The sequence below is a fragment of the Arachis stenosperma genome, chromosome 8, assembly GCF_014773155.1.
Source record: "Arachis stenosperma cultivar V10309 chromosome 8, arast.V10309.gnm1.PFL2, whole genome shotgun sequence".
NCBI lineage: Eukaryota > Viridiplantae > Streptophyta > Magnoliopsida > Fabales > Fabaceae > Arachis > Arachis stenosperma.
Window position 1 is genome coordinate 9217606 of NC_080384.1, and position 72089 is coordinate 9289694.

The following is a 72089-nucleotide window of genomic DNA, read 5'->3' on the forward strand; positions in this document are numbered from 1 at the left end:
ATAATTTAAATATATTAATAAATTGTAATTTATATATAATATAGATAAGGATATTAATTTAATTTTATTCTATTATAATTTTTTCTCTTTTTACTTTTCCTTCTATCAAAACAGAAAAAAAATTTTCTTTCTATTTTCTTTTCTTTCATTTTCTCTTCATCCAAACAACACACAAATAAATTTATTTTTCTTTTCATTTTCTTTTTTCTCATTTTCTTTCCTCTCATTTTTTTCTCTTATTTTCCATCATATATCCAAACAATGTATATGAGTTCAGCTTGCCCACTAACAATTGATCGTGACTTCCCAAATTCCAACCATGCGTTACATAGCATCACCCACTAACCTTAGATAAGGTTATTAATACAATTTTATACTATTATGACACTACCACAAATATAGTCTTTAGCAACACTAAATTTTGCAACGCCTTAAAACCGTTCTCTTAGATAAGTTTAGACAACGGTTTTTTAAAGTGTTAATGTTGAATTCAATTTTTTATCAATTTATACCAACAAATTAAAATCGTTCTCTTTGACTATTTTAAAAAATGGTTTTATAACCGTTACTATGATTTGCGTTTAAGCAACGGTTTTTTGTTGTTGTTTAAAGAATTGTACAAAAGAAACGCATTAAAACCGTTGCCGAAATGCTACATTTTAAAACCGTTCTATTAGATGGTCTTAGACAACGATTTTTACAGTGTTGCTGTTGATGTTCATTTTTTCATTACGCTATAATAAAAAAATAAAACCGTTCTCTTTGACTATTTTAAAGAACGATTTTACAACCATTTCAATAATTGTTTATGAAACAACCATTTTCTAATATTATTTAAATAATTATACAAATTAAACAATACCAATAAAAATAATTTCAGATAATTATATAAATTTAAACTATTTTTTCTATAAATACTGAATTTATAAAATACTCAAAAACTATTGTTATAAATAAATAACAAATATTATTTTAAAAAAATAAAATTGAAATAAATTTATAATAAATATTATATATTATTATTATAAATATATAAAAATATTATATTTTGAAAACATAAAGTTAAAATAAATTTATAATAAATATTATATATTTTTATTATAAATATATAACAAATATTAATATAAAGAAATAAAATTAAAATAATTTTAGAATAAATATTATATATCTATTGATTATTAATTTCACCCTAATTAAGATAAGCATACAGCAAATAAGGCAAAGCCCTCATCTTCTCTTCGAAACCAAAGGGCGAAGAGCACTCTTCCTCCCTCCACCGTACCATCAACCCTAACCCATGCCATCAGAATCAGAGACGTCATCGCACCATAGCTCACCTTGAAGCCCTAAATTGCACCATCATCGCAAGTAAACATGAAGCCCTAAATCGCAACTCACCATCGTTGCACCATCATCGTCGATGTGTCCTTCTTCCCAAAATCGTCGCTGCCTCCTTCTTTCTGGCGTCGCTGAGTCTCTCCTCTTCGCGGCGTCGCTGCTTCTCCCCTCTCCGTGGCTTCACTGCTTCTCTGTTTTTCGTGGTGTCCTTGCGTCTCCCCTGTTTTGCTTCTACTTTGCTGCTTCTCCCCTGTTTTATTTCACTTCTTTTGCTTCACTGTCTTGGCTAATTGTGGGTTGTGCTTCGCTGCTTCTGTTTTGCTGCTACTGCTTCGCTGCATTGGCCGTTTGTGGGTTGTCATCTGTGGTAAGTGGTCTTCTTATCTGATTTTCTGTTGCTTAGTTGGGGCTTGTTTGGCTGTTGGTTATTTTTGTTGGAGTTAAGAAAAAGAAAGAAAAGTGGTGATGTTTGTGAACATGAGCAAGATGAGTGCTGAATGTTGACTGAGTTTCTGTTTTGGTTTGAATTTGGACTGCGTAGTTGTGAAATGAGCCTGGGGCTTAGGTTAGTCTGTTATTTAAGGTAGCAAAAATTTTATTATCTGCAAGTAGTGTGTTCGGTGGCATTATGGTTCTATTTCTCTGCTTTCTGTGAGGTGTTCTATGGTGGATTCCCAATAACTCTTTATTGAGGATTATAGAGTGATTTCATTATCGCTGTTTCTCAATTGTTTTTTTATTTTATTTATCTGCTTTGTTTATTTTAGTCTTGTTGTATAATATTATTATTTCAGTCAGATGTGGATTGATTTTCATATTGGTTGGTTTCATCTAGGATAACAGAGGAACTCGTCTCCATATGATAAGACGATGATGCTAAACTTTCAATGTTGTTCTGGTTTTGTTTTTATTTTAATATTAATTCTATATTGATTTAGTATAATGTTGTTTGATTTTGATTTGGAGATTAGTTCTCTGAAAACACTATTTTTATTTTAATATTGATTTGGTATAGTGCTATTCTAATTTTGATTTGGTAATTTGTTATCTCAAAATGCTGTTCTCATTTTGTGTTCTTTTTAATATTGATTTTGATTTTTGCTAACAAGTACTTTAAGAATATTGACTAAAATTACTATTACTAGAAATTTTAATTTTCTTTAATATATTTATTATAATACATTAATTATTTCAATTCATAAATTTCTCTACAAAGAATGATCTTATTAAGTAATTTTTTTGTTTAGATAAATTAGATAGATTCTAATTTTATATATCGCATCACAAACTCACATATTCAATATTTTCAAGAAAAGTTATCCATTATTTGGTCATTGTCAGTTTAAAATTTAGTTAGAACAGTTTATTTAAAGTTTTAAAAAATGCATTTATATATCATTCATTACAACTCTGAGTGATTTATTTATCAATTGTGCTACGTTACTAAGAAGGAATCTGCCAAAATCTACCAAAGGTTATTGGGCTGTTTCACAAAGCCCAATTATTCAAAAAAACACACCCCAAATTAACCCAGTTAATCCTAATACCAGATGTTTGCCCCTGTAACCCTAATTTACCCCCTTTTCACTTGTTCTTACTACTGAGACACACCCCCACTCCCCATCTCCTGTGGTAGCACCGCGTAGCACGCCGGATTGCCGTCTTCTCTGGTCGCATTGGTCAACGGAGTCAACGTCACCGGGAAACCAGTTGCCATCACTGACAGGTACGGTCTCACATCCGCCAAGAGTCACACTCTGCGCGGCTGCATGTTGCCATCGTGGAGACACATCCACCTGTGAAAACCTTCATCGCGACGCCCTCCGGTAGGTCCGTCACAAGACACGCTGTGGCTAGACTCTTCCGTCCTCGTGGAGACATTAGCATTCTCGTAACTCGTTTGTATCTGAATCGCCCTCCCAGCGTCGATCCCTGTCTTAAGTTGAAGCCCCACTTGCAGTGTCTCTTCCCTTTGACACCAGCGTAACAACAGCAGGTAAGTGGGTCTTCAAGTTTTTGGCTAATTGCTAGTTATTGGGTTCATTTGTGAACATTATACTGGAGTTGATATTTAGTCAACAATGGTGCTGTGTCTATTGCATGTTCCATTTAAAAAAAATAGAAATATGTCGATTAATAGGCTTATTGTTGATATGGTTCCCTGTGTTAATATGGTTTACGATGCTGTGCCTAACTATATGAAAGAAATGATGTTGCCATGATAGTTACACTGATATGATTTTTTTTGGACGGATTTTGACTGTGAAGTAGAATTCGGAACATATTTGTGGTCCCCTGCTATATAATATTGTTGCTGTACACAGCCTTTTTGTTCCCCTTCTACCATATTTTGGTCTTAGTTTTGTTTTTTAATAATTGACTGATTTTTTTAATTCATTATATATGTTGGCGAACCCAATCAATAGTATTGTGACAGCTCCCATGTAATAGGATACATTTAAATTAAAATTTAAAAATAACAATTTAAGTCGGTGTTGATGATCCTTGTGGCAGCTTCCATGTAATATGATACATTTGATTGTGCTATATGTAACTATGTATGTACTATCTTTGATGAATTAGCTTTCCATTGTGAGACTCGTTACCTTAATTTATGGGGACTTTACCTCAGATGTATCTTCTCATTCCTCTTCACATTTACAAAGTAACTTGAACTTTTGCCTTAGATGTGTCTAACTATACTTTTCCATATATATATATATATATATATATATATATATATATATATATATAATTAAATCGAACCCATTATCACATGTGCATGCAGAGCTAAAGAATTCTGTGCGTATGTTTGTATTACAAATTCTTCAGCTGTGATCTTGGTTTTTTTGTATTACAATTCTCTGCTTGTCAAGTTTTTGAAAGCGTAGTGATTAATAACACATAATTGGATCAAAATTTGAAGAAACACAAACTTCATTCTCAAGCTATGTATGTGTTTATTTTTTACTTCCCACACCTGAGTTTGCTTTTTCTTTTTGATCTTCTTTAGTTGTCTTTATTTTGTTAATTTCTTTTTCTTAATGAAATTGAATGAAAGTTAAATTCGGGAAAGGCCAAGTAACACCAAACAAATTTAAAAGCTGGAGTTATTCTTATAAATATTTTAAAGTGGAAAATTTTTTTGGATGATTTTATGAATAGAAAAATGTAATTTTTTCCTCCTCGTCAGACTTTGATACTTTTCATCTTATTGTTTTTTTCTTTTTGTTCCTTTCCCGTTTTCGTTAAGAGGGTATATATAGATTGTTAATAATTAATTAGGTATACACATTATAGCACAATGTTAACTTTTCCTTTCACTTTCTTTATAGTGCTCAGGCTGTGTATATAATAATTGTTATTCAAATATTCAAAAGTAAGGGTTAATTGAATATTCAATGTGTAAGAATCAAGTATTAATTAAAGTGCAAATCATGCTTGAAATAATGAAATAATATCAATGCAAAATATGATCGTTTAATTATCTAGTGCTTATCTATATTTCATCATTTTCTTATACTGCTTACTTAGTTGAGTTCGGGGAAGAAAACACAAGTTAGAACCTGGACAGAATTTTCAAACTATTGTAAGATATCGACGTCAAGACATGGGAAAGCCGGTATTAAATCATTTAGAAACTTATGTTTCTTTCTATTTTAGCATTGGTTTGTTTATGAAGGTCTTGGTTAATGTTGACAGAAATTACTAGAGACACGGTGTTCACCGTGCTACATCACAGATCTGTTCCATGATATGGAAACTAACCAAGCCCAAGAAAAGCTAGATGAGATAGAAGAAATTGGTTTTGGTTTCCTTAAGCTAGTACCAAAGTGGAATGTTAAACAAGGGATAATGGTGATGTTGGTCAAGGCTTATGACACTGAAACAAGCACCTTGAAAGTAGCTGATAGAGTGATCCGCATTGGGGCTGAGCTGTTCAAACGTCTGTTTAGAATTCCGCCCAGTGGTGAGAATACCTTTATCTGTTAAACAACATATTATTGGTTAAAATGGTTTCGGTCTCCGTGGTTTTACCTTTATTATTCTTATTCAGCTGGTCGTTTTACTGTGGTTAATACACATGTATGCTGCAGTTGATGACTTCCCATCGTTCAACACTGGTAATGCTGACCATGTGTCGATAAGAAGAAGATTTCACCGGTTAAATACTATACAGCTGAGGCATTTTGTTAACCAGTGCATTATGGATACTGAAGATGATAGGATGGAGTTTAGGAGGCATTTCATCCTGCTCGTGCTGAAGATGTTTCTATGTCCGACTGTGCAACACATCATCTCGCCGTGGCACATCGATACAATAATTGATGTATCTAATCCCGGGAGATTCCGTTGGCCGTTGCATATTTTCAAATCATTAGAACAAGCAATTAGAAAGTACTAATGTAAAAAAATAAGTCTTGCGAGGGCTACATGTTTGCCTTGCTAGTAACATTTTTAATTCATCATGCATTTTAATCTGTCTATCCCTTGCATCCCAATAAATAAGATTTGTATGCAATATCCACAGGTGTTGTACTTCCAGAAGCTAAAGCATGGTGATCTCGATAACTGTTAAGAACCTCAGCCGTGGCTTTCTGCATGGACTGCCAAGGAGCTTAGCGCTATGGCAGCAACTATTCAACCCAAGGTATGTACTCTTCGAAGCTCTCTTTCTATTGTAATTAACTGCAAGTACACTTTTGAAGACCTGGCATCTATGGTTGTACATTGAATTATTAATGACTCTGATTTGTCAGTTATGGCTATGTTTTTTCATGTAACCTTAGTTGGATGTGTTTGTGCTGGATGTGGCTTTAGTTTTGTGTGTCTTTTGACTAGTTGATGGCCCTAAATAGGCTTTTATCGTAATCGGAGGAAACGATGGTGTAGTCCTTGAAGGTGCCGCAAAGGAGCACACAATGGGTGCAGGTCTTAACAAAGAAGACACGAACCACACAATGAGTCCTGATGGGAGCAAAAAAAGTGAGTAAAGATGGCTATGTAATGAATATTTTATTTAGATTTGTAAAATAAAAATAAAGTGAACGTTCCAATTTTTTTTTCTCTTACCATTGGCTGCTAAGACCCTCCTTAATATTCCTTAAAGAGAAGTTGTATACATTTAATTTGTGTTAATAATGTGAATTCTAGGAACTATGTCCTTGTTGGAACTGAATAGCTTGGTGTTGTAAATTTAGGGATCTGATCGCAGAGAGGGTAATGGCGATCATGATGATGACGAGCCCATTGCGAAGAGACTACGTCATAAACATGATTTGAAGAGGACACCAAAATCTTGTTTGATAGAAGGGGAGACTAGCAGAACGAGCAAGACAGAGAGAACAAAGAACCAAAAAGTAAGTAAGATGTGGCGGTTTAAGAATGTGTCTGATACATTTTTCAAACTAAGCACACGAGCATGGGTTTACCATATGTTTAAACAAATAACTATTGTTGCCTTGTTTCGAAAACAAAAATAGGTTATGCTGTCTTTAGTTTAACTTGCATTGATTGAGTGACCTGAAATCACTTTGTTTTTTTTTTTTGTGTACCATGTTTTTGATGATGCGCTTTCAGGGATCCAACTTGAAGGCAGGAGTTATTAGCGGCTCAGTGATAAAAAAATGATAACGCAATTGCTTTCGACAAGGATGACGATAATAACCAACCCATTGGCAAGAGAATTCGCATCAAAACCCAAAAAAGCAAACCAAAACAGAAAAAAAGGGACAGAAGGGGAGAACATCGCAACAAGCCTCCCGAAAACATCAAAGAAACCAACCGAGACGGATGATGCTAAACCAAAAACTCCGTCAACTGTAATGACTGAGTATTCAGGAATTCAAGAATATTCTAGTGAATTTTTTGACATGCAAGTGAATAGTATATAACTTTGTTTCCATTAATAGTGTGTATTGTTTTTCACTTCTTCTCTTTGAAATTCATATAGGTTGACCGCCCCACATGGTTAATTTTGAAACAGGCACCCTGACATCTTATCGCAGCGAGATCCGGAGTCCGAAAGGCTATGGGCAGAAATCGAGCGACGTTACCCATTGAGAGTCATTAGCATCGACTCGATACAAACAATTATTCCAAAAGGGTCTTCAGTCCGCACACTGAGTCCACCACACCCATCATTCTCACTTGGGATGACGTAGATCTTCAAAACACCCACACCATCCCCCTCAACCCATTCATCCGTTACTAAAGGGACAAAAACTCACTGAGCGGGACGAACAAAGAATCAGAGGATGGGCTGTGGACAGATCCCTTGCTAATAAGCAAAAAGTTGTATCGTATGAGGATAGACCACACTTAGTGCTGAGAAAGGATAACAATATATGTAATCCAAAAACTTGGTAATCAAATTTGTTTAGGCATTTTGTATTGCGGATAATTAATCTTTACATTCTGGTTAAGTAGGTCATGCACTGGATGTGTTGCACATTCAATGACTCAGGGTTAAGAAGATTCACGCATGACTTCTACTTCGTGTGTCCAGGGATACTGGTAAGGAAACTTTTATATGAATAATTTAAGTAGATTAAACCTTTTGAACAACCTCGTATTCGTCTTTGGACAGGAAATGGTGTTGGTCGAAAAGAATGTATTACAGTTTCAGGACGGTCCAAATCCGATGTATGTGGATTTGGGGGAAAACTTTGGTGTTGATACTAGGTATTTTGATAAGGTAACAGCTTCAAAAGAAAATGAGTAAGTCTGTTTCTCATATGAGAAGTTACTATTTTTATTTTCACCCGAACAACGGATATGTGTTTTCCATTATAAATCCACGTAAAATGCCTAATTACAGTTGTATAATGTTGCAGTAATTTTTTTCCAGTATGTATCACCCGTCACTGGTGGGTGTATGCATTCGATGTATCTGGAAAAAAACTATTTGTACTAGATAGCATACCCAATAGACCACATGATACATTCCGGAGCATGCTAGATGCATATGCGGTACCACAATATCTCGTCACCCTTAGGCTTTATTTAATCCTTATTATTGTATTCTATTTAAATGTTTTCAATGTGGTTTAGGAAAGGCTCATTGAAGACATAGCACAGGTGGCCATTCCCACTTATAAGCCCATTCAACAAGGGCTACCTTGCACATATGCCTCTGTTCTAGTACAACCAAATGGGTGAGTCCCCCTCAAGATCTTCAAAGGTTGTATTTATTAAGTTTCATTTAGATATTTTTTTGTTCTTCTAATATAATCTGTTGTTTCCATTCACATAGTTTTGATTGTGGGGTGTATGCAATAAAGTTCATGGAGTACTGGATTGAAGGCGGGAATGTGAATAATTGGAATTATGTGAGATTCTAAATTCTAGCTCTAGTTAACTGATTTTTTAAGCACATGTCATTGTCTGTACCTACATGCAGTTACCTAACTTTGATTTTCACATGCAGAACACTATCAAGTTATTTAGGTTGGAGATAATGCTTGACATCATCCTATATCACAAAAATTTAGTCATTAGAGATGCTCTGAATGCCGTTAGCAGCCATGATCGACCTCCTGTGCGCCGCAACCAATAAAGAAACAAACGTAAGGAGGTTAGGACTCCGTTTACAGCACCTGGGACAAAGAGCATGTTTCAGCGAGCAATAGGGATGCAAAAGAAACAGACGAGCAAAAGAAGATAAATATCAAAAGATAAAGGTTGTATATTACATTCTAGTTTACTTAGGGCAGGGTTATCCTCACATTGTGAGATATTTTTTGTTGGGTCTAAATATTTTTCTTGTTTTACGCGGAGGCATTTTGTTTTGGATTCTTGTTCCTTCACACGTTTGTCTGGGATAATTTTATGCACAAGCTGACCAACTGATACACTTTGGGATATTTTTGTTTCCAATTGTTAAGCATGTCACAGTTTGAATGTCTTCTATTTTGGATGTCTTCATTTATGTTAGCAGTGTATTGTTATTCAGGTGTTGTTCATAGGTGCTGAAAAATGGATGTGTCTTCTGACAAGTGTTGACAGATGTGTCTTTTTGACGAATGTGTCTTCTGAATGGATGTGTCTTGTTAACCATAGATGTGTCTTTCATATTTTTATTCGGATGTGTCTTCTGCCACATGTGTCTTATAATAATGTGTCTTTTTTTTGCTTGTATGTAATCGCATGTGTCTTACATGTTTCTACCTTATTTCATCGTGTCATCTTCGGAGTTGTCTCAGCATGGATGTGTCTTACACTGGATGTGGCTATCATAGTTATGTGATGTTAACATGTTTTTCTTCTCACGGATGTGTCTTTTGTTTGGATGTGGCTTGTTAACGACAGGTGTGTCGTCCATATCTTTTTCAGATGTGTCTATGTATATATGGATGTGTCTAATACCATACGTGTGTTGTAAGACTGACTTTTTTCATTTTGGTATTTGTATGTAATCGCAGATGTGTCTTCCCAGTTACTATCTAATTACATCGTCACTTCTCAAAAGTTGTCTCAGTACGGATGTGTCTTATACATGTCGATATTCTTTTAAAGTTATGAAAGCTTAAAGGTTTCAATGAAGTCTTAATTGATTCGTTATGAGGCATAACTCACACATTTTTGAGGTAGTAACCGTAATATTAAGATACACATCCTAATAACAAAAAAACTCATTGAGTAATGATATATCCTCAGCGTAAAAAATGTCATTTAAATTAATAACCTAAATACTTTGTAAAAAGATTAGTGGAAAAAATTAATACTAAAGAAGGCACGTGTCCATACAAATCCATAATCAAAAGTAATCTAAGTATGTCAAAATGAGTGTAACAAAGACAAGAACCCACCATGTCCTTGTGATTCAGTCGTTCTCACAGTAGAAATCGCCATTATGTTTGGATTGATTGTTCCATTATTTTCCTAAAAGGTGCAAACATGCATAAACAAGAAGTGAATAATACTTTCAACTTTATCCATCAAGGCATGCTAACATGTGGTTAGAAACTATGTACTGGTAGACACATACCTGAGGTGGATTATTCTTCTTTTTTCGCATAGATCTCTTAATGGAGGTGTCCAGTTCAGATCCAAGCCTCTTTAGTCTCGGTCAACCCTTTGTTGCGACTTTAGAGGGACCTTGAATGTCAGATGCAACACAAGCTGGGTCACATTGTGTCACCATGTTGTTCTGTATATTTGGAACACTTCTGGACCCGAAGTTCGCACGATAATCAACCAACTTGGCCCTTAACTCATCAAGACCAGAATGTAATATGGTCACCTCTTCTTCACATGTCACAAATTCCTGTGCCACATTAAAGAAGTGCATACACACTTTTCTAAATAAGTTGTGGCTTTTATCCGATCGCTTCTCGTCATGGCTACTCTTAATGAAAGTGTATTTTCGCTGTACATTCTTGCTCCATCGTAGGAGAACATAGCAAGATGGTACTCTGTCTACTCTGTAATAAAAGTAAACAACAAGACAGTGACAACAAAGAATACCTCTCAATGTAAACATGTTGCATTCGTACCAAATCTTGTGTGTCGATGGGTCAAACTCGACAATATTGTTCCAGGACCTAGGTTTTCCATATAATATGTATTGCTCTTTCACGATCACACGAAATAAATCACCCTCTTGAGTCACACCACGGACTAAATAATCCCCTTTTTTCTGAATTCCTATTGTACTTCCCTAAATTTAGAGGTTGTGTACTCACGCTGAAATTGTCTTTCAATTGTAGAACTCGATGAACAGGGGACAACTCCTTTAGAGTTTGCAGCATCATCTTCCAGTTCCTTTTGCTTCTTGTTCCCAAGCACGTTGTCATACTCATGCATGAATTGAACCAGCCCACTCTTACAATGCAAGTAACCACCGTAAAAGGCGTGCATGTTCTCACTCCGTTGAGTGCTTCTCATACCTGCCCAAAATTCACTTTGAAAATAGATTGGAACCCACATTCGACGTTCGTCATAAAGGTCTACATAACCAACAGAAAAAAAAGTAATAATCACCATACAGAGCTTCCATAACAAACCCACTATAAAAGATGAATATTAGAGCACAATACAGAACGAACCTGATAGCCATCTATTTCGCTCTAAGTTAAACTCAACAATGAATGCAGACCAATCCTTCTCGAAAGATTCCACAGACCTAGCATTCCAAATAGTGCCATGCATCCTATCATCTAATTTTCTGTATGTACCGAGCATATCTTCCGAGCTTATTGGGTATCTTCTTCATTATGTGCCATATGCACCATTGGTGGCGAGTATCTGGAAGGGCATTCTTGATAGCACCAAACATGGATTTGTACTGGTCCGTGATGATGGCCTGTGGAAGAGATTCCATGCACCTCAACCATTGCTTAAAGACTCACTCAAAGCTACAAATTTTCTCATTTCCTATCAAAGCACATCTGAGCAAAGTGGACTTGCCGTGATGGTTAACACCAACAAAAGATGCAAATGGAAGTCTGTGCCTATAATATATCCAGCCAAAATTACCAAAAGCATGCTAAATGCGAAAATCATTAAACCTTTGAATAGAGGCAAAACACACTAACATACTTGTTTCTACTGTACATTGTATCAAATGATACCACATCACCATAATATTCATAGGAAGCCCTGCATCTTGCATCTACCCAGAGCGCACTTTTAAATTGGTTAGCTTCATCTACATCAACTACATAAAAGAAATTTGGGTTGATATCTTTCATTCGCATGAAATAGCTAATCATTTTCCTCACATCTGCGTTTCCGTCAGCACAGCGCAGATTGCTCGTAATGTAGTTCCTCACATCATTTTCTGAGTAACCCAAATTCGACGAGCCACCAACCTCATTCGCCAGTGCGAGATAAGTCTTGTTGGGCCATATGCCAGGCTCATCGTTGTTCTGAATCACACACTTGGCATGCATGGTCAGTTCCTTGTACTAAGTGTAATGCACAGCTTGCTTGGCAGAACACGGGTGGGTGTGCTTCAGTTCTAGTTTGGAGACCATCTAATTATCCTTCTGCCTATCAAGCATGACGTACATCTTTGCTTTGCATCTGGTTGTTATTCTCTTTACCCGAGTTGCTGCCTTCACTCGAGACTCCCGATAACCTTCACGACTACAGTGTAACGATTGGTTAATGGGTATCTTTGAATCCTTCATGGTCTTGTCAAAGTTGGTATTCCTAATCCTAGTTACAAAGCCAACTTTCTTTGCATAATTAGAGTAAAACTCTTGTGCCCGCTGCAAGGAAACAAATCTCAATCCAACGTACGGGATTTCATCTAATAGAATTTCAGTGTGATTGGGTAACTGCAAAGCCATTCAGAAAAAAATATCATTCAACAAAAAAGTACTTAACTAATTAAAATAAAAAATTTCTAGCTTTTTGAATATTTCACACCTCATGAGTATCCCCTCATGAGCACATGAATTCAGCAAAATAAATAATATTTCACACCTCATGATTCACTGCCATTGCATCGTCCTCTACTTGAATAACGTTTCCAAATTATCTTGTCCACATGTTGTGTGTCATCTTCACTAAGCGATGGAACATTAACGTCGCAAGAATTATACTGATCACTACCATCATATGCTGTGCCGTACGATACTTCTTCACAAATTGCTTGTTCCATCGATATTATGTAGTCCACGTGCATTCAATGAAGACACATACCTTACCGAAGATGGTTGAGGAGAAGAGGGTTGCGTGACACCTTCAAAGACTCACGTTGCAGTAGATGTGGCCTCCGGGTGAAAGCGATGTCACCGTCGATGGATCAAATGACGGTGTTCCGGTGAGATGAAAAGTAACCCGACGAAGACCGTGACATCTTCAATCACTCATGTCGCAGTAGATGTGGCCTCCGGGTGAAGGCGATGTCACCGTCGATGGATCAAATGGCGGCGTTCCGGTGAGATGAAAAGCAACCCAACGGAGACCGTGACACCTTCAAAGACTCAGGTCACAGTAGATGTGGCCTCCGGGTAAAGGCGATGTCACCGTCGATGGATCAAATGGTGGGGTTCCGGTGAGATGAAAAGTAACACGACGGTGATGCAACCAGGGAGAAGAATGAGGATTAGGTTTGCTCGGTGGGGTGCCCTGTTGCGTTCGTAATTGGCCTCATGCTACGTTAGTTTGTTATCACTCCTGCACATTTCAAATTGCATTATACTGGACCCACCAAATCCCTAATTGACATAACAAATTATATTTAAATTAATTTTAATTAGTGTTGGTAATAGTTGGCAGATACAATTTTTGGTACCCTATACTTTTCCTTTATTTATATACTTTGTTCACTTTGAATGTATTGTTGCTTATTTTGAGAAATCAATTTATTTAAGTCATGAAAGTGATAGTAACATTAGTATTAGAGTTATGGTTATGAATTACTTATATTTTTATTCTTTGTTGCTGTTATAGTTTGTCTCTTTAAAATCAGAAAAAAGTAGTCAAATAGTGGGTCTCTCTGTAGCTGCGACTACCTTAGACATTGAGCTACACTACATGTAAATCATTTAATATATTATCTTTTTAAATTTGTTTGAAAATTTAATTGTTAAGAATATTTAGTGATTAATTGATTGCTTAAGCTTCTTTACATAGTTTGTTAGATACAAATTGTTAGTTTCATGATTGGTTGAAATGTTCTCTTTTGAACATGCGTGGTTGACTTCTAGAAATCCTTTAGAAGTAATAAGCTCTTGATTAAAAAAAATCACTTATAGTTAGTCTAAAACATATGTCAGTGTCTTTTATTTTTGTTGACAAAATAATGGACAAAAGGTGGACTAGTTTACCAAGACATACTAAGGGTTACTAACATGGTGTTAATTCATTTTTGGATTGCCTTTTCTAAAGGTAGACCACAAGGACAAGAAATTCTTTGTCCTTGTTCTATATGTAACAACTTTAGTTGGGGGCGAAGGTATGAAGTTTATGATCATCTAATAAGTAAGGGATTTCAAAAAGGTTACACTGTGTGAGTTCATCACGGCAAAAGGATAAGTTGCATTGATAGTGATTCCGATGAGGTTGAAGTCCATGAAGGATTTGTCGATGACATTCATGGGCTGCTAAACGAGACATTTCGGCATGTGCTTGAAGGAGATAAAGATGGTGATGGGCCAAACGAAGATGCAAAAAAGTTTTATAACTTGCTTGAAGAAGGAAAACAAGAGTTATATCCTGGGTGTAAAAATTTTTCGACATTATCATTCGTTATCTGAATGTATTTGTTGAAGACTCTTAATGGTTGAAGTAACGCATCCTTTACTGCTCTACATGAATTACTGAAAGAAGCGATTCCTCATTTGAATATTCCTGATTCTTTCAATAAAATCAAGGCCATGGTAAAAGATTTAGGACTTGGTTATAATAAAATTCATTATTGTCCCAACGATTGTATTCTATTTCGGGATACATATGAAGATTATGAATTTTGTCCAGTTTGTGGAGCTTCCAGGTACATAGAAAATGTTGAGGTATATACGAAAGTTGATAAGTTGAAGAAAAAAAATATGCCTGCAAAGGTTTTGAGGCACTTTCCCTTGATTCCAAGGCTTAAGAAGTTGTTCCTGTGTTCAAAACAGCTGAATCATTAAGGTGGCACGATGAACATCATTCAAAGGATGGAAAGTTAAGACACCCAGCTGATGGCCAATCATAGAAAGACTTTGACAGGCTTCATACTGATTTTTCTAAAGAATCTTGTAACATAAGACTAGGGCTAGCTAGCGATGGATTTAATCCATTTAGAACCATGAGCATCTCCCATAGTACATGGCTAGTAGTTTTGGTCGCATGCAATCTTCCTCCATAGTGTTGCATGAAACTAGAGTATGTCATGATGTCCTTGCTCATCCTTGGACCATGTTCGCCTGGAAAAAGTATTGATGTGTATCTTCAGCCATTAATTGAAGAGTTGAATGTTTTATGGAAAGTTGGAGTGAAAACATATGATGCTTCAAAGAATAAAACTTTTCAACTACACGCAGTACTTTTATGGACCATAAGTGACTTTTCAGCTTATCCTATGTTATCCAGCTGGAGCACAAAGGGAAAGTTAGCATGCTCTTGCTGTAATTATGACACCTTCTCTTGTTATTTAAAACATAGCCGGAAAATGTGCTACATGGATCACCGTAAATTTTTTGCTATGAATCATCCATATAGGATGGATAAAAGATCTTTCAATGGCGATGTTGAATTAAGGTCTTCACCAGCTTTATTAGATGGGGAATAAATTTTTGAAGACTTGAAAGATTTTGACAATGTATTTGGGAAGAAGCAAAAAAATAAAATTGATGGTCCATGGAAAAAAAGGTCCATTTTCTTTGAGTTGTCATATTGGAAGCAAAATACATTGCGCCATTGTCTTGATGTTATGCACATTGAAAAAAAGCGTATGTGATAACATTATTGGGACTTTATTAGACATTTCAGGAAAGTCCAAAGATCATGCTAATGCTCGTTACAATCTCAAAGATATGGGCATAAGAAAACTTCAACCAAATGAGATAGATAGTTGCAAGAAAGCAAAAATTGCTAAGGCTTGTTTTAACCTTACTACTCAAGAAAAAATCATTTTTTGTGATATTTTGAAGTCAGTAAAATTGCCATCTGGTAGTGCTTCAAATATTTTTCGGTGTGTTCATGTTGCTGAAAAAAGATATCAGGCTACAAAAGTCATGATGCTCATTTTATGTTGCATTATTTGTTGCAAGTAGCTATAAAATGTACAATGCAGAATCAAGTAGCTGGCCCTTTAATTTATATAGGTTCATTTTTTCGTTTCTTGTGCCAAAAAGTTGTTGAAAATGATACAATAGATCATTTGAAAGTAGTATTAGAGAAATTTTATGCCAATTGGAAAGAATATTTTCTCCTAGTTTCTTTGATATAATAATACATTTGCCTATTCATCTGGTAAACGAGTTGAGGTTGGGTGGCTCAGTACAATTTAGGTGGATGTACCCCATCGAGAGATATTTGTGTCGGTTAAAGTCCTACGTTCGCAATAAGAGCTGCCCCGAAGGTTCAATTGCTGAAGGATATTTAGCCGAGGAATGCTTGACATTTTGCTCAAGGTATTTAAGTCCTGATGTGGATACAAGGCTGAATAGGAGAACACAAAATTATGATAATTGCAGTGAAGCTGAAGTATGTCATGATAGCTATTTTGTATGCTTGGGGCGACCAATTGGTGGAAAGAGGAAACGGAAACCTTTTTTTCTAGATACCAACTCAAAAATGCAAGATCATCGGTACATCTTATTCAATTGTGATAAAGTTAAAGACTACATACATTAGGTATTTTTCTTATATATTTTTCAGCTACTAATTCTTTATTAGCAAATTTAACTTACACACTTTTTACTTACTTTAGATAGTATGAGGATCATGTCAACAATCAAACTAAAGGTAGAAAATGAAAGAAGACAAAAACTCTAAGCCATGATTTTAGTGAATGGTTCAAAGAGCGTGCTTCTCATGAAGATGTTCCGAAACAACTTAAAGATTTGTCTAAAGGCCCAAACACAGTTGCAAAACAATTTTCTAGTTATGTAATCAATGGCTACAAATTTCAAACTAAAGAATATGATGCTAGCCACACAACTCAAAACAGTGGTGTGACTTTGGTGTGCGAAATACCAAGCTTTGCTAGTACCAAGGACAACAACCCAATGACAAAAGCCGTAACATATTTTGGTGCAATAACTGACATAATTGAGTTAGACTATTATGCATGTTTTAAATTTGTTCTCTTCAACTATGATTGGTTTGATTTTAAGAAGAGAATTTTGGTCTAACTTCAGTTTATTTTAATAAAAGATGTTATCAGGATGATCCTTTTGTATTAGCTTCACAAGTCCACCAATGCTTTTATATTCAAGATCTTTTTAACAAAGACAAGCATTATGTCATGGACACAGTACCAAGAGATTTATTTAATATGTATGATGGGCATGATGTTGAAGCTGAAGAGTCTAATCAAAAGGACACCTTTGATCAAACGAATAATTTGTTTATGCCAAAGGATAGTTGTGAAGTTCAATGGACTAGAGAAGACATGCCAAATACAATCCTTGAGAAACCTTCACTTGTTCTACAACAAGCTGAATATGATGATGATTTTGATTTTTAAAGAGATTTCTCTTCTCAACATAGAATAATTTTTTTCTTTTATTTTTGGTGTAGTTGTTTATGAACAGGTGCATTTCTTATAGATTCTTGGTTCTTTTAATATGTGAAATGGTTTTTTACTATTATGTGAATAGTTTTTTTAGGTATACTGGTCTCATTATTTTATTTTCTTTTCAAAAAATGTTCAAAAATTCATTGAACATGAGATAGATTCAAAGTCAAGAGCTAAATTACGTGCAAAGTTCTTGAAAAATATGGAAGTTAAGCGAGAAAAGATTTCTTCTGGTCAACAGCAACATTAACTACCACCACCATTTAAGAGGATAAAAATGCTTAGTGATAGAGAAAGAGAGCAGAACTTAAGAAAAAATGGTGTCCAAGCAAATGATAGGCAAAATTTTGTAAAAAAGCCAAAAAGCTCTTACAAAAGAAAAAGGGCAGAATTTGAAGAAAAGTAAAGTACAGATGGAAGCAAGTATGACTCACTCACAAGGATCTACTTGTAGACAAGAAAAAGAACTTCCTTCTAAATCTACTGCTATGGCTCATAAGAATACTAGAGAAGTAGATTCTAGAATGAGTCAAGATTTGAAGAGAAAAGAGACCACAATTGTAGATGATGTTGAAGAGTATGGCAGCTTGCAAGAAAGGCCAACCAAGAAGGGATAACATGTCAATTTTCTTCAATTCCGATTGATACATTTCTTAAACTTAACAATGAACATGATGGTGAAGAGCAATTGGATGAAAATGAAGGAGATATTATAGAGGAGCAAGATAAGGATTATATTAATCCAACTGAGGCTGAGGACATAGGCAATACTTTAAAAAGTAAATTTTTTGTCTCCTTGAAAATATTTTATGACATCATTTCTTTTTAAATTGACTGCTGTGAAAGATTTATATATGATAACTTCTTTGTATAATAGATGCAAGGATTGGAGGAGTCAAATTAGGATTAGATTGAATGTGCTATACCCATTATTAGTGCAGGTTGTGATATATTTTTTAGTAGTTTTTTATATTTTATCAAGTATCTATCATTTAAATGAGATATTTAAATATGAATGTTTTTTTATTTTTTTAATTTAAAAATTATTTAACAAAAATAAATGGTGCAGGTGCAGTGGTGTTTTTTAATTATTGATAAAATAGAAGTGCAATGGTGTTTTTTAATTATTGGTGTAGTGGTGTTTTTTAATTTAAAAGATGTAGATGAATGGAGTTGGCATAAAAAGAGAGTATTATATTTTGACAATTTCCTTAATTGCCACACATGATGGGCACATAAATAGAAATTCAGAGCTATTAGCATGCATAGCAATATATGTATTGTTTAATTTGATATCAGCATATTCTTTTTTTCATATATGAACACTGAATCAGATTTAGCATGTACTTAAAATCAAATCACATAATACACTACTCATCCAAATGTTGACCACTTGACCCCCAAATAAAAAGTAGTGTGTACCTTACTAGTTACTAGTAGTGTTCATCTAAAAGCAGGGTTCTAACTAAAGATACAGAAAGAGACGCATGACTACTTCTTACATATGATATGCTTGTGCAATTTCGTAAATAAAATAACAAATTATTCCAACTATTTTAAAAATATTCATATTTTATTATTTAAAACTAATTAATTACTGAAATATTGTATTAATTTGACTATTAATTAGTTCATTGTCAACTGAAAATTAATTTGATTATATTATAGCTTAACTAGATTTATTTTTATGAAAACAAATGCTCTTTTTATGTTTGAATAGGAACAATATCTGAATAGAAAAAATAAAATTCTGTCTTAGTCTGTAACTCTTTTTTATACTTTGACTTTAATTTTAGAAGCAACTCCTAGTTTTCTACACAGCTGGAATAAATCATTAGCAATAGTGAGAAGATGGAATTTTATTCATTTGGCTAAATTGATGAAGCTTTTTTTTTCAATTAAATATATATAAATTAATAAGAGGGATGGTATATAATTAGTATCTTTGTATAGAGATAACAGTGAAAAAAACACAAGGACCTATACAATGCTTGAAGATTCATGCAAGACAGATGAAAGATAGAGAAGAAATTACTCTAGATATTGAAGGAGAGGCAATTGGTCTTACTGATGAAGTTGTAAACAACTTGAGCAAATTTTTTGGAACATTGGCAAGGAATTCAAATTTTTGTCCATTAATTTATATTGGAAGGGGATTAAAGATAAAGAAACCATTTGGGAATATGTTCAAGTGAGAATATTAGTCTTGTTTTTTAGAAACTATTTGAGAATGTACACATGTATTTTAAATATTATTTGCTAGATTCATTATTCCAACTGAAGGAAAGAGGATAGTCCTTGCTCGTATCAATGACAACTGGAGACGGTATAAGACCACAATCAAGCAAACTCATTTTCTGCCATACAAATGTGTTAATGAGATGCTGAAAAATCGTCCTAAAAGCATACTTGGGAGTCATTTTTGAAAGTTAATTGCTTATTGGAGAATTGAGAAAGTTAAGGTATGACATGTGAAACGTATTGTAGTCTGTTTATGAAATTCTGAGTTATATACATTTATGAGTGAAAATATGATGATTTTTTATAATACCTATCTCTTGCTATGTAAAAAATGTCTACGCAGAATAAGAAAAATAGGGCACAACAGAAATTTAGCCATCAAAAGGGACTAATAAATTTTGCAAGAATACGTGCAAGATTGGTACAATTTTTTATTCATTGTGCATTTGTATGTGTATGTGTATATGTGGTGTGTGTCTTTGAGTATCAAGTATGTGTTGATTTTAGAAAATAAACTTATTTTAACTCTATATAAATGCTATTTGAACTGGACTTATAGGCTGCTTCTAAGGAAAATAATGAACTACCTACTCAAGAAGAAATGTTTGTTAAGACTCGCCAAAGCACAAAGGAAAAATCATTGGATGAAGACACTTTGAATGTTATTGTAAGTATTGGAAGTTAATTTGATTAAAATAGGTTATGAATTTCTTGTGTCTTGGTAATTTGTCCATCATTTGTGGTTACTTTTATGCTTGCATTTGAGTTAAAAAATGTTGATACTATTCTTAATTGTTATTATTTGTTTTGATGTTGTCAAATGATATATGTTTTTAGTCCAATTATGTAGTTACTCTTTATTATTATTATTATTATTATTATTATTATTATTATTATTATTATTATTATTATTATAGGCACATTTGCAAGTTGAGAATAAAAAGTCTAAAAAATCAGCAATTAGAGCTTTCCAATCTATATTTGGGAAAGAGAAGGTAGGGAAAGTGCGATGTCACGGAAGAGTTACCACACCAACTTTGTTGAAGAAAAATGAAGAAATTGTCACCCTTAAGCAGCAACATGCAGCTGAGAAAGCAACATTAGAGGGTAAAGTTGATATGATGCAAAAAGAAGTAGATGAACTAAAATTATTTGTTAAGATGATGCTGCAACAAAAAAGTTCAAGAGTGGACCTTGAGATGTTAGCTGCTCAACTAGGAAGCACTTTAGGCAATCCGAACAATGATGCGCATGAGGATGTATTATTTATTGTTAAAGTTTCTATATGTTATCATATCTTAAATAATGGTTGATTATGTTGATGTTGAATTCAATTGTTTTGTGTATCTAAATAGAAGAATGTTATGATATAAGTCTTCTCTCTCTCAAATATTTTTAGTAGACATTATTAGTATTAAAGATATGTAGTTTTATATTTGATTTTTTTTTACAAGAAAACTATGTTGAAGGGAAAATCGAACTTGATTAAGGTTAAATTTTTAAGAGCAAATGTTATAGAGTAAAAGTCATGAACTTGTAGACATGATGATAAATCTATTTGCTACTTAGCTATTTCAACTCTTTTTTGTTATATTTTTTGAAAAATTAGATGATATAGTTCGAGGTTGTCATGATAGTATTGTGGTATTTTGAAAAATGGTGATGATATAAGTACAAGTAGTTATGACCTAGACTAGTATTATGTTATTTTGAAATGATAATATAATGTGATTATGGATCTTACAACAATTTTTATAAGTCAAATTTGATGAGAAATGTTCAATTATTTTTCTTTAGTGACTTTATTCAAATAGTTTAGATTATTTATTGACACTGAATAATTAAAAAAAATTGAAATTAATTTCATTCACGAGAAAATTACTATTGTAAATAAAGAATTATATATTATAAAAAACCGTTATCAAAAGTTACAAAGGACAACAGTTTTAAAACCGTTGCCAAAAAACGACACCAACGGTAACGCTTTAAAACTGTTGTCTTAGATGACTATAAAATGGCAATGGTTTTGAAACCATTGCCAAAAAAAAATAATGGTAATGCTTTAAAACCGTTGTCTTAGACGACTATAAAATGGCAATGGTATTAAAATCATTGCCAAAAAATGACACCAACGGTAACACTTTAAAACGTTGGTGTTGTGAATAATATAACTACCACAGTTTAAAACCGTTGAGTATATAGTTACGGTTTTAAACCGTTGTATCATAAAAGAGAACGGTTTAAAACTGTTGCTTGTCGAGTAACGGTTCGAAACCGTTGTTTAAATTTTTTTTCAAAATTGTTGCCTATACCAGTACCTTTGGCAACAGTTTTTTTGTTACGATTGCCTTAGGTAAAAAAAAATCGTTGTCTTTGAGCATTGGCAATAGCCGCCCACAGGTCAAAAACCGTTGCCAAAGTGTTGCCTAAAGTTTAGGGAACAGTTTTTCAATCTACGGCAACGGTTTTTGACCGTTGCGAAAATCCTTGTTTGTTGTAGTGTGATTTTCTTTCTTCTCACTTTTCTTTTCATCCAAACAAAAGAAAATTTTTTCTCTATTTTCTTTCTATCTATTTTCTCTTCATCCAAACAATACATAAATAACTCCATTTTTTCCTTCTATTTTCTCTCCTCTAATTTTCTTTCCTTCCGTTTTCTTTCTTATATTTAAACAAAGCCTTAGAGAAAAAGATGATGGATGAAGGAATAATACCCTCCTTACGCTGTATTTGTTTAGATGGAAAATAGGGAGAATTTAACATGGATGGAAAGAAATAGAAGGGAAATGTGAAGTTTCACTTGTTTGGTTTTGAAAGAAAATGTGAAGGGAAAAATACAACAGTAGCAAAAAGTGAAAGGGACCCACCAAAAACTTTTCTCCCCAACTAAGGTGAGAAAACAGAAGGAAAACTCATTCCATTCCATCATTCCAAACCCTACCCTTCTCGTTTTCTCGAAAAGTCTTCTTCAACCTGGGATTCAACCGTGCATGCTACCCACTTCCAACACTATCAACCACTGCAACTGTTACCAACGGTCCATTCCTCCACCACTGGTCAACCATTCTAGTCACAGCATCTTGCATCTACTGGTAAAATTAGGTAAGTTTTTTATGTTGCTCTTATTTCACCTTTCATTCTTTAGATTCATGAATCTGTGTGTTTGAGATTTAATTATGGAGTATAGGGACAAATATTACATTTAGGTTTGATTTATTAGTTTGTTAATTTTCATGTTTATAAACTGTTTGATAAAATGCTCCAATAAAAAAATACAAACCTACTTATTCATAAGTTAATCATAGTTGAAAAAAATGATGTGTGTATAGACTATAGATAAATTTTTGATGTTGCTCTTATTTCACATTTGATGCTATATATTGATGGATCTGTGTTTGTGATTCAATTTTAAAGTATATAGACAGAGATTATATTTTGGTTTGATTTATTACTTTATTAATTTTCATGTATGTAAACTGTTTGATCAAATACTCCAATAAAAAAATGATGATTCATAGTTTGTAAACTTTTATGTCTATAAATTATTTGATAAAATACTTCAATTGAAAATATAACTGGTAAAATAAACTTGGTTTAGGTAAACTAATTGATTTTGCAGGACACACAAAAATTATTATTATTATTAGGGAGCTAAGTTATAAAACGATAGAAATTAACAACTTACCTTTCACAACAAAGTAAACTTGGTATAACATATAACAAATTAATTACTATCTTTATGTGAATAGTCTTTATATGTAAAAAAAAATCTCTTTTATAGTGTTTAATAATTTTCTTCTAAAATACTCTTTTCTATATATCCATAATTTTTTTAAACTTTTATGTAATTTAAACCCAAAACCACATTAACACCTATTAGTTGCTTTTGTTTTCTGTGTTTTTTATTTTTTTTCTTTCATATGTAGTTTATGTTTAAATTTTTTCGAAAGGTATAAAAAATTGTTATCTTTCAATTGTTTGAGATTCTTTTACAATTAATTGTATTCTTTGATTAGGAGGTCATATATATAAATACTAGTTATTTAACTGCATTGTTTATCCTTAACATATGATGCTATATTTTTTGTTTTTGTTGGTATTGTAAATCTTCAATATATACATTTGAAACTACAAAGTGCTTGTTAAATGGATAAGGCTGATCATGAAGAAAGTTTTTTGGTCGCCAATATGGAAGACATCTTTAATTGTGATTTCCCATTAAACCTTTCCTTTAAGTTTGGGGTCGATAATCAGGAAATAATGTTAACCCTTGAAAACCAAGAATATATATTAACAGTTTTGAGGGAGGATTGGAAAAGACGACAGAAGTTATGCACAATAACACTTATATGTTACATCGTACACATGTTATATTATTGAGATTTATGTCTACGCGGGTTGACAAATCCATCTCCCATAAATTGGTTGGGCGAGAACAAATTTGAGCTACTTTAATGCAACAGTTAAGAGAAACTCATAGGTGTCGTGAAATCCTACGCATGGGCCCTTATGCATTTCTTCAATTGTGTGAGAAATTAAGAGCAACATGTCAAGTGAGAGATACAAAATATGTTACAATAGAAGAGCAAGTTGCTAGGTTCTTGTATATAATAGCTCATAATGTGAAAACTAGAACCGTTTCTTTTATCTACCACCGGTCTAGAGAAATTGTTAGCCGCCACTTCCATGCTGTGTTACAGGCAATTATTTTACTAGAAGATGAATTTCTTCAACAACCATCTGCATCCATTATTTCTCCGGTGATCCTTCACAATCATAGATTCTATCTTTATTTTAAGGTATGGACATGTACAATTACATGAATAAATAATTTTGATTGATATATACAATTCCATGTTACTTTATTAAATAATGGACTATTATTTAGGATTGTATTGGAGCCATAGATGGAATACATTTTCATGTCAAAATACCCATAGCAGATCAACCTAAATTTCGAGGGAGAAAAGGCTGACCGACACAAAATGTATTAGCTGCATGTGATTTTGATATGAAGTTCACTTATGTATTAATGGGTTGGGAAGGAACAGCATCTGACTCAATAGTTCTTAAGAATACATTATCGAGGGATGATAATCTTAAACTTCCACGAGGTTAACATGTACATAAAACTATATTGTCTCATTAGTAGGTAAAGATTAGTAGTTTGTGTGTTTATACTAGATTAATCATTTTAAATGATGGATTCTGTAGGAAAATTTTATCTTGGGGATGCTGGATTTATGCTAAAGCATGGATTAATTACCCCATATCGAAGTGTAAGGTATCACTTAAAAGTGTATGCAAGACGTGGCCCAGAAAATGAAAAGGAATTATTTAATCTTCGTCATGCTTCATTGAGAAATGTTATCGAAAGGTCATTTGGAGTTTTGAAGAAAAGATTTGCAATAATCACAAGTGGCACTTAACCACATTATGACTTCAAAACTATGACTGAAATTGTGCTAGCTTGTTGCATATTACATAATTTTCTAATGCGTGTAGATCCTGATCCACATCTCATAGCTCAAGTTGACCGAGAACTACAAGAAAATAATCCAGAAAATGATGAAATAGTTCGACATGAACAAGATAAAGACTATAGGCGGGGAGCCATGTTAAGGGATGAAATAGCTGCTCAAATGTGGGCTGACTATCAACTAGGGCTCTGATCACTCATTTAAAAAATTTTGCAAATAAAGTTATTAGTTGTATTATGTGTGCATTGAGTTGATATTATAACTTTGATTTGTTATTATTGAATTCATGTTACCTCTTTATGTGTTATTATATTCTGTTTAATGACTTTGGTATGCAATTATTGAATCAACTTGTCACATGTTGTACTTATGAAGTGTATTGAATTTTTATTTGTTGAATAACTGATAAGATAGTTTAAAAATAGTTTGATTTAAGATTATGGATGTTATTTCTATCCACTTGTTTTGTAGATTGACAAGTGTTAATGGCAAAGAGAGCATTATGCCAAGGTGAGGCCACTAGTTGGGATACCCTAAGATGGACCGACGAAATGGATACAACCTTCATTGATGCTTTGATTGAAGAATGTCGCAAAGGAAATAGAGTGGATGGCACATTTACTACAATGGCATATGACAATATACTTTCACTTTTGAGATCTATCTATGGTAACTACCTCCGCAAAGAGAATCTTAAGAATAGACTCAAGACTTTAAAGGATCATTTTGGAATTTGTTATGATCATTTTCATGGGCTTAGTGGATTTACTTGGAATCCAATCACAAAGATGTTTGAGGCTGAAGCTGAAGTTTGGGAGAAATTGATTAAGGTAAACTTTATGCATTTACTCTCTTTTTTGGTTTTAAATTTCACTAGTAAATATTGAAGAATTATTTCAATAATATATATTTACATATAGACACACTCATAGTAAATATTCTTCTATTTGATTTAGGCAAAACCAAAGGTGAAAAAGTGGATGCGTACTCGAATCAAACACTATGATAAACTGTTTGAGATATATAGTACAGATAGGGCAATAGGAAAACATGCTGAAAGTGCCAAAGAAAAAGTGAAAAAGTGGGGGAAGCATAAAGAAACAATTAACTTGAATGATGATGCTAGTTTCTTAAAGATGGAAGATGAGTGGAATGATGAGCCAATTACTCCTCATGCTACTAGTTTTACAATGGGTCATAGTTCTAAAATTGGTTTATCTAACCAATTAACTGGCTCTCAAGGTACATCATCAAGAGGTATTAAACGCAAAACAACCATGAGTGATAAATTAGAATAAAAAATGGAAAGAATGAGTCAAGGCATTCAAGCATTGACTAACATGATGAAAGATGGGAATCATTTTTATGAGAGATCAATTAATATTGCTGAAAAGCAAGTGTTAACAGCTGAAGAACAAGTGCAGGTAGCTAAGGAGCAAGTTCAAATTGCTAAACAACAAGTGCGAATAGCTGAAAGGGCTCTTGTGATTCTTGAGCAAAGTAGGCCTCGAATTTACTCTGAAAATGACATGTGGACTAAGTTAGAAAATTTAGGTGTGATGCCAGAATTGCGCATGAGGTGTTACCGCTTTTTATGCAGAGGAGATAGAGCTAAGAGAAAATTTTTTGGTGTCCCAACTGACGTACGTCTTGCCACATTATATGAATTGATGAAAGAAGCAGGTGCACTCTAGGAACAATAGTCCTAGTATTGTGGCTAATATTTTGAAACTAGCACAAATATCACTTTAAGATCAAGAAAGGTACTAGTATCTTTATATTTTATGGGTAACATATCTATGACTTAATTAAAACTTATAATGATAATACATCATGTCTTTGTATTTTGTGACTTTCATAACTATAACTATTGTTAACTATGCTATTAGTAATGAGTTAGTCAAAGAAGTCTATGCTATTAGTAATGACTTGATCAAAAAAATCCTAGTATTAAGTTTGTTAGTTTCATATGTAAATTTTGGTTTTAGCTGACCTTAGCGCGTGTTATCTTGTAAAACTTTGATGTGTATTTGTAAGTGTAATATAAGACATAATATATTAATCAAATGATATAATGTGATTGGTTAGCCTCTTTAAAACGATGTACATATAATTATTGATTTAGATATTTCTTCTTCTTGAAATTATCTCCAATTTATGTATTGGGATGAGTAATAAACAAAAATAAAATTTATATCTAAATAGATTATTCTAATTTTATTATTATTATTATTATTATATAAAATTTATATTCCTAACTTGTTATATTATAAATATAATTAAATTTTGTTGTTATTATTTAATGACATTTATAAATATTTATATAATTATATACATAATAACATTACCATGTAATATGAAAGGTAATATTATCATTATATAACTTAATTCATTTTTTTCTCTATTTTTCTTTTCAAATAAACAAACATAAATTATTTATCTTTCAATATCTTTTCATCTTATTTTCCTTTCATTCAAACACACCCATAAAAATTAAATATCACTTTAATTTCTTTTCTTTTTATTTCTTTGCAATCAATTTCTCTCCTTCCTATTTCTAATTGAAGTGAAATCTGCTTTTAGCATACTAAGAAAACGATAAATAAAATTAAATGGAATTGTTCTAACAAAGAATTGTGTTTATTTATATTTAATTATTACAGGTTACTTGTCTTTCAAACATATAATTTATTTATGATTGTAAATAGTATTCCTCACTTTTTATGTGAATATTTTAGATTAAATTAAGCTCATTTATATTTTATAAAATCATATATATATATATATATATATATATATATATATATATATATATATATATATATATATTAAAAGTCAATTATATATATAATTAATATTAAAATATAAAATATATATTAATAATCTATATTAAAAACATTATAATAATTATTTTTTCTCTTCTTTTCAAAAAAAATCAAAAGACATTTTTTTGAGAGTCGTCACCACCATACTAATCACAAGTCCACGATTAACCGTGATCATCTCTTATTGTTTCTTTTTTTTTTTACACTATTCTTTTGTTTCTTTTTTTATTTTTTTTCTTTTACTTGTTTCTAATCTTTTTGTCTCTTCTCTTTTACCTACATTCTTTTTCTTCTTTTTTTTTCATGTTTTATTTTCTTTTCCCTTTCCCTTTCTCTCCCTTTCTATTCATTTTTCTTTTCTATTTCACCTAGTTTTATTACTTTTCTTTTTTATTTCACCTAGTTTTATTACTGAGTTTAAGTTTTAATAATTTGTTAATAATATTTATTTCTCTTTTTGTGATGCTTTTAGTTTTCATTATGATAGTTTTTTGTATTTTGAAACAAATTAATCTCTCCAAATTTAGGAAAAAAACACTTTGAAAAAAAATTTTGTTTATAAAAATATTTTTTTATTCAAAAAATATACAAAAATCTCTTAAAAAAAAGAGGTATTTTATCATATTGCTTAACTTACAGTATATCTCTATAGATTTAGGAGTGAAAGAGATTTTCACTTGTTTCTATTTTCACTCATTAAAATTATTTATAGTCAAATATTATGTCTTTTATTAATTTATAGTTCAATATATAAAATATTTCTTTTTTTTTCTAGATTTAGAATTTGTGTTTTTTATGTTATCTATAAGTACAGTTTAACTACTTTTATAAATAAAAATATTTTCTTTTATAAAACAAATGATGTATATACACTAATTTAATAATTAATTTTTTATGTGGTATAATATTTTTGTTTTTGATATGATATAAAGAGTTGTGGTCACATGTGGAGTTTTTTAAATTTTGATATGAACCCTTTGATGGAGTATAGCAGTGATATGGGGTTATTGGTGTTTTACGGATTTGTGACGGCTGGGTAGAAGAAATCGGTGGTACCGAGTGGTAGGAAGCAAATCGGAAGCACTGATTTCAGGACGCAGATAGTGCACAAATCGGTGGGATCGATTTGTGTTCCCTGTCCACGCGTCACGCATGTAATTACCTCCCGTGACTCGTGACTCGTGACTCCCTCATCCAAGCCTGTGACTCCCTCATCCAAAAGAGCAACCCCCATTCAGTAGTATTCCTTTCACTCTCTTTCACTCTCGTATCCCTTTCACTCTCTTTCACTCTCGTCTCCCTCTCTTCAACACACACTCAACCCCACCACTTGCTTCCTGCATCACCATTGTTGGACCACAACAATTCAAAAAAAAAATGTCAAGAAGACCAAAAATTAAAGACGTAAATCAAACAGAGCTTCATATTATTAATTATCTTGGAGATCCAAATTATGTAAGTTTTTATTTTTTAATAATCTGATTTAATAATAATAATAGTGATAATATTAAATTTGATTAGCAATATATATTGTAATGGCACTAAGTAGAGATTACTCATGTATGTGTGTATAATTTTATTATTAGGTGTTTAGAAATAGAAATTAAAATGAGAATTAATCATGTATGTATGTATGTATGATATGGTATGGTATGATAAGCTCTATAGAATAATTGAATTTTTTTATAGTTAATGAATGAATGAAAGAAGAAGGAGAATGATATCAGATCTGTACATACTCCCTTAGAGTAGAATAATATTGTTGTTGTTATTATTAGCAGTAGTAATTGAGTTTAATAATTTATTATGATTAATAATAAAAATTTAATAAATTATTTTATTTATGATCATTAATAATTGAATTTTAATTCATTAAAATTTAGACAATAAATTAGTAGTAACTAAACTTAGATTAAAAAATTATGATGTGCTATAAATAATAATAATAATAATAATAATAATAATAATAATAATAATAATAGTATGCTGCTTTATGAATAATAATAACAATAATAAAATTAGTATGCTGTTTTACGAATAAATAGTTTATCAGTCGTGAAATTATTCTGGTTAATTAGTTAAGGTTAAATAATTTTTGTTATAAGGTAATGAATATGATTGAAGGATTTTTGTATAACAGATTTACTGTGTATGTTTAAAATGCAATTATGCTGGAATTAGTTATAATGGACATGTAACGATAATTGTGTTTTTGAGAATATAGTTATATTATACTGGTACTTATAACGGAAATGGGATATTGTAGGATTCACGGATGTTGATGTGTGATCATTTAAAGCCGCCGGATCCATACAACCAAATTGTTGAGTCACACTTACGCGAGACTGGATTTTATTATGTATCCCTCATATGTTTGCAATAAGATCTGTCCGTAATAATAAATCTTCAATACAACTCTATCATCCATAACACTACACGTACTTGACTATTCTCAACCTCACAGAAATTTATTTTACAAAAATGAAAGAGAAGATTCAAAGAAGAGAAGAGAAGAGGAAGAACATTAGCTGAGACCGGCGATAAAAAAATGGGAGTTCTGTAAGCTCCTTCCAGTTTTTCTATGCATTAATGGGTAAATCGGAGGGACCGACCGCGTGAACTCCTAAATCGGTGCGTCCGATTAGTTCACCCTGGATTAAAATAAAATTTTTTGCCGCCAGTAATCGGTCCCACCGATTACTGCACTCTTCGGGTAAAATATTTCACCTCACACAAATCAGTGCCACCGATTTCATGCTGCTCAATGTCTCTCTCACACAAATTGGTGCCACCGATTTTATGTTGCTGAACGTCTCTCTCACACAAATCGGTGCCACCGATTTGTGTTACTTCTTCTTTATTTGAAATCGGTGGGTCCGATTTCTTCTCCCTAAGATTCCAACAAGCAACGCCGTCATAACAGTGTAAATCACCCGTAATGATCATATCCCAACATAACTCACACCCCCAAATCATATCAAAAAAACAGCCCTACAGATAGATGTTCATTAATAAGGTATTTGTTCATGTACATAAGAAAGGTGAATCTTTTGCTTCAATTTTTATTTTGGCATATACTTAAACACTTCTATAATTTTTATCATACTAAATATAAAAATTTGATTGCCACTTGTAAAAAAAAAAAAGTTTATTAATTTTTATCATACATTTTACTTATTGTTTATACCTTTCAAATTATTCTTTTAAGCATATAATTTTTTGAATATTATTTTTACAGTAAAAACTAAAAAGCAATAGTTTGGGAGGCTCTAGAAACGAAAAGAATAATTTCAGAGGGAGCAGAAGAGAGAGAGACGGGGTATCGACGGCGGTGCGGCGGGGCTGCTCGAAGTACAAAGAGCGGAGTTGAGCTCGGAAAGGAGGAAGCAGGAGGACACGTGGCTTTTACTCAGATAGAGTAGTCAGAAGTGGGTGTTTTGGGGAATGTTGAAAGCAAAATTGTTACTGATCTGATAGCGAAACGTGTCGGTGACGTTTATAATCTGCACTCTCACTCCACCACTGTCCGATTGAATCACACAAAATCATTCCCCACCGTCCGATGAATGGACAGATGGTTCTTGCTTCTTCCTCAAGATTTACTTACATACCCCCAGCGCGCAGTGCGTTCTCTCCGAAGCACATGAAGCAAATAATTTCACACTTTTCTTTCTTCTTTTTTTTTTTCATAAGGACTTCATTATTGAAAACATTTTTTTAAGTAAATTCTTAACTAATTAATGATTGTAAAAGTGTGATATGAAGAAGAAAAGAGATGAGGGAGATATTATTATTGGGGAAGGAGCAGTGAGGTCTTTTGATTTGAACGGTGGCGTCTGCTCTAACTTGGACAGACGACAGTGATATTCATATTCTCAAGAATGAAAACGATTTTTTCCTGATTCCTTATTCTCCATCTCTTTCCAGTTTCCCACACACAACTATTCTTTCCTTCCATAAGTATGTAATTTTTGCTGCACTTATATTAATATTAATAATAAGCTCCTCTAAGAACTGCATCAAAGTTTAATTAATTTCCTTCCAAAAGTTGCATAAGAACTTTCGAAGAAGGTAGCTCAATCACGAGGCCATTCCGCTTAATTAGTAATTACCATCTCTACAAGAAAAATAAGATTCGTTAATTATCAGGCTAGTCCAATTTCGGTGGAACCCACTTATCGATCTCTTATTTTGACATGACTTAATTTACTGAGACTGAGACTTGATTACATAACCAAGCATACCTTGAAGGTTGAGTTTTCCTTTCATATACAACCAAAATAATTCTGAGCACTCATCAGCAACTCTATTCAAAAGTCAAACTCATGATCACCTTTAAGCATGCCCTTCCTAGTTATAGTTCTATTGTTCCACCATCAAAGCCGTTTACCACGCTTCTTTTGCCTCCTGATTCCGCGCAGTAAGTTCCATTGTTCTTGTTGGGCCTTTTCTTTTTTAAATATTATTATTTATCTGTATTTAAAAATTTTTTAGAGAAAAATCATAAACACTTTAAAAGACACAAAAAAAAAATACTCAACTTCTGGACTAATAATATTTATTTATGATTATTATTCCATTTTGAAGTTGAAGATTTAGTAGGCATTTTGTAACCACACTAAGTCATAGAGGCATATTCAATAATAAAAATGTATATATAATTTCACAGCACAAAATGGATTAGTGGTGTCGGCTCCTGTTCCATAAAGCTAGCTTTCAGTGGAAACAGATCGAGTTTCATTAAATAATCAATTTTTATAAGAGAATATATATTTGGTACGAGTCAGCGCAAAATCGCACTAAGGTGATGATTTTGTGATTCGGGTACAGATTTTTTTAACAGTGCACATTACATGAGAGTAAGCATGCAATCCTCAGTAACGTTTTTTAAAGGTATTTCCAGCTTTGGCATACAGCTTTAACCCATTTGAAGCCCAACTAATTTAAATTAGTGGGACCACTTCAATAGAATTATATATAGAAAAAAGGTGCAATGCATAATATTATTCTTATTGAAGCACATATCCATAAATATGAAAAAAATCTTGAGAATATGAGATGTTATTTTACTCTTTAGGCTGGCCTAATAGAAATTTGTCATTTGGAGACGGCCCAAGCGGTTGAAGAAGTTGTAGCAGACCCAATTATCAAATGGATCAAAAAAAAAAAGAAAAGAGTTAGACTTATTACCAAACAAAAAAAAAAAAAAAAAGAAAAGAACGAGTTAATCTTGATGCATGGTCTTCCAAAACCTATATTATTACTATTCCATTCTACTTCTTCCATTGATGAGTCATGCATTTATGGACTGCTAATTCTTCTTCTACATTTAACATCTAAGGTTTCATAGATAATAATTCAAGTATTAGAGTGAAAGTTATATCGAAATTCAAAGGTTATAGTCGATAAGCTAGGTGTCATAACTCATAACATACAATACTTTTGTGTTAATTTTTCTTTTTTATTTTATTTTATTTACCATTTTCTTATTTAATTTTCTCCCTCATGTATGTATTTATATTGACATGCTATCATGCTATTCTAAAGTTTATGCAAAATCATCCAACTAAGCTCCTTTAAAACAACAAAAAAATCTTATTATAACAAAAATTTTCCTAAACTATTTTAGGAACCATAGACAATCATAACTTGTTTTTTCTAGCTTTAATTTGTTTACGGTTTACATTCATTAATTACTGTTGGAATAAATATATAATATTAAATACAATAAGTATATAATTATAAATATTATACATATAAAATTATAATATAAAATTAAATAAGTTAATTTTAAATTATTTTTTTTTTAATTGCCATCTCCCCTGACAGGGACGGGAACAGCCTTCGGGCTTTCCTGTTATTTTTTTTCTAAATTATTCAAAGTTCATTTGATTCAAATTCTTTAAAAAAACCAAAAAGAGTAACAAATTTTGTTTGGCTGTGAAATCCTTTCTGTACATACCGCCAGGGCTTCAAATCCCCAATCCAATGGTTAAGGATCTTACCTAGCTATCAATTGTGTTAAGTTTTGCTGGTTAAACATATTTTTTATCCTTTTTTTTTTTTTTGTTCAAAGCGTTTATCAAACTTCTTTCTTTTGGGGGACTGGTATTGATCAAAGTTATGATGAACTAAAAAACAGTTTAACATTGTTTTATTTTAATGCTTTATTAATAACTTCGGCTACAAAGAAATTCAACATTTGAAAAAAAAAAAAACCTATCGTAAGGAGGGTTTTTTTATGCTATGGGACCAGAGCCCAAGGAAACAAGACCCAATCGTAAGTATTTAGTATTTACAATATGGAAAACAAGAGCTGGGTCAACAATGAAACAAGAGCTGGAGAACCACATAGATTTGGGCCATCGTTTTATTAATAACTATGTTGGGCTTTTCCCAAAAATAGAAAACAAAAATAAATAAATAAAACTATTTACAGCGGAGGATCCGTGGCGCAATGGTAGCGCGTCTGACTCCAGATCAGAAGGTTGCGTGTTCGATTCACGTCGGGTTTAATATCCCGATCCAAAGCTACCTCTGTGGATCACCTTTTTTATCTTTTTCGCTTTTACCTTTTATACACTTGGATTTTTCAGGAATCCCTTTCATAGTAGTTTAGTTCATTTTCAGAGTCCATGTTACAACTGGATTTAGATTGTACTTGGTCCACAACAGTACAAAGCGACACGCCTTGCTAAAAGTTTTCAATAGTTAGGCCTACAAAAGCCCATATAACTCAAAACGCTACAAACAAAAAGATACATTGATTTCAAATGTCATGGCCCGTTCAATTCTTCATCATGTTTTGTCTTTTTGGTTCTTCATCCTTATCATCAATTCCCTTTCATTTTATTTTCTCCTCATTTTCTGTTTTGCTGCATGCTTGTCTTCTGACTTTAGTTGAAGGGGACAAAGTGAGCCCTGTTCAAAAAATAAATAAAAAATTAAAAGTAAAATAAAAAAAGGACAAAGTGCACAATTGTTAATTACACGTAAAATCAAATCGGTGTGTATATATGAAATAATTGTTTATCAATAAAATAAAACATAAAAACAGGAGTTCTAAACTCTGATGGCAAAACAATAAGGAAACACTTACACAGATAGTAAACATTTTTTGTTTTTCTTGCATTAATATCATTATTTAAAAAAAATAAATTATTATTTGTACCCAAAAAAGATATAGATGCTGATAAATTTACCCATATAAAAAAGAAACGATGATTGTAACTATGGAAAATGATCTCCGTGTGTCCAAAGTACCCAAACATTAGTTACGCAATTAGTCCGTTAGTATCCGAATTTACGTGGCAACAAAATTCCTCCAAACCTATCTACGTGTGGACAAAAAAGTTCTTCACACTACTGTGTGCCCTAACAGAACTCAATTGTCATCGCTACCACCTCCTAAAGTCGGAGAAGATGATCGAAGCACCTCCATTCCATGACAAATAATTCTCCCGTATAATCAAAACAATTGTACAAAGTAAAGCATTATGGAAAGCATTTTGCCGTCTTTGCTTCACGAAGAATATAGGTATGCCATTATCAATTTTAAAGAAATCTCTTATGTCATTATTTATTAACGATCAAAGCACCACTGTTCGTTTCTTTATATTATTATTATTATTATTATTATTATTATTATTATTATTATTATTATTATTATTATTATTATTATTATTATTAAGTAGATTTCTTTTATATAGGGTTAAGTATGATTTTGGTCCCTAATGTAGAGGCTGAAAATTTCTTTCGTCCTTCGACTTTTTTTTGCTCCAAAATGGTCCCCAAAGTTTCAGTTTGTTTTAAAATCGTCCTTTTTACCAATTATATTTTTTTATTACCAAATTACCCTTTATTAAAAAAATTATAAAATAAAATAAATATAAAATAAACAAAAAAAAGAAAAAAAGAAAGAAAGGGGGATAGGATACAGAAGCGGGGTGGGAGAAGGGGGGAGAAAGAAAGAAAAAGGGGGGGGGGGGGGGGGGGCGAGAAAGGTGTGTTGGGGGGGGGGGGGGGGGAGGGTGGAGGGTGGAGGGTGGAGGGGGGAGGGGGAGAGAAGAAGGACATCATGCCACCGCACCGCTGCTCGCCAACCCCACCGCCGCACCGCCAACCCCCCTTCTTCTTCTTCTTCTTCTTCTTCTTCTTCCCGCCGACCCCACTGCCACTTCTTCTTCTTCTTCTTCTTTCCGCCGCCCGCCGACTCCACCGCCGACCCCACCGCCACTTCTTCTTCTTCTTCTTTTTCTTCTTCTTCTTCTTCTTCTTCTTCTTCTTCCCCACCGCCGCCCACTGTCCGCCTCTTCTTCTTCTTCCCGCCGACACCACCGCCGAGCCGTTGTCCGCCGCCCGCCGCTTCTTCTTCTTCTTCTTCTTCTTGATTCTGGGTTCTTGATGATGATGATTTTCTGATTCTGAGTATATTGTTGTTTGATTTTTCTAGATTTTTTGAATTCTGGATTTTGATGAGGATGACAATGATGATGTTGATTTTCTGATGTTTTGGTTTTTCTGATTTTCTGATGTTGATTTTTCTGGATTTTCTTATGTTTTGGTGTGATGGATGCTGGTGATGGAGTGACAGTGGATGGGGGGTGGTGGTGGTGGTGGTTGTTCTGATTCTGAGTTCTGATGATGATGATAATGATGATGGTGGTGGTGGTGGTTGTTGTTCTGATTTTGAGTTCTGGTGGTGGTGGTGGTGGTGGTGGTGGTTGCATAATTTTGGAGAAGAATGGAGAATTTTGGGGAAGAAGGGATAGGGGCATTTTGGTTCGAAGGACAGTTTTAAAACAAACTGAAACTTTGGGGACCATTTTGGAGCAAAAAAAAGCTGAGGGACGAAAGAAATTTTCAGCCCCTACATTAGGGACCAAAATCATACTTAACCCCTTTTATATATATGCATGCCGTTGCACAAAGATTGATTATTAATGTTGGCGTCTAAGAACAGAATAAATTTTCTATAAGGAAGGGGATTGGATTGTGAGTTTCGTCCATTGTAAGAAGATGTGTTTCTCTTGTTTGCTTTTTTATTTTTGCTATCTTTCTTTTATACATGTGAATCTGTCAAATTGAATTTACCTTTCCTTATCTTGTTGGAATTTATCTTTAGTTAACCTTTTTTAAAAATTCAGTTTTTCATCTGCAACTTCAACATTTATTTTCTTATACTTGAATTTGATGTAGTTACATGGAATAATATTTTATTGTCTTTCTTGCAGCAATGACCACCATCCATATAACTCTTTCTATTAATCATAGAGAAAGGTTTGAGAGAGGTTGATGTGAAAAGCTGTTGTATGTTGGTAGAGAAGTAATAGAAATTGAAAAGGTTAATGTGGATACCCTAAATGAATTTTTCATTAGTAATTTGCTGAAGGAGATTAGATATACGTCCATCACTGATTTTTATTGGCTAGAACCAGATAAAGAGCTTGATAATGGATAAAAATGTTAAGAACTAATATGGACATAGTTAAAATGTATAAGGCAGCTATAAAGAATGGTAACAGGATTGAGTTATATACAGAGCACCCAGTAAATGTTCCTGTTATAGTTGAAGAAAACATCACTCCTATAAAGATGAGATAAAAGACCTATGCTAAGAGGATTCCAACTCCAAACAAGACTCCAAAAAGAAGACTTGTAGTTGTTGAGGATGGTGATGATGCTGAAATAGTGGGTCATGTACAGGCTCTGATGGAGGCCCATAGCAGGGGTTAGGCCCAGAATAGGGAGTAGGCCCATGAAACAAGTAAGCATGTTGAAGTTCAATCCCAAGATGAGGACAGTTGCAATGTGACCCAAAAAAATCTCAACAACTAACTCAACCAACCCAATCACCAAAGCAGATATCTCAGCCTCCCTCAACACCTGTGCAGCCAGATGAGGCACCATCCAATCAGTCCTAGCCTTCACAGCACCCCAATGAGCGTGACTAGCAGCCAAGGCATAATGCTAATTCATCATCTTCAACACAAGTTTTTGAATCAGGATCCAATAAGACCGAAGGCCAAGCAGTTGAACAATTAACCCAGTACATTCCACAGCCATATAGGAACCCACTCTCACAATCAAATCCTGAATCAGACCTAATTCCACTATCTGATATGAATAGTACTCTCCAAAATAATCAATCCAATCCAAATGAACAGGCCGAAGTAAGGCCTAAAGTGAACAAGAGAAGATCAACAAAGAGGCCTCTCCCCACTAGACAATCATTCATACCCAACCCTGATCCTGAGAAGCCTTCATCTTTTTATATCCATGTGGATGAGGAGTACTAATCTGATGAAAATGTTGGATATCATTGCTTTGAGTCAGAAAAACTGAAGAGCATAATAAGTGATGATGATGCAAATCAGCCTCCAGTTTTTCCTCAGAGTAACGCTGATGCTCCTGTTAAGCAAATCCGGTTAGAGTTGGGGATGGAGTTTGAAACATTTAATCAATTCAGAAAGGCAACTCGAAAGTCTAACATCAACCTTGAAAGAAGCATATTCTTTTCTCATTGTGACTTAACCAGAAGCAAGGAAAAATGCTATGATGAGAATTGTCCCTGAAATATACTGTACTACAATATCATTTTCTCTGAGTTATCATGTGAAGACTTTTGTTAATGAACACACCTGCAGCAGAAACAATCATTGTAAGTTAGTTGATGAAAAATGAGTTGTTAATGAATTGGAAGAGAGAATAAGGTTGCAACCAACTTTGATAGTGAGAGACGTTGATCAATTCTTTAGAAATGAGTATGATGTGTTGATTAATGAGAGAAAAATTTACAGATCCTTGGTCAAATCAAAGGAGAGGATTGAGGGTTCTGAGATTGCTCAATATGCAAGACTTCGTGACTATGCAGACGAGATACTCAAAACTAACCCAGGGTCCATAATGAGAATCCACAGCCTAATTCAAACCCTCTATTTCTTTGGATTTATGTATGTTTGACGCTTGCAAAAAGAGATTCAGTTCAAGATGCAGACCATTGATAAGGTTAGATGAAACTTTTCTTAGAGGGTATTATGGGGGGTTAGTTGCTTACAGCCATAGGGCAGGACACTAATAACCACATATACCACATTGTCTATACAATTGTGAAATTTGAGAACAAAAATAGTTGAAAATAGTTCTTAGAGATATTGGAAGAAGATATTGAAGATTTCAAAACAAACAGGTTTAACTTCATGTCAGTTGTCAGATATGCAGAAGGGTTTTATCACTCCCACTTGAGTTTTATTGATGTTTGTTGAGTTATATAATATGCACAAGAATAGCCTTTGATGTTCTGAATTTTAGAAAACTAATGTGTATAGAATTATTTTACTTCAATATTTATTGACCTCATGTTCTGGATTGGTTAAATTGCATGTAAGTGACTTAAAAATTAAAATGCTGAATTTTATTATATGATTGTGTACAGGTTTGGTTTGCTTAGTTAATTATTCTCTTATGCTGCTGAATTTTATTATCAATGTGTACGTAATTGATTTATTCCCATAGATAGTGACTTAACAGGCTAATTTTTTTCTACTTATGGTTTGAATAGATTTAGTTTCTTAATTATGCTGCTAAATGGTTGAACTGCATAGTTAGTGACTTAAATTGCTGAATTTTATATGATTGTGAACAAGTTTGGTTTACTTGCATAATTATCCATTTATGCTGCTAAATTTTAGTGTTCTAATTGAGCAAAGAAATATGCAGCTGTAGAGTGTAGCAGTTAACTGAATTTTTTTGTAGGCATATCTGTGCTGTCCTGACTTACCAGAGCAGAAGACCTAAAGTTGAAGATCCCGATATAGCAATCATTGGTGAGGGAAATGGTTCAGCAACACTACAGGCTGAATTGGTAAGTGCCCAATCATTTGATGCGTATTTCAGTTGTTACGGTTTAATTGTCATTTTTTTAACACTTAATTTCTTATTTCTACATCCACAAACCTCAACCAAGTCCTCCAAAACTTCAACCGCAACCTCCACCGAACCCTCTAACAACCAAAAAGTCCAACAAAAAGAGAAATGTTAAGAGATCTCCTTCAAGTGCACCTTCCAATATAATACCTCAGCCCTCTACATGGCCTCCATCTACAATTTCTTCTACAAACAACTCCGAAACTAGACCAGCAGTCACACCTGGCCTCTAATAATGCAAGGTGCTAGTGATGGGACTACCACCCATTTCATGCAGTTTATGCCTACACCCAATACAATAGCAAATGTTACAGGTAGAGGAACAAGTGCTAGAGGTAGAGACAGATTTCATGTTGTTGGAAGAACATGCCTAGCTAGGTTATCAGCATCCAATGAGCCAAGTAATGCTGTATCAAGTGGGAGCAGTAACTCAACCCTAGTTTCGTAGATGTTTACTTGATGAAAATTATGTTGCAGATTAATGTCTTGTTTTGGTTGCATTAGAATTTTGTTTACTTTTTTGGTATTTTCATGTAATCAAGAGAGATACTATACTCTTATGCTTACCTTTTGGTAATTTGATTTACTAAACAAAGGAGTTAAAATATTATGTTTAGTCTTATGTTTCTTTATGAAAATATAATGTTTATGGTTTATATTTGAATTTTACCATTGAGGTTGTTATTCTTATTTAGCACTGGAATCAGTGTTATTAAATTACAATGATATAATTAAAGAGTGTATGAAAATACTTATTTAGATCATCAATCCAATTGATAAAAGAACTATTTTGTCATATATGAAAATCATTTATAGTTTAACTTGTCAAATGACATTATTTATGGCTATTTATGTCAAACATTTATAAATCACATGATCTGCTGTATAGTTTTTAATCTCTATTCACTCGAAGAACAAGAAACCATTTTTATACACAACAACAATCTCAAAATACACCCTTCCTATATTTTGATCACTAAATACAAGTTACAAGCTACACAAAACATCACCTAAGGCCATGGTTGCAAGCAATAATCTACTTCTCTTAACTTCAGTCTTAACTTTTTCCATCTTTCTTATCATCATCGATAAAACCTCATGATTCTCCCTTCCAATTACAGTAATTGTCAACCCATCTTCATGTCTCGTATGTGAACGCTCCACATTTCTTTTAACTAATGATTTTGCCAGACCTTCCCAATCTTCTTCGATCTCATCCACCCATATAAAATATTTGCAGTCTTTTGACTGAAACATCAATATATATACTCATTCCAGTGTCAATTAAAATTAGAAAAAAAAAGGAGAAAACCTTTTTCACAAAAAAACAAACCCATATCCATTACCTTCTAGAGAAGATATTGGATGAACCATCTATTTGGGTTCGTCATCATGCCGAACTTCATCAATGCAACCTCCAACCCACAAAAGTATCTCCCGTCAAGCTTCTTTTTCTTCTTCTTCTTCTTCGAACTCAAAGTATTGCTGCAACTTGTATTACTTGTAGCAAAGTTAAATTTGCGTAGAGACATCTGTCGGGGTTAATGAGTTGTTCTTTATCACGGTTTGTATTTTAGGACCAAAGCAAAATGTAATGTTGTCAATTTCTAGGACACAGTTCAAATTGGAGAAGAAAGGGATGCTAGGGTTTGAATTTTTGTATTACCTGACTCTGAAACACTCACATGTCAAAGTAACAATACACGTAGATAGGTTTGGAAAGTTTTTATTGCCACGTAGGTTCGGATACTAACGAAGAAAATGCGTAACCAATGTTCGGGTACTTTTGGCGCACAGAGGTCATCTTCCGTGGTTATAATCGTCGTTTCTTTCTTATATGGGTACATTTGTCAGTGTTTGTATTTTTCATGGGCACAAATGGTAATTTATTCTTATTAAAAATATTAAAATCTTATTCTTAAAAAATATGATTAATAGTCAAATTTATTTCTAAAAGATGAGAAGTTCTTTAAATTTGTCTTTAAAAGATTCTATTAATCAAATTAGTCTTTCAAAAATTACGAATTAATCATATTTGTTATTCAATTATTTCAATAACAATTTTCATTAACAATTGATGATGTGAAATGTTAACTGATAGTATACATGACATCTAATATGTCCAATTGGACACTAATCAAATATGTTTGTGAAAATTTATTAATTTAATTTAGTCGCTTGTCATATTAGGAATAAGATTTATGTAATTAAAAAATAGACTAAATTAATAAATTTTCATAAATATATTTGATTAGGAAAAGTATGAGGAAACAATAGATTTACTCTACAATGCATACAATGGGGGTTTAATTGAAATTAAAAATAAATTATGGGTTATTAATTAATTTTATTATTTCTTATTTGAAATTTGAAAATAATAGAATCACTCTTAATTATAGAAACAAATCAAATAATTAGGTTAGTACGAGAATTTCTCTCCCCACGCCATCTCCTTCTTGATCAAGCGGCTGCCCCTTACGTATCTTCCCAGCTCTCATAGTAATCCACTGCCCAGCACTGCGTCTCTTTGATCGGCTTCCTCCTTCGTCTACCATAGAACAGTCCACAAGCAGCGCCGCTTTCTCCTTCGCACAGAACACACCCGGTTTTGACTTCTTCAGAATGGCAGAATCGTAAGAAGAACATGTTTCAAGCGAGGGTCCTCCTTTATGCACATCACCTTGCCAAAATTCATTAATGGTGGTCGATATAGTTGAACCGTTAGTTTGTGTAGCCTCTAACGTTTCAGAAAATTTACCAGACGAACCAGAAAATTTAGCCGGTGATGTCGCAGGCCACGATCACAAGTCGAACAAGGTGAGCAATTAGGATCCTCATATTCTGCCATGGATGTTTATTTCGAGTGTAATTTTTTAATTTAGTCACAATGTAAATGAGTTCTTTAATTGTATGGTTATTGAAACATGCAAGTGTAATCAATGAGTTGAGATGCCAAGAAATTTATGTTTGTTTTATATTTAATGGTATCATTACATGGATTGAGGATTAGATGAAATTAATTAATTATTTCATGTTTATATGATTATATCCAAGAAGCATATTTTCCTACGTGTTTTTTTATATGAATGTTCGCTGTCTAATAAAAATTAAATGGCATCTTTATTTGCTAATCATCCTATCTGGGACTTATGTGCTTATATGGTTGATGGGATATCATAATTTAATTTTTTGGTATGCTTATATGAATTCATTTTTATCTAAGGTGTGCGTATACTATCCCTACATGATGATCATGCAAGTATATAAAATAAATAACCATAGGGTGATGCAGTGGCTAAATTTGTTTACTGAATTGAAGTGAATGATACTTGTATTTGCAACATGCTAACCATGAAATGCTTATATGAGTGTTGTAATCATGTAATGATATGGTTATATGCTCACTGCATATTTTTTAGTTATATGCTCATATGCTTCCTGCATGTTATTTTAATATTTTTCATGCTTATGGGATTATATGGTTATGTTTATCCTACATTTGCATAGATTAACCAATTATGAAGTTATTTGAGTGGTTTATAATGAATGGTGTGCTTATGTTCTTCCTGCATTTGAAGAAAAGAGTGTGTGTATGTAAATATACATGAAATAATTTTGTTTATGGAGTGAAAAAAGAAGCCACTAAAGGGTGATTAAAGCCCTTAAATAATAGCCAAAATGGAGTAAATAATTACTCATAATTTTCATTGAATTAAAAAAAATATTTAATATAAATATTTATTATTTAAATTATTTAAAAAAAATTAATTAAACTGTTTAATCTAATAATAATTTAACAATATAATTTATTCCATACTTTTAAGTTTTAAACATTGATTCTAACATTCTTCTTAGATTGATAACTACAAATAATAACAAAAAATAATAAATTTTAATGGGGGAAGGGGAGAAATTATTTAAATAATACATGAAATGAAAAAATAATTCTCTTAGCTGGATTTGTAGCTATTGATGTGTTTTCGGTGATTGTTTTAGAGATTTTATTGAAATGAGTTTTGATAAGGATCTTCCTCTTTTTGGTTACTTTGTTTGTTTTGGAATTTTAGGCCACGCAGTTGTCGGATGTTACAGATGTTGAAAGTGAAGAGAAGGAGCTTGGTGATGAGGTATTGTAGTCTAGCTTACTTTTGTGTAGTCATAATGTACATGTTTGATTTGATAACTAATGGTAATTAATATTTCTTTCGGATTAATATAAAATACAGTTACCAGATCATGGTAATTTACAAGAAGACGAGATACCAAGAGTTGGAATGCGGTTTGCTCAGTTACAGATGGCGCATGACTTTTATGTGACCTATGCAAAGAAAGCTGGATTTGCAACTAAGATAAGGACGACAACATTTGACAAGATCACAAAGGCTTCCATTAATCAAGCTATACACTGTAATCGCGACGGGATCCGTGAGTCTCGTGTTAAAGCACCAACGCGAAAGAATACGATTTCAGCTGCTGGGTGCAAAGCAAGGATATATGTAAAGTTTGATAAAGCCGTGCAAGACTGGGTTTTGTACAAGGTTGACATGACGCACTCACACTCCTGTTCACCGAGAAAGGCAGTGCACTACCATGAGTATAGGCAGCTGACCATGCATGCGAAGTGCGTGATCGAGGATAATTATGAGGCTGGGATTCGTCCAAATAAGACATTTCTTGCTTTGTCAAATGAGGCTGGTGGCCCCTCTAACTTGGGATTCTCAGAGAAGGATGTAAGAAACTATATAACAGCAAGGCTCCGCAATAGCAACGTGAATGCCGATGTCAGGGAGATGATGAGCTACTTCATGAGAATGAAGGACATCAATCCGAACTTCTTTTACGCGGTGAAGTTGGACGAGGAGTGTAAATTTAAGAGTGCAGTATGGGTTGATGCAAGGTGTAGGGCGTCGTATGAGTACTATGGAGACGTCGTGTCAGTTGATAGCACGTACAGAACAAATAGGTACATAGTAGTTAAGTTGGTATTTTTTCCTACTCTTTATAAAACGCTATTCAATCGTGATTTGCATTTCTTACATCTGGTTTGTTTTTCTGGTAGGCATGGATTCCCTTTGTGTCGTTCGTTGGGGTCAACCACCATGGTAAGTCGACCCTCCTCGGTTGTGCTTTGTTGGGGAATAAAGAAATCGGAAGTTATGAGTGGGTTTTTAGCCAATGGGTGAAGTGCATGGGAACTGCTCCAAAGAGTATCATAACCGATCAACGTCGATCCCTTTACCGTGCGATCAAATATACTTTACCTGACACACGCCACCGGTGGTGCATCTGGCATATTATGAATAAGCTACCTTCCAAGCTTGGGGGTTACCGCCGGTACGAAGCTTTGTACGGTGACCTAAACGAGATTGTGTGGAACTCTCGGATGGAGGAGTCATTTGAAGATGACTGGACTGATTTTATAGATGAGTACAACTTACATAACAACACATGGCTGTCAGGTTTGTTACTTTACGATTACCTTTCACGCTCTAATTGCAATTGGTCGGCATTTGAATGTTTAGTTTATCAGTAATTCTGGATGACAATTAGTTGGATGTTCATTATAGCAAACATTTGGATGTTTAATATATCAGTGATTGTGGATGGTCATTTAACATGTGCAGTAATATGTTTCGTGTAAGCTTTCTATACTTAATTTGGGATTATTTATTTCTTGTAGATTTGTATGATGACCGACGCATGTGGGTCCCAATATATTTCAAGGGTGAATTTTGGGCATCAATACGGAGTACGCAAAGGAGTGAGAGCATGCACGCATTCTACGGTGGATACTTATCCAGTAAAACTAGCTTAGTTCAATTTGTTCATGAATATGACAATGTGCTTGGAGTCAAGGAGCAGAGGGAACTGGAGGATGATGCTGCAGACTTGAGGGGGGTCATCCCTTGTGCAACGACCTCGCCTATGGAGAAACAGTTTCAACTAGAGTATACCACGAGCATGTTTAGGGATGTTCAGATTGAGTTTGTGAAGAAGGCTAACTGCAGAGTTTCTGCAATTGATGAACAGGGTCCATTGGTCTGCGTGAAGGTGGAAGAGGAGAAACTAGTCAACGATACTATTCTATGCGTTCCGTACGATGTTCACTTTGACTGTTCCACACAGGAGCTTCGTTGTGAGTGTAATCTCTTTGAGAGTTCAGGTGTGTTGTGCTGTCGCTGCCTTGAAGTGTTCCATTCGTATAAAGTGTACAAAGTACCTTCTTGTTATGTTCTTCCTCGATGGAGCAAGAAGATAAAGCGCAGGCATACATATGTCAAAAGTAGCCATAATGTCAGTCGATCGGATGAGAGTCATGTTGCATTCATGGGACTGTGTGCACACTTCTACAATGTTGCCCAAGAGTTTGTAGGTGACGATGAAGAAACAGCATTGCTGCATGTTGCTTTGGAAGAAACAAGGGCCAAATTGGCTGCGCACCGTGCCAAAAAGAGGTCCGAGAGCGTGGCAGAAACTCAGACCAACATTGGATCACAGAGTTCGAACGATGTCAGTGTTGATGACATCCAAGGCCCATCGAAGGTCACCACAAAGGGCAGGCCAAAGAGCAAGAGGCTCAGCTCTGCCCTTGAGAAGTCCATCAAGAATTCAAGACGGAGAAAACAAAAGAATTTACCCCCGGTATATCTTTGGCTTAATCTCAACTTTCATTGTTTATTTGGTATAGTACTATCGTAGAACATAACTATTTGGACTTTTTCTTTTCTTTTTTTTTTTTGGCAGGTGGTTCGTCCGCACACACTTCAAGATACAAACCATTGTGCTGTTTCTGGCCTGAATGGTCCCGAACAAGCAGGTGGTTTCCTGTCTTTGTTAAGCTCCTTTAACAAAAGGTGGGATTAGTTGGACGAGGTTGTGAGATTGTATATTTTTCCAACTCTGTATTTATAGGATTCATGTTAGTTTCAAGGTTCTAAGGCAGCTGTTGCAGAGGTCCATATGTTAGTATTTGCAAGAACCCTTTTTACATTAGTTAGAACAAACTATTTTACTATTTTTATTTTGTGTAGACTTAATGCATAATGCGTATATTTGGTGGTTATTCTGTAATATACCAGATAATTTAATAAAGTTGTACCTTAATTCTACATGCTTCCAGAAGACTATACTACTAATTTTTGGCTAACAATACTGCATTATTATTAACTTAAAAATTTATTTTTAATCAAAGTTTTTTCTTATAAACCCTTAAAATTAACAAATATTCCAGAGGACTATACTACTAATTTTTGGCTAACAGTTGACCAATACATTAAATCTTTTAACAAATAAATAATTATATTTTATATCCATTCTATGAACAGTAACTACATACGTTGAAAAAAAAAACTGTTGAAAGCCTAATAAAATTCAATTAGAATAAAATAAAATATTATTTAAATGACTAATATTTAGGAAAAACAAAATTTCTTTAGAAGAACTATATACTTTACTCGACAGCAATAAATAATACGGAGCAAAAATATTTTACTAAAATAACAAATAAATAATAGTTATCAAACTAACTAAAATAATTTGTGTTTTAAGTGTCCAGTGCTTGATTTCATATATGATATACATGTTAAATATAATATAATTTTCTCACAAAATAGATTAAAAGTGGATGTTCATTTCCATAGGTAATCATATGTTCATTTTTCCTCTAAGCATGGATGGTTACCTGTTAGTACTTATCTATGTTGCACTTGGTTGTTATGTTTTGAATTTTATCTAGTTAAACTGGATGTTTAGTATAGTAAGGTATCGGATGTTCAGTTTAGCTATATTGGTGGATGATTAGTTGTTACCTATTTCAACATCCACAATTATGCCAACTGTACCAAACAGTCTTGATAAATCCTGGATTCTAATATAGAAAAAGATAGATAATTTCTAGGTAACATAACCAACAAATCATTGTAATGTAGAAAAACAAAAATGTCCTCGAATCAAGTCTTTCTAATTTGACAAAAACAAATCCCTAAGCATCTCAGCAGCAGGTAAACTCAGTATAATGTGGTAGTGCATTTCATTGCAACTAATCCTAAGTAAGGAAGAAGTAGTGCATTTCATTGCAACTAATCCTAAGTAAGCAACTTCTTCCTGCCTTTGCGCATTGCTCCCTTCGGTAATTCCTCCGCACATTCAATCAATGACCGTGTGCTAGGTGCAGTGTATGGTGAACTAACGTTCTTCTTCTTGTTCCGTGGTGCATTGCGACGAACGGGTTTAACCGTTTCACTCAATAATGAAACAAGCTGATGAACCAATGCATTGTGTGGGCCACAAATTATGTCTAGCATCAACTCCATCCGGTATGAATGGAGTGAATCCTATGCATAGGTTTATCAGGCAACCAAGTGTTAAGAATCGTTACCGTGTTTTTTTTGTACAGCACGAATAATTAGAATTATGAAAGTGTTTATTTAACAAACTTCGTCCCATTCGTAAAGTTCACGATCTTCTTTCCAACTTTCAATGAACTTAATAACACACATGCCACAGTCAAAGCTACAGGAAAACAATATTACTTTTTCAATTATTGAAAGAAATTTTAAGAAGCCTCAGATTTGGGTTATATTTTCATCTCACTTGTTCGGTTGCTTCGGAACCCTAGCGTAGGAACGAGCTGGGCCGTACGGAGTCCGAACGAATCCAGGTATAGCAATGCTTGCCATATCCTCACACAGTCTCCCCTGAAAACCATGGAATGAACATAGTGGAACAACATCATATTGAATTAAATAACATAGCTATATTTTGAATAAAGAAGTACAATTTCTTACCACATATGCATCGAGTTTATCCCGTGTGTCATCTTCTGGTGCAGAATGTAAACTGTCGAGTATAACTATGCGCTTCGCATTCACCTCAAATGCATATACCCACCAATGGCCCCTCCAACAATAAGGAAATAACCACTACACCAAACAGTACAAATGAGAAAAGGAAATCCCAAAAAAAACTTATTCATATCCAAACAGCATTCAATAACCAAACATGCTCGAATTATTTGACAACCTCATTCCAACAGCATAGTATGCTAAAGTCAATCAACCCAATACATCAAAAAATTGGACACAGTGACCCCCCGTTCCAGATTTAAACATGTAAGTTTTAGATGAATTAGCAAACCCGGGTTAGGGATTGGAAATAAATCGTGGGAAATTAATAAACTAGCCGCATAAACCAATACCGGGTTCAATGAGGATACAAACAGTTCAAAGTAAAACAGCAACTCACCCAATTTCTCTTTGCTGCCACTGTCTTGTCAAAGAACCTATTATCCTCACCAAAGCTTGGACTAAGACCAGCATAAATTGGTGTCACACCGTCATTAAATGAAGCAAGGTTATCATCTCGTGTGACGAATTCCTGCAAATTCACACACATAGTAAGAATCCTGATGAAATCTCTTCGAAACTGTAACCAGAAAAATGTAGTTACCAATATTCCAGGACACACGCAATAGAAGTCTCGCTTGAATCTAGATGAGTCAGTGTCGTTAAAAGAGTAGCACATCCATTGAATTACCTACACAATTTATTTAGCTAGTAAAAGCTGCACCCTAATATACAGATGGTGAATAAAAACTCATGATTAAGTTAATGTACTTACGCAGCTGTCGACCCAACTGCGGGGTTTCAAGGTCCATAAGTCCTTCCTTTGTAATACCATGTACTCCCGCCCTTCATACTTAGCTAAATTTTGATCTTTGTCCAAGGACGAGCTAACGATCCATGTTCTGATTTGTTCCTCCTTAGTCTCCCCCAATTTTATATTTTTCAGGGTTGGATGAATTAAATGTAATGGGGAAGAGGTAGGAGTCTTCTCAAACTGTGTTAAACCGAGTGAAAAGCTCGGTCTCCCTGGACTCGGTGTATGGTAGTTTGATTTGTTTGGCAAGAGCGTTTGCAGGGGCTGCATGATGATGGCATTTGTTTCGCGCCCCTGTTCAACACTATTGAATACTTGCTCAAATTCAGGACACTGAACGATCGAGATGTCGAACTCCCTACAAACGAATACGACATGTAGTTAGCTAAAATTACAAGTTATGCCTAGCTAGACAGGTAATCACATGGCATGGGTATGAATTATAAAGAAGAGAAGCATACAGCAATGTAATCTAGAAACCACTAACCGGTCAAAATCATAGTCACTGAGCTGGACAAGTGCTGTTGGCGGTGTGCGTGGAGATCCATTTTTTTGGTCAGTTTTTGCTTCCTGCGGACTATTATGATTGCCCTTGAAGACGGGATCTGCTTGTTTCACATCATGTGGCGGAGGCTACCGTTGGAATAACCGTATCCTTCTAGCAAGCGGCACGTCATCATCATCATCAGAATCTGGCACTACCAATGGTGCAGCATTGCTTCCTGCTAAATTTTCTTTTCCAATTGCTTCTCTGCTGCCGCGTCTAGAAAGGCTTTTGCGGACAGGAACCTTTCTCCTCGTGCCTCTCTTGGATTCCTGTGGGGTAATCAATTGTATATCGTCACTTGCATATAAAATACTGAAACTCTTCATCATAGATATTGTCATTTGAATGCAGAAATAAACAAACACGATAATGACGCAGGTTATCCTAATAAACAACTACATGCAGATCACAGCATGTTGCACACCAGCCAATGAAGATTACGTAGGATGCATGAAAATATTAAGAAGGATGCATGAAGATATTAAACCAAAATTAATTAGAAATCATGAAGTGAACATCCAATTCAATTTATAACATGACCTATCATAAAGAAAGCATATCACCTTATCTGACTCCTTATATCTTGGGTGAGATGTAGTCTTGCATTGGATAAACGGAGATTGGTCAGTGTCCTTGCAAGGCATCTTACACCCTGCTTTCTCATTAACTACTTTAGTCGAAGACTGTTTCTTATATTTTTTCTCTTTCATTTGATTGTTGACTAGACCACCCTGTGTGTTCAACATGAGACAACAAACAGATGGAAAAAATAATTTTAACTTTAACGCGCTAAGGAAACTGAACAAACATATATTCGTTCATCAAAATTAACCATCTCAAGCAATAATATAGTGAACATCAATAACCCTATTACAGTGAACATCCTCAATTACAGTCAACCAAATAGGCAGCCCCATAAAGCAAATGTTTCATACATAAGAAACCATCCAAATAAAGAAATCATAAGTTATCTATCAAGTTCAGATTATAACCTAATTATGGTATTCTGAATTAACAAAATCAACTCAATTTAACGCTTATTAAAAATAAGACACAGCAACTGTATTCAAACAAGCTTTCAACATAAGAGCATGTAATCATCATTCACGGGCATTGAATTCAGCTCTGCCAAGCGTTCATTTATAACCATCATGTATCAAAACAGACTATGCAGCCACATAAGGAAGTTAATTTAGGATTTTGTAATAGCAGATTCTATGATAAGGATCAAGCATCCTACCACACAGGTAAAGAACCAATTAAATGAGCTCACGAGCTATCAAAAGAAAAGTAAATCACCTTTTTTGCCTTCTTGTAGCTTGGATGAGGTGAAGTCTTCCGTTGGGTTGATGGTGATTGGTCAGTGTCAGTCCGTGTCCTTTTACACCGTCCTCTCTCGTTAACTGATTCACTCGAACTATGCTTGTTCTTTTTTCTCCGGTTCCTTGCATTGTTGATTATGCAGCCCTGTGTGTTCAACATTGTGCAATATAGACATGAAAAAAAAATCAAGGTGAACAGCCATTTGCATTATTGATCAACTGGATTATCAAAAAATACATTATTAGAATTTGAACCTGTGAGATAACATAGTCGGCCTTCATATCAAGTTCATTCGTGGTCCATTCAACAATCCAAGGCTCGGGTACTCTACATGCATGCAATGGACCATGCTTTAATCGGTGGAAGTACAAAACCTATAAAGAAATATCTTACATGTTAGGAAATAAACCTAAAGCCGTAGATATGTTTTAAATCTAAATAATTTATTGCTATTACCAACAACACAAACATGCACCCCCCACATGTTTCTCGGTTCTCGTCTTGAAATTTCCTTATTGCTTATCGCAGCCAATGTAATATGTGATATGGCCAATGAAACCTCCTAGGGTTCGAGACATCCAATATTGGAGGGAGGTGCCACGGAGAAATAGTCTGTTGGCTTGTGGGGTTCAGAAACATCTTCAAAACAACCATGATGAAGTACCTTCTAAATGTCATCCTCTATTACTCAGTCTCCATTGGACAAGCAAATACAAAGTCCCGCAGTTGGGTTGTGGTTTTCTTCTGAAATTGTCTCTTAATTGCCAAATGTGCTTCATCTGTTTTCTGCAGCTCGGGAATTGGCTCTCCTGCGCGAAACAAAATATTTTACCAGTATCACTGCATGTCAACATTGGAATAAGCTTTACCACACAGCGAAAGCTTTACACCTTACATAATTTACACTAACCTCTAGAAGGTATGCCGAATACATTGCCGATAAGTTCTGCAGTAATGTGAATGTCACCGGCGTCTACCCTGAGAGTATTTGTCTCCACGTCATAGGCCCTTGCTAATTGGAGCATGATGCTCTGCTTCACATGCCATTGTGGTACCCAGCGCAGGAAATCAAATTCAATGGCCTCAATCTCAGCTAACTTACCTTGCTCATTATGTCGTTCCAAGTGGGTAAATAAGTTGTTAATGTAGCAAGGTGAGCAACGCGTCTCCACTAGTTTCTGTTGAACAAAACAAATATGGATCAGCAGAAGGTGGTAATAAAAACCCATATATGTTCATTTAATCTAGTAATCAACGGGATACCTTTTTACCCATCTGGTTTTGTCTTCGGCCGGTTTAGAGATAGGTTTGTCTTTTGCTTGGTCAGCTATAGTTGCTGTTTTCAACTTGCTGCATTATTGCGATCACTAATTACTTACAGGAAAAGTATTAAAACAAAATCCCCTCACTTCTAACACTCGACTCTCATTCTACCCTCAATTCGAGCAACAATCCAAGATGGTTTCAAAATCAATTCCATGGGCAGTTAATAATTAAAAAAATGGTTAATACTATATAAGAAATACATTCAAATTTTTCGTATTGCAGAAAAGAAAATAATTCTGTTTACAATGCAAGCAATGTAATTTAATATGCCAGCATCTAGCAGTGCTATGTCGTGCTGAATTCACACTGTGGAAAAAATTATACCAAAGTGGCCATGTAAGATCACACACTGAGTGTTCATCCAAACTAAGTAACAAGGTTAGCCACATTAATTTTATCCAATAACCAGGACCAATGAATATGAAAAAAAATAAATAAACAAATAAATAAATAAATAAGATCAACAGCATACAAAATGATCATAGGAATAAGATTAGGTAATATGAAGGAGCAAGTATACACTACACATTCACCACACAATTCTCAAGAGTCAATCACATGATCAAATAATGACTCTCATAAAGTGGTAGTTCTGGTATATAGTGCTTGATCCGACCCCATTTAACCACAATTATCCTCGTCACATAGCACTCACAATTCACAAAACCTTAATAAAAGAAAAGCAAAAACTACAAAACACTAATGAATGATTCTCTATTGCTGGATTCTCTAGATACAAGACTAGTATATGCCATACAATTTTTTGGTTGATTTAGAAACTAGAGAGAAAATGATAAAGTTCAGCGAGATAAAGAACAAAGAGGGCACAATACTCAAAGTGGGTTACAACTAACAAATTGGCAACCAATTCTGGGAAACCTGGAGTAGAAGCTAAAACATAACAATTACAAAACTGCTCTTTGTAACAATAATAATCAATCAATGTGAAAGACAATAGCACTCACTAATCTGCAAGCGAACACAATTAAAAATTAGGGAAACACTCCCAATTAAATCAATTAAAACAAAACTATCTAATATATGAAGACCACTACCATCTAATAAGTAGAAACAATTTTTATTATTCATCACAAATGTTTTTCATGCAAAATGCAATTAGACCGACTCACAATTTCTAGCCTTTAATTTTTTATTATACGTGCTTTATTCTTATTGCATTTTTCCAATACTAATACTACTTTTATCAAAGCCACTCCCCAGTATAATTTCACATTTTAAAATTTTAAATTAGCATTCATTGGTATTGTTGTCAAAGTTGATAAAATTGGAATAAACCATTACAGTAATCTCCACTCATTCATATATAAAAATAATTTTAATCCTGATCAAAAGATGCTTTTGAAATTCTAGGTACCTAAACCATAAGCCATGGCAGTCCAAGGTAGAAAACATAAAAGTCAGCTATCATTTTAATTTCAAAATTCACAATGATGATGACAGCCTAATCTGTTGGCTTCACATGAGAGAAATAAAACCAACAATAGTAGAGTAGTCTACTTATTGCTAGTGACATCTTTATCACTCGTTTTTGGTTATCATCCATCTGATTAGACTGTTTGCATGTTTAATTAGGAAATTTCAGCTGGAGTACCTATATAAATATAAATTTGTTTGCTTTATTAGCACATTGACATCAAAATAGATTCCTTATTTTCTATTCATAGTTATTAGTCAGGTCTATGTTGTGGTCATTACTTTTCTTTTTTCTATATCAAAATAGAAGGTAACAAGAAGTTCTTATCCTACAGATAAGGTGGGATGATGTTGAAGCAGGTAGGCATAAAAGGGTTTCTATTAAAAGGGTTTCTTATCCCTCAATATTTGCAAAACTAACCATCCAAATTCCTATTAAAGTAATCATCCAACAAATATTAACCAATATTCAACAATGGTCAGCCACTATACGTCACGTTACATGCACATGGTCCACACGGAAAAAGACAAAAAATATTCAAAATTAACTCATATATAAACACGATCCCAAACTTTTCCAACCTTTCCCGCGCTAAAATAAAATCATGAAGAACTTCAACAACATAGACTAACTACAAAAATGGCTCCTACTGCTATTCCACCATGGCTAATCACGTATTTCATCAACAAAATCTATCCCTAATCAAACATGCAACCACAATTACTAATCAGAAACTGAACAACCTCACCCACTTACCTTGGATGGTTAGGATTCTTCCGGTCAAGATGTTCGATCGCTTTCCGGTAACCCCGTTCAGTAGCAGGCGGGTATTTCTTGAAGGTCGGTTGCTTCTTTGCTTAGAGACTATGGGCCCCGGTGGCGGAATACTCGCAAGATGTTTAGTTCGGCGGTGAGATCTCCCACGCCGCTGTTCTGATCGACGGCTTCACGCCCGGCAGCTGGGTTGCAGCGAATGCCGGTTGTTCAGCGATGGCGCCGTGCTGGTTGGGAAAGGAACAGGTCGCTTGGGCTCGTCTGTGACCTTCCTTGCTTGCAGGTTGCGGGGCTCAGTGTTCTAACGCTCTCATGGGTCTCTGCAAGGATTTAGGAGGGTTTGAATATTGGGAGGAGAAACGGCGAACGGGTATTTGGGAAAACAACCAGCGAAACAAAAGGGATTGGGGATTTGGGGAAACAATCAGCGAAACAAAAGGGATTTGGAGATTTGGGAAAAAATTGTAAATAGTAAAAATATGGTAGTGTGTTAAAGTAAACAACCATAATAGGATTAGAATTAATTTTCTGGTTTAATTTTAATTTAGGCCTAATAAAGAGCCCATTGTAGCTATTGTATACATATCTCATTGTTTCCTTAACAGGATCCATTTGATTAATGTCCAATTAAATATCTTAGGTATCTTATATGTTGTCAATTAACGTTTTACTTACATCATGAGTTGTTGACCGAAATTATTAATGGAGTAATTGAAGGACAAATATAATTAATTTGTAATTTTTGATAGACTAATTTAATTAAAAAAAATTACTAATTTGACTATTACAAATACATTTAATTATTTTTATAGGGAAAAAAATCCTTTCAGAATTAATAATGGCTCTTGCAATATGAAAAAGAAATATCTATAGCATCTTCCTTATTTAGATTTCCTCGTCATTTTATATTAAATACAATCAGATAAAAACATGGCACATTTTCATAGTTGTCACTACAACTCAAGATGACAGATGGAGAAACATGGCTTCATTCTCATTCCTTTTATTTTATTCTTCTTCATATATACAAGTCAATTCTATAAGATGTTGAAATCCAAATCCCATCAACTTTAATTTGTAGTAAAAAGTCATACCCTTTTTCCTTTTATTATGGTTGGATAATATATACACGTGAATGAAGAGTAGGCTAATATGTTAAAAGGAAAACGATAATGAAAGGAGAGGAACAAAATGAAGAAGGGTGTGAAATAAGGAAATTGAATGGAAATGCCATTACATATAACAAAACTATTTTATACATTTATATTTTTAGGGTAGCTATTATATAATATGATTACTATTATCATGCATGCACCATAAAAGATGCTAGTGGGGCGGTGGGAAACCCATTCTAATTAAACTAAATTTGCATAGAGAAACGAGTTGGAAAGTAAGTAGTAATATATATACGAGTAATGCTATGTGTATATCAAAATTAGTTATTAAAATCAGTCATCAATATAAAATATATATTAAAAATAAATTAAATTATACATATATTTATATATAAATATATTTGTGACTAATTTTAATAGCTGATTTTAATGTACAAATAATATTTTTTATAAATACAAAGCCATAAAACATAGAAGAAGTGCCCCACCCTTAGCCACCATACCAGCTTGTTTTGTGGAAACTTGTCTAATCCAACACAACACAACCCAACCCTTTCCCTTCTCTCACACTCACTTTTCACCAATGTTAATCATCCTAAGCCGTTAGCCGTGGTACTTTTGGATATTGTGTTACATAATAATGTGAGCCCCATTTAAGCATGCATGCCCATGTTCATCCTTCTTCCAGCTCTATCAAAGGAAAGCAAAAAAATATCCCATTTCTAGATTTTATTTTGCATGCATGATGTGCATTGTTCATAGATATTTGTAATCACAAAAATATTCGATTTAATTATTAAACATTTTTAAAATTATAGCATCACTTTGTGCGTTTGAGGTATCGATATAGATACGAATGGATTTGCTAGTCCTTTAGTTGTTTTCAAGATCTCAATCTATCGAGTCAACTTTATTTATGGGTCAAAGTGGTATGTATTAAAGGATATAACGCACTATATATAACCCTAGGACCAAAATCATAATCGTGTATATTAGCTATATTCATTTGATTCAAATGTTCTACTACCCGTGATATAAGAAGAATAACGAAATGTCAAAGTTAAATAAAGAATTTTTATGTTGAATGAATTGTGGTTCAATTTCATTTGACTCTTCTAGTGACCATTTATGTGGAGTTGTTTCTTTAAGACTTGGATATCCCTTCCCCATATTTTTAATTACTACCTACAACTCTATCCATTCAAAAATACGTTTTGATAATTTAATTTACCTAAAAACATATGCTTGATTCATTGTTTAATTGTATGATTGCTTTTAATACCATAGATTATACGATGATTTATGGTTACATATACATTGTTGATGATTTTTCTTAATAGATATAGTAGGCGGCTAGGAGGCCATTAAATATAGATGTATGCCCATGGTGCTCCATAAATTAAGAAGAAATTATAGGATGGAAGGCATATGCTTGTCATATTTGTCGCAAAGAAGTGAATGAATGATGTGTGTTCATATTTGAACCCCATAATGTGCTAACTAGGACCGTCGCAATAAATAAAGTTCCTTCACCCACACATACATTTCATTGGATTTTTCTCCTTCTTAATTTCTCTAAATCTCTTTTCGATTAAATTACTTTTCTACTGTATGTATTTTCCAGATTAACCAGTTTATAAAAATATTATATGTGTATTAAAACTAATGATCAAATTAATTATTATGCTTGTGGCTTCTTTTTCAGCCACAGGAGATAAGCCGAGAAAGTATAAAGAATTAATTTTTAGTTAGTAAATTTTGTTTTAAGATTTATAATTTAAAGTTTAAAATCAAAGATTTATGATTTAAAAATATATATAATATGAAATTCGAACATCCAACACTTATTTAAACATATCAGTGAATTAATAATTAGACTAATCTAAATTAGTTTCCTTAACATTATTCTTACTACTTATTATACAAACTTGTGACAATTTGTCCTCACTGATACTTTTAAATTACTCATTAAAAAAAGATAAAGTATATTTTTTTGTTCCTAACATTAACAATTTTTTTTTTTTTAAATTATTCTTAATATTTAGTTGTATTTAATTTTGTCCTTATTATTTTTTATTTATGTCAAAATTATCCATGAACATTAAATCCAAATAAAATGTTAGGTGTAAAATAAAAAATTTTCAGGAATAATTTTAATACAAATCGAAAATATCAAAAACAAAATTAAATAAAATTAAACGTTAGGAATACTTCAAAAAGATAAACATTAAAGACAAAACGTATACTTTATCTTTAGAAAAAAAAATTATTAATTACCAATAACACAATTTTTTTTTGGCAGAAAAAAAAATAATGTAATGAGTCACTCTATAATTTATCTACGCTTAACTACTACTATTGCGATTTGCAACGAGTCAAACCGTCCTACTCTACTAGTAACTAATAAAAAAATATTTAAAATACAATTAAAATCAGTTTAAAATAATTTAAAAAATTTTTATTTTATACTTTTTAATTATTATTAAAATAAATAAATAATTTTAAATATAATAACTAATAATATAAATATATAACAACAATATTACATATATAAAATTATAAATATATTTTAAATTAAATAAAATAATTTTAAATTACAGTGTTCTTAACATTATTCATGATAAAAAAGAGATTTTTAAAATTTTTTATTAAAATAAATTATTTATTGTTTTAATGAATTTAATCTTACTCTAATGTAACTATGTAAGTATTAAATTTCTTTCATATATTATTAACTACGTTTATCAGTCTTCAAGGACTTATAAATATTCAAATAAATAATACCCTAGAATAATAAGTGAACGCATATAATAGTAATAAAAAAAATCATTGAGGTTTTAAAAACATATCAATTTTATGTTTATTACCCTAATATGAATAATAATATTTATTTTGTGCTTTGGGTCACTCATCAACATAATTTTCAATAATCTTGGTGGAAGAAAAGCTTAAATTAATTATTAATTATAAGTTGTATATGTTGGCTGTCTACGTCATGGTTCTATCAATTGTCGGCCAGAAACACATAAAAAAAAAAAAAACTGGAATATCTAACTATCATAATTAATATCTAAATGAATTTATTATAATTAGTATGGGTTTTAAAGACATGTATTAAAATTATTAATTGAAAAAATTATTTTAGTAAATATATAAATTTAAATAATATATACTATTTTAAAATATGTATTAGCTAAATTTTAAATAAATTATTCAATTTATGCATACTATTAATTATGTCGGCTTCTGTAGTCGCTACTCTCCATGGAGTTATCTATGCAGCCACTCAAGTAACTAATTAATTATTATGTCGGCTAATTGCCCACTTCTGACTTCACAAGACTGTAAGAATAAGAATTGATGTTATTTTCTATTCACTTCATGTGTCATTTTAATATATATATATATATATATATATATATGAAAAATTTTAAGTGTATCGATCAGTAATTTTTAATAGTTAATTTTAATTATAAAAATATATAATATATAATTAAAATTAACAGTTAAAATTATTAAAATATTAATATATTGATATATTTAAAAATTATATATATATATATATTAAAAATATTATTTATATATTAAAATTAATTATTAATATTTGTTAAATATATTTATATATAATATATATAATTTAATTTATTTTTAATATATATTTATATTAATAATTAATTTTAGTATATAGTTAATATAATAATTTGTATTTAGGTTTTAATAAATTTAAATTTTTTAAATTTTGAATTTAATTTTAAAGAATAAAATTTAATTTTTTATTATTTATTTTATAGATAAAATAAAAAAATAAAAAAATTATTTAAAAATAAAATATTATACTTTATTCTTTAAAATAAAATTTAAAATTTAAAAGATTCAAATTATTAACAAAAAATTATCGAGAAATTAACATCGATAGAAATTAGAGATCAATAGTAGAGAACAGAATCTTTAATTAGGGTGGCCGTAGGGTTGGATCCAGAGATTGATTTATTACTTAATTAAGAAGCAGGCACGCACCTAGATACTGATTAAATTATTAAATAAGTTCTCTGTACCTACAACAAAGAAAAAGGGTTCATTTCCAACTAACTCGTCTTTTGTTTGATATAATCTGCACCAACTCACATTGTAATACTGTTAATGCACCCTTTTTATCGACTCATGCAAGAAATTATTATTAAAAGCTTTCAGTTTATGCTTTTAATAAATATATTAAATATTTAAAATGTATATATCTTATATTAAAAAATTAATAATTAACAATGTAATATATACCCCATGTTAATCAGAAAGCCAAGGTAATAAGTTAATTGTACAAAACAGTTTTCTCCGTTTTTTTTTGTTGCAAGCCAGTGAAAAGGGAAAAATATATGAAATTGGAGGTCGAATACTCTTGTTACGAGAAAGTTTTACGACCAATTAAAATGATTAATCAAATTCAATTAGGTATTATTTGGTAAAGAGATAGAGACAGAAACATTGAAATTGAGAGATAAAGATTAAAAAACAAAAATTAAAATAAATTTTAATATTTTGTTTGGTGTAAAGTGAGAGACAAAAATTGAAACAAGAATGAAATTCTAATTTAATTTGCACAAAGAGTAAAATTGAAATTAATTAATTGAAATGAGAGTATTTTAGGTATAAAATGTTATTAAAATTTTAGTCTTTATCTCTAAAAATTTTAGTTCTATATATTCCTATTTTTTAGAGATATTGAAACACTGAAATTTTGGAGATAAATATAAAAAATTTAATATCAGTCTCTAAATCAACAAACATAATATTAAATCTAAGTCTCTCAATCTTTGTCTCAATACCTAAAAACAAATGCTATCTTAAATATTATGTCTACATTCTTTTTTCATCTTTTAACGTTTTTTTTTTTTTTGTTGAGTCAAGAATTAATTTAGTATATTATAATGACAAATATAATTAGTTATTTCTTAATCTTCATGATGAGTATTATAAGAATTAATTAAGTATGATCAATTACAAACAAAAATCATGCAAAGCATCTATATTAATAAGGATATCATTAAAGATGATATTGAGTTATATTTGAAAAAATTCTACACTATCATAACAGCTAAAAATACTCATTAAAATCAGATCACAATCAAGAAGCTGCTGCACACGCATATGTTAAAAACAAAGATGAAAAATTTCACTCTTCAATGCCAACGCTTAGTGCATTAAAGAGTGCAACAGCAAGCTTGGTTAAAAGAAAAATTATTCATACATTAAAAAAAAAAGTTCTATATATTGATGATTTATTAAGAAAAAAGACAATTAATTCGTGCATATTTTTAGACCATATAAACAATTATTGTTGTGTTCTTTATTTTTGAGTGTATTTATATTTTTTATTATCTAAAATTAAACTTATATTAAAAGATACAAAAGATAAAAAGAGTTAATCATACAAAAATCATTTTAATTTATTGTTTGAGTATTTGATTTCGAAAGTATGCTGAGATTAGAGTACACTTAGTTCCTTTAATTAGGTTGGTTAACACTTAGGTCATTTACTAAGCTTTGAATAGTAGTTTAGGTAATTTACAAGAGTGTGAATTTCTTAAAATTTATTTTTTTTGAAATAAAAAGTTTAACACAACAAGGTGGAGCATCAACGTTTCAACAGAAAAGTACTAAACAGATAAAATAAATTAATTTTTAATTATCTTCGACAAAAGCCATCAACAATCCAAAAGATATCACTCCACTCTTTATAACTCTTAATCGACCTGTTAACTACTCTTGTAACACCTGATTCTTGATTCCTGAAAATTCTGTCATTCATTTTCAACCAAGTGCTCTAAATGATAACAATGAAACCAAACTCACCAATATTCTATTAATTTGACTGCACGATTGACCTCCTGAACCACATAAACTTACGGTCATTCAGCTCTATATTCACCAGTTCGATAATGCTATTAACACACTAGCGCCTTTTTTTTTTCTTCTAACTGCACAATCTCATTGAAGACACCCATGTAGCAAAGAGGAACCTGACATATTTCCAATAAAAAACTCAACTCTTCCTACGTAGCAAGCTTCTCTTTCCTTATATGCACACCATACACCAAGCAAATAGCATAAATAAATTATTATTTGTCAATTCCCCTTCTATACACAACTATCTCTCCCCTTTATAACAATTACTCAACCTAAACATCATAATATCCCACATTATTAATAAACCTCCAAAAGCACCTTCCGATCCCACAAATTCCAAACTCACCGCATCATTACCCCAAAATTGCACTACATCAAACTTAGAAATCACCTCATTCTTTGTCTCTATCAATCCTAACATATTCACATTATTTTTACGCTTAAATTTTTTACCATTTTCCACTTTTCAACACCCCCTAAACCCCTCATATTCCACGAACTAAAATCATTTAAAAACTTTATTACACACCTTATTTCGGTTTTTGGGACAGCACCTTCTTGCTTTCTCTTTCTGTTTTGCTTGCCTTCTTTTTTATGCCAATACTTCATTCCGAGTTTGGAGAATAGCCATAATGTCCTTATCCTCGTTATATAAAACAACTCCTGATTCGACAGCCAGATCCCAAGCAGCCCTATTTTCAGCCATATCTTTATTCCAACTTCTTCCGTGTTCATCTTGATTAGTTTCACCGTTTGCATTCTGCTCTAAGTCCTCCGAAGCTTCCAAGTTCTTTACAACTCCTTCATCATCCAATCCAGTTTCCCACACTACTGTATTCTCATCTTCTAAATCTGAATCTTGCACTGCATCACCACTCATCAGACATATGCCAACATGCTACTTACCACTCTCGTCCAAACTAGCGTGGATCTTATTAACTACACCTGGTGGAATATTTTTTTCCGCTGCGCTGTGCTGTTCGAACAATTCTTCGCACCTCTGCCAATCTCTTTTTCGGCTTGATTTTGCTCGTCGGGTGCATAAGGGGCTTCATGCTCCTCCTTGCCCTCCACTCCATCAAGTTCAGCACGGACATTATCACCTCCGCCACTAGCAGCTGACTTCTGCACTGCTCCTAGATCTGCCTCGTCGGCGCTGTTCACGGTGGTATCAACCCCTTCGCGAACTCCATGACCAGCCACGCCTCTCTCTTCACCGTCGCCCGTAGCAGCCGGCAAGGAGACCCTTTTAAAATGCACAATGACGTACTCTTCGTCGCACCACACAGCTACTTTGCCGCCACACCCCACTAACATATTGGGCCTTATATGCTTTAACCCAGCCCCAACTGAATTTTTGTTCAACACCAAATCAATCCCTTTTTTCCGTTTATCCCCGTATTCCCAAGTCTCCGTTCTTTCAGAGATTGCTTCGTTACTGATTGTTTGAGATCCTATAGATTCCGCACACACCATAACTGCCGGATACACCAAAAGATTATCCGTTCGCATTTTCAAAAAATTCTCATACCACTCATCCAAATCCTCAACAGCAAATACCTTGGAATTAGTGGATGTAATGAATCTTGATTATAGTGAAAATTCTACCATTGTCGTGGAGGAGAATGGATGTAGGTCACATTGCACTTCATTACCAAACCAAGATACATCGAGGCGTTACTCTTCTTCTTTCTTTTCTTTACTATTTCAATTTTGCTGTGCCACGGATGAGACAAAAACGAAAATTGTCTCCTAAACCAGAATTCTGTATAACTTGTTTATTTAAGTCTAAAGTGGTTCCTTGATTCAACCCCTTCTTAATTGACTTGGGAACCTTCATTCTTCTTTCACCCTCTTGATAAGAACTTGTGTCACAATTAAAAAATTTCAATGTCAAAATTGAAAAACTTCTCATCATCATCATCATTATATATAATTCTTCTTCTTCTTTTACCTTCTCCTAATTTTTTTATTTTACACTTTTAACAAGAATAAAAATAAAAAAATCAAACAAAAAAAGAAGAAATACATAATGCTACAAAACCATCAAGAAGAGGAGGAGAAAAAAATGTAGTAGCAGCAATAAAGAACAACGATGAGAAGGAAACACGCGAAAAAAAATGTATTCATATTAAAGTGCGTGAGATACGTATTGGGAGAAGTTGGAGCGTTTTCACTAATGAAATCAGTTTCTGTTAAATTTCAAACAATTTAATTAAATTTAATTATCAAAAAAATTTAAATGTATAACATAATTACACTTATTATATTACCCAAACTCAACTGGTTATATATTTAAGTAAATATTTTTCTAAACAGAACTAATTTTATGATTACATTACCGATAAATTAAATAAATATGTTATTTTTAAGTGAGTAAATAATAAAGAATTTTGTTACGAAATTAACTTTTTTAAATAAATAATCAAGCAATAAAATAGCAGAAGAAACAAATATGACAAGAAGAAATTAGAGACTAGTTGTTGTTGTGGACACTCAAAAAACAAAAAAGAGACTAATTATCCCATTTACGCCAACTATATTTATAAACTAATTTTATTGTTATATATATATATATATATATATATATATATAGTAAAGACCCAAAATCCCAAGTTATGATATGAGGGGTTATTGGGTGAGGTACCTACCTCTCACGTTGTGGCAAGGTTATGGTATGGCTGAAAAGCTATAAAACATGAGGATGAGCCAGCAAGCAATGGTTGTAGAGTGCTGGTACACCAACCATTTGCCCATTTTGCTGGCGGTTTTGCATGCCACCACCACACCAATCTCCCACATGCTCGTCACATGTCTATCATTAATAACTCCCAACCATATATTGAGTATGGAATTTGGAAAGGCATCGATTTTTCTTCCATAATAATAATTACTATAATTTACTATCATAGTTACCATGATTATATAATTCTTACAACATTAATAAAATATAACTAAACTTAAAGTAATGTTTTTTAGTATTTAAAAATATTTTTAATCTAAATATAAAAATAAAAATAATTTTAATGTTATCAACACCTTTTAAATATTATTAAAATTATAGATAACATAACAATTTAAAATATCTAATTATCTACCACATATAGTACATTGAAAAGTTCGATTACACGCTTGCACTAGTAAGATTTTGTATTATTATTATGTTCTTCAATTGAAAAATAAATAAAAGAGCGAACTAGATCACATCAGTTACTCCTAATATATATTCAGTGGTCTAATTTTACTTTCTTTAATATGGCTAATAGAGTTTGAGATAAGGGTGAAAAAATTGAGAACCAAAAGCTTGTGAGAGAAAACTGTATAAATCTAAATGTTCTTTTTTTATTTGCTTTTAATCAATCTGAATTTATCAGTACAATGTGTTGTTTTTATACTAGACACTACAACAAATAGCATTATTGTAACGGTTTTTTATTACCTAGAGACGGTTTTAACTGTCGCTAAATTTTTTTGCAGCGGTTTAAAAAGCGTCATAGATTTGAGGGTCGCCAGGTGACCTAACAACAGTTTTGGATCACCGTTGGTAAAAAGCATCGCTAAATTATTTGTGACGATTTTAGAAGTATAAAACGATCGCTAATTTATAACACTTGGCTGGATGCTTTTATGTTATATTTAGCGACGGTTCAGTTTAAAATCGTCACTAAATTACTAAATCATGTGATAATTTTTTTTTTATATTTCGTGACTATTTTAAATCGTCACAATATATTTAGCGACCGTTTGAAACCATAATTTCTTTTTCTTATTTTGTGACTGTTTTAGTCATCACAAAAACTGTCCCTAAGTTACTAAAGGCCTGTTTGGATAGGTTCATAAGTAAATTTTTCTAACTTTTTAACTTATGAAAATGTATATTATTAATGTCAGGTGCAATTTTTGAAATCAAATTGTAGTTTTCTAAGAAGCTATATTTAAGTGTTTATGAAGACGTTAAAAAAATGTCTTCTCTCATAATAGAAAGCTTTTTATCACATTTCTTTTAAAATAAGCGCTTTTAGAACTAAAAAACCAAACACAAAATAACTTATTTATAAACTACTTTTAATATAAGCATTTATTGTTTAAGCTATTTTTTCAAAAGAAGCTTAATTAAACTGTTTACCTAAATTGGACCTAATTCTTGTGAAAACTTTTTTTTATATTTAGTGACACTTTTAAACCATCATCAGCACCATTGTCAAATCCATCGTTTTGACAAAAAATTAGAAAAATGTATTGGATAGCCAATTTTTAACATTCTACAAATTGGCAATACATCTCTAACAACAAAATCCAAAAAAAATCCAAAAAATATTGTTTGACTTGGTCAATGACAACATATTATCGTTGAAAAAATCCAACGGTAATATCAATAGTTTTCGTCAAATAGGACATTCTTTTACGTCAGATTTATCTATGCTAACAGGTGAATTATTTGCGTTGGATCTAAAAATATGATGATAATGTATTTCTATCGAAATTTTTTTGTCGAATACCATCCAACAGTGAATTCGATGATAATGTATTTTCGTTGAGACTTTATTTATTGGATACTATCTAACAACAACTCTGATAATATTGAGTATTTTTTTTTATAGTAAACTTAAAAGAGTAGAAACAAGTTAATTTTTGTTTTCTTATAACTCTTTTTTTATTATTTTTTTCAGCCGAGAGTTATTAGTTAGTTAAGAGTAAGATTGACAAACAGATCAGTCTGACTTATTTAGGGCCGACCAGTCTAAATCCACAGGTTATATAGAGTGGGATGGCCCGTTTATTTTTTGTTTGTTTATGAGCTAATTTTTAAGTGTAAACAATTTATGGTTAATCCAATAGATTATATGAATTAGTTCATTTATTTTTTATTTTTAAAAAAATAACTGATTAAAATACCTAATTTTAAGGTAAACACAATTTAAAAAAATGACAATTTTTGGTAAAAAATCTTAAATAAATAGAATGATTATTTTAATCAATGAGTTAAATTTTCGGGACTGGTTAAGAAAAATAATGAAACAAAGTGCCGGATTTTTTTGTAAAAATGCAAAAACTAAAACTTTTAAATGGGCCTCTTATTTACCCTGCAAGTTAACTCTTTTAATTTGCTAATTTTTTGGATTAATCAGATTCTATCTATTTAGCTTGTAGTTTGAACAAATTTTATTTTATAGACAAAAATTCACCTGTTTAAATGGGTAAATAGACTAATCTAATAAATTTAACTCATTTTGATAGTTCTAACTAAAACATGTTAATTGATGGGTTAAAATTTCTTTTATTAATTATCACTGCTAACCGTATCAAGCCTATAAATAATATTTCTGATATTATCTTCATAGTAATTAAAAATGTTTATATTGAAGAAACAATAAGGATTTTATTTTTATTGCTATTAACTATCTTTAATTTGTTAATTAACAAAACCTAGGGAAGATATATAACTATCAAAAAGTTTTGCAAGCATCCCAGAGCTTGATTTCACCATTTATCGTATAAAAGACCATGTGTGTGATACACATGTTAAAAATAATTGACATTTTTTTAAAAAAAATAAGTATATTTAATAAGAATGCATATATAATATAAAATAAAAGTATTTATGATACTGTTTAATTTGAAAAATAATATTTAGTAATATACACGCACTTTTTTCTATGGTATATATAAAAAATATTTTATCTATTTTTATTTTTTATCAATCACTTTTAGTATAAAAAGTAAAAAATATAAAAAAATAATACATATAATATTGTTAGTTTAATTTTGTTATCATTAACAGGAATTCATCATATCCTCAGCATAAAAGGGTGTTGTCCCACACTCCCATTATGTTGATTATTTGCACGGTCTACCAATTAGTGAGAATAATAGAACGAATGTCGTTGATGTTTTGTTGCTTCATCGATCTTTGTCACATTATTACTATTTACGCACTAACATAACATTTATTTAGTGTTCATGTCTATTAAAGATATATAGACATAATGACATATATTTATTGTTTGTTTAACGAGATATAATTTTTTATAGATACAGTAATATATAAGTATACATAAAAATATATATATTTGATATCTTTTTTTTAGCTAAAATACTAATCTTAGACATGAATATAGAAATTTTTTTTTATATTTTTGTTCTTGTTATTTTTTTATTTTTATTTTTATCCTTCATACCCTAATCTCTCACTCTTTTTAAATCTCTTTTTTTTTTTATCTTTTTTCTTCCTTTTTCTTTTCATCTTTTTCTCTCTCTTCATCTATCACTGCTCTTTTTCATCCATCCTTGTTCCTCTTCATCTATCACTGCTCTATATGTTACTCCAATAATTGCCACTGCTATCGTTGTCAGTATACCCTTATTTCTTTGTTTTTTTTTTTTTTCTGAGCTGTCTACACCTTTTTGTTCGCTTGTTAGTGCCTTCTTTTTTATTTGACTACTCTGCACTTATTTTCTGTTGTTCTGTACTTTTATTCTCTGAACTACTACCGCCATTCCGCCAGTGCCATTGGTATGATGTTGCCTCGACTCTTCTTACTCCTTTCTCATCCCCTTCCTCCCTCAGTAATTTTGTCCGAATCTACGCCTATTCTCTTTTTTTACCAGATATATGTTAACTCCTTTTTCATTAACTCCTTCTTCTTCTTCTTTGCTTCTGTCATTTTTCTCAATCATTACCACATCCATCTCACCTTCTTTTTCTTTTCTTCTATCATTTTTCAGATTATTTTATTTTATTTTGTACCAACTTTTGTTTTTTAAAAAATAATTGATGAACTCTTTTACTGTTTCAATTTTGAGTTAAGTACGATTTTGGTACCTAACGTAAAGGCTGAAAATTTATTTTGTCCTCGAATTTTTTTCGTTACAAAATGGTGTCGAAAATTTCAGTTTATTTTAAAATCGTCTTTTTTATCAAATTTTTAATTTTTATTCAAAAAATACCCCTAACTAAAAAAAGAAAATGTTGAATAAGGAGGAAAGGGGGAAGGGATTCGTGGGGGGGGGGGGGGGAGAGGGCCACCACTGCTACTCGTCGTCGTTCAGTCGCTGGATCTCGCCGCTGCTCCTCTGGGCTCGGCGGAAGTGCTCAATGGCAGTGGGTTCTGGTTCGAGGCAAGAGCAGAGGAAGGCTTCGGTGGTGAGCCGAAGGAGGAGAAGAGGTCGCGCTATGACGGTGGCGCTAGGGTAGCGCGAAGAGAGAAGAAGAAAAGGGTTGCGGCGGTGTGATGACAGATCGGCGCTATGATGCGGTTTTGGGTGGCTCGCCAGCTTCTGCATCTGCTTTCATTCTTCTTCTGCTTCTGCTTCTATTATGTTGTTGATTTCTAATTATTGTTGTTTCTGGTTGCTTCTGCTTCTGTTGATTACATTGTTTCATTGTTGTTGTTATTGTTGTTGTTGTTTTGCTCCTGCTCCTGCTCTTTCTCCTACTTCTGCTTGATTACGTTGTTGATTCATTGTTGTTGTTGTTGTTGTTGTTGTTATTGTTCTGCTCCTGCTTCTGTTTCTGCTCTTGTTTCTGCTCCTGCTTCTGTTTGATTATATTGTTGATTCATTGTTGTTGTTGCTTGTGTTTGTGCTTGTGCTGGTGCTTGATTTTGGGAAAGAAGGGGAAGGGATATTTTGGTTTTAAAACTAAGTTAAACCTTCGGGAGCATTTTGTAGCGAAAAAAAGACCAAAAATAAAATAAATTTTTGGCCTCTACGTTAGGAACAAAAATCATACTTAACTCTTCAATTTTTTTATTTGAATTGTGGAACTGATAATTAAATTTTATTGATAATATTAATTTTGATTGAAGGTTAAAAAATTAGTAGTGATTGAAGTGATAATAATAATAATAATAATAATAACGATGATAATGATAATTATATTTAGAGTAAGATAGACATTTAAATTAAATAATTATGTCTTATACATGTATCTATATCTATTTATATATTTATTTTTGTGTCTTTGTATTTAAAAGACACCAACTAAACAGAACCTAAGAAAATAATAGTTAAAAATACTAAAACACTTAAAATCACAATACACTTAAAATGCTTTATATACAATACACACTCTCTTTCTCTCACATTAGTAGCATTTTGGATTTTAATTATATTTTTCTGTTATCAACAGCTGCTTGAATTCTAGCTAGCTTATTATAATACGACTTAAATATTAATTTAGAGAAACTTTTGAGGCTAACAATTTTTTTAGTAATTTTAGTCATTATTTAACTAGTATAAATATTAAATTATTTTTAATAATAAATTTTATTAATTATATTTATGTGTATAAACTCCTGATAAATATATGTGCTATATATATTTTTTGTATGCAAGAAACTTAGAATGTGTTCGAATTTGCATTAGAGAAGAAAGAAGTCCGTTTGAGTTCTTTGAACGCTTCATCTTTATGTTTGGCAACATTTTTATCCTATAAACACATAAATAATTTCTGTCTTCAATCCTGGTTTACCAAAAGCTAAAAATTCTAGCTTTTCCGTTGATCTTTTCACGTTGGATTGAACTTTATGTTCTATGTACCAATTATGTCTTTCATGTTCATATGTTTATTATTTTTTTATAATATTTTTTTTCTAATACTCTCTTGTGTATATTATTATTTTTAATATTTTTTTTCTAATACTCTCTTATGTATATTATTATTTTTTATAAAATTTTTGATTTTTTATATTATTTTTTTTACTGTTATTGTTATTTTTTTGTATGGAATTTTTTTTTACTTTGTATTATGATTCTATTAATCTCATTAGAGTACTAAAGAATACTGAAAGTACTAAAAAATATTAAAATTTATTTAAATATTTAAAATAAAATTATAAGATAACATAAAATAATTATTTAAATTCATATCTTTTTTTAATTTTTCATCTAAAAATGATTTTGAATAATATAATCCAAACAATATTTGTTTATTATAATCCATTTTGAATAAAAATTACCAAACATAAATCATGTTAATACCAACTCAAAGTGATCAAAATCAATTTTATACAAACTTCTGTTTGCAAACTGTAATCCAAACACACACTTAGTTTGGTAAAGCTTTTACTTTTTAAAAGTAGTTTATAAAAAGCTAATTTTTAAAAGTTGTGTAACATTTAAGTTTAGTAAATCAAATTAAAATAGCTTTCAATAAATACAAGTAACATCAATTACGTTTGGTAAAATAACTTTTAAAATTTAAAAATACTATAATAGATATAAATATAAGCATTAAATTTAAGAATTAGTTAACATATGAGATTATATTAGACTTTTAAATTTTGAAAAGCACAAGCTAATTTTAAAAAGCTTTATTTCAGGTGCTTTTAAAAGTATTCCAATCTTTTAAAAGCTGCAAATACAAACACATGATCTTTTTGATTTATTAAACACAAAATGAAGAATTTGAACTCTTAAAAATACAAACATCTTTTTAAAAAATTTTACCAAACCAAATCTAAATATAAACTATTGCTCATCAAATATAAAAAAATAATAATATTTATTAAGTATGTAGCATTGCTCATTAATTTAAGTGTAATATGGTCCATAAAATTAAAATTAAATTGCGCTGGAACAAATTTGGATTTTATTCCATATAATTTATTTATTCTGTTTATTTATTTTTAGTTTCCAAAAGATAAAGCTAGCTAGCTACTTAGGTCGCCTAATCATAATTATTATTATTATTATTACCATAGGTAAAGCCAAGTTTTGAAATACACCTTTCTACATTGTTTAGAATGAATTGTCAGCATGTCGATTATATTGTATACATTATTTCATCATTATGTCACCTAAAGAGTTGAAACAAAAAGTTGAAACATGGAATCATTAGTGTTTTCTTTGGTTCGGTTTTGCAATTATATTAGTGTGCCCATATATATTATTATATTAAGTAATATACATTTTCTTCGATCCCTTATTAGTCACCTCTCTTTTTTAGTTTTCTTTCGCAAGTTTTGTCATAATTAAACTTGTTCTTTGAACTTTAATAATCAAGCATATATATAAAATAT

The 72089-nt window shown here is 32.4% G+C and overlaps 5 protein-coding genes and 1 non-coding gene across 6 annotated transcripts; 3 read left to right on the forward strand and 3 right to left on the reverse strand.

Annotated features, from left to right (window-relative positions):
• Positions 1-10408: 10408 nt before the first annotated feature.
• LOC130945334 (protein FAR1-RELATED SEQUENCE 5-like) lies at positions 10409-11662 on the reverse strand. Its single transcript, XM_057874066.1, has 4 exons — positions 11517-11662; positions 11388-11464; positions 11021-11288; positions 10409-10763 (listed from the first exon to the last, which is right to left on the reverse strand). Exons 1-4 carry the CDS (start codon positions 11660-11662, stop codon positions 10409-10411), a joined length of 846 nt encoding a protein of 281 aa, XP_057730049.1.
• Positions 11663-11686: 24 nt separating this feature from the next.
• LOC130945335 (protein FAR1-RELATED SEQUENCE 5-like) lies at positions 11687-12233 on the reverse strand. Its single transcript, XM_057874068.1, has 2 exons — positions 11881-12233; positions 11687-11792 (listed from the first exon to the last, which is right to left on the reverse strand). The coding sequence occupies exons 1-2, from the start codon at positions 12231-12233 to the stop codon at positions 11687-11689; spliced, it is 459 nt and encodes a 152-aa protein (XP_057730051.1).
• An 84-nt stretch (positions 12234-12317) lies between these two features.
• Positions 12318-12949, reverse strand: LOC130945336 (protein FAR1-RELATED SEQUENCE 5-like). Its single transcript, XM_057874069.1, has 2 exons — positions 12836-12949; positions 12318-12623 (listed from the first exon to the last, which is right to left on the reverse strand). The coding sequence occupies exons 1-2, from the start codon at positions 12947-12949 to the stop codon at positions 12318-12320; spliced, it is 420 nt and encodes a 139-aa protein (XP_057730052.1).
• A 12775-nt stretch (positions 12950-25724) lies between these two features.
• LOC130945337 (L10-interacting MYB domain-containing protein-like) lies at positions 25725-26537 on the forward strand. The gene is made up of 2 exons (XM_057874070.1): positions 25725-26069; positions 26196-26537. Exons 1-2 carry the CDS (start codon positions 25725-25727, stop codon positions 26535-26537), a joined length of 687 nt encoding a protein of 228 aa, XP_057730053.1.
• A 7970-nt stretch (positions 26538-34507) lies between these two features.
• On the forward strand, positions 34508-34579 carry TRNAW-CCA (transfer RNA tryptophan (anticodon CCA)). Its single transcript has one exon. It is a non-coding gene; the product is annotated as a tRNA-Trp (tRNA).
• An 8107-nt stretch (positions 34580-42686) lies between these two features.
• Positions 42687-46853, forward strand: LOC130945338 (protein FAR1-RELATED SEQUENCE 5-like). Its single transcript, XM_057874071.1, has 6 exons — positions 42687-42806; positions 44057-44116; positions 44216-44971; positions 45049-45448; positions 45670-46631; positions 46734-46853. Exons 1-6 carry the CDS (start codon positions 42687-42689, stop codon positions 46851-46853), a joined length of 2418 nt encoding a protein of 805 aa, XP_057730054.1.
• Positions 46854-72089: the final 25236 nt, after the last annotated feature.

Bases quoted from the DNA above. Each gene is read 5' to 3' on its own strand.
- LOC130945336 (XM_057874069.1), bottom strand. From the start codon at position 12,949: ATGGAACAAGCAATTTGTGAAGAAGTATCGTACGGCACAGCATATGAT. The intron at 12,624-12,835 runs GTGGACAAGATA...ATGGCTTTGCAG, and splicing joins GTGAAGATGACACACAACAT to TTACCCAATCACACTGAAAT.
- LOC130945337 (XM_057874070.1), top strand. From the start codon at position 25,725: ATGGCAAAGAGAGCATTATGCCAAGGTGAGGCCACTAGTTGGGATACC. The intron at 26,070-26,195 runs GTAAACTTTATG...TATTTGATTTAG, and splicing joins TTTGGGAGAAATTGATTAAG to GCAAAACCAAAGGTGAAAAA.
- LOC130945338 (XM_057874071.1), top strand. From the start codon at position 42,687: ATGGTGGTCGATATAGTTGAACCGTTAGTTTGTGTAGCCTCTAACGTT. The intron at 44,972-45,048 runs GTATTTTTTCCT...TTTTTCTGGTAG, and splicing joins GGTACATAGTAGTTAAGTTG to GCATGGATTCCCTTTGTGTC. The intron at 45,449-45,669 runs GTTTGTTACTTT...TATTTCTTGTAG, and splicing joins TAACAACACATGGCTGTCAG to ATTTGTATGATGACCGACGC.
- LOC130945335 (XM_057874068.1), bottom strand. From the start codon at position 12,233: ATGCATGCCAAGTGTGTGATTCAGAACAACGATGAGCCTGGCATATGG. The intron at 11,793-11,880 runs GTATGTTAGTGT...GATATATTATAG, and splicing joins ACAATGTACAGTAGAAACAA to GCACAGACTTCCATTTGCAT.
- LOC130945334 (XM_057874066.1), bottom strand. From the start codon at position 11,662: ATGGAATCTCTTCCACAGGCCATCATCACGGACCAGTACAAATCCATG. The intron at 11,465-11,516 runs GTACATACAGAA...TTGGAATGCTAG, and splicing joins AAGCTCGGAAGATATGCTCG to GTCTGTGGAATCTTTCGAGA. The intron at 11,289-11,387 runs GTTCGTTCTGTA...TTGGTTATGTAG, and splicing joins GCGAAATAGATGGCTATCAG to ACCTTTATGACGAACGTCGA.